At 35.8% G+C, this 72,089-nt stretch overlaps 1 protein-coding gene and 1 pseudogene across 1 annotated transcript; one reads left to right on the top strand and one right to left on the bottom strand.

The window, feature by feature from the left end:
- The first annotated feature begins 17,079 nt into the window (after positions 1–17,079).
- LOC136206973 (protein FORGETTER 1) lies at positions 17,080–42,504 on the top strand. Its single transcript, XM_065998202.1, has 32 exons — positions 17,080–17,716; positions 20,790–20,855; positions 20,991–21,164; positions 21,233–21,363; positions 21,547–21,623; positions 24,430–24,611; positions 25,397–25,474; positions 26,080–26,212; positions 27,001–27,061; positions 27,473–27,554; positions 28,393–28,521; positions 28,664–28,807; positions 29,336–29,435; positions 29,528–29,659; positions 30,847–30,914; positions 30,980–31,152; positions 31,254–31,347; positions 32,175–32,272; positions 32,351–32,486; positions 33,677–33,783; positions 34,952–35,047; positions 35,130–35,217; positions 35,304–35,424; positions 36,020–36,119; positions 36,200–36,323; positions 36,392–36,469; positions 36,576–36,694; positions 37,896–37,949; positions 38,026–38,128; positions 39,410–39,538; positions 41,066–41,177; positions 42,165–42,504. Exons 1-32 carry the CDS (start codon positions 17,252–17,254, stop codon positions 42,194–42,196), a joined length of 3,786 nt encoding a protein of 1,261 aa, XP_065854274.1. The 5' UTR covers positions 17,080–17,251; the 3' UTR covers positions 42,197–42,504.
- On the bottom strand, positions 21,882–23,739 carry LOC136205915 (calcium-dependent protein kinase 10-like; annotated as a pseudogene).
- Positions 42,505–72,089: the final 29,585 nt, after the last annotated feature.

Genomic DNA, 72,089 nt, shown 5'->3' with positions numbered 1-72,089 from the left:
TATGATTTGCAATTTCCGTTTCTATATACGTGTTGATGTTTATTGCTTGTTTTGATACTCATAATTGATTATTGTGTAGGGGAACGCGATTTTCGACGCCATTCGGGCTATCTTTAGGGATTCATATAGGTGTTGCCTTACCGGAAGTGACAAACCGGAAACCGTAGGAATTGACAAGCCACGGAACTTACGGGCCCTAGTTTCTGGTCCCCAGCATTAGACACGCCTTGACTAGGAACCACGTAGTCTAAGTACTTCACGGGTCGGTCGAACTACACGTAGTCATCTTTGCAAGAGTAAATTGTCAACCGAATATATTCGGAGTTATTGCATATTATATTTATAACTTATCGTCACCCATATCATTCCTTGGAGTTTTCCGTTACATAAATCTGTCTCACCAATAGGTTAGGAGTAGTTTGTAGTTGTGTCTCACTTTACCCCAAAGTAATCACCGCTTAAATAACATACGAAACCGAGTCGTCTAATACTTGTAATTATAAATCCCGTGGATTCCATACCCGGTCTTAACCGGATTATTACTTGATACGACGGGGTACACTTGCCCCTAAGTAGCCGTAGCGTCTAGTAGAGTTAAGAGCAATTTATAAAGACCACATCCATAGACATAGCACATTCATCGCAATACACATTTAGTCGTCGTAAGAGAAACTCTACCACTAGACTTTACGCCCATCAACCGCCTGAGAAAGTTGATTAATGGAGCAAATCAAATGAAAATTTATCAAATCAAATATGAAAATTTATCAATTCATTGCATACTTAGATAATATCTCAATGTTTACAAAGCCATATTTTTCAAAATTCAATTTAACATACATAAACTCTCGTTGCTTTTTTTTTTTTTGCTTAATACATCAAAAGCCCTGTAAACTTGTTCAAAAAATTTGATTGGTTTCCTAAACTTATATACTGTCTCGTTAACCTTCTCAGTTTGCTTAAAATAATCTATTGGTCACTTGAATTTGTTTAAAGTTATCTATTAGCCCCATAAACTTTCGTATAATGATCCATTTACCACATGACTTGTTTAAACTGATATTGCAATTTGTCTAAATCTTTACAAAAATTTAGAACTTAAAAAATAAAGGACTAATTCATAATTCTAAGTCTTTAAAATAAACTAACTTTCTATTTTGTACATATTTATGATATTTTTTATAGCTTTAGGGACTTAATCATAACATTTTAAGTAAATTTAAGGGGCTAATGATACAATATGTAAATTTAGAGTGACCAATCAAATTTTTTGGCCAAGTTCAGGGGCAACTGATATATTAAACCTATTTTTTCTTCTTACTCAATTTCTAACATGTTTGTTTCATGTTATATTCATGAAAAAAAATTAAATAGTATGTAGTATTATAATTTTAGAACACATTACAAGAATTGTTAATTTAATTCTTAAATGAATTATATTACCATTTTAGAAAGATAAATTAAAACATAATAATTAACTAATTGTAGGTACTTTGTAACTAATTGTAAGACAAATAAAATGTTGTGCTTTAATATTTACCTTCTATATAATTCTTCCATTTTTTTTTATAAGTCATTTTAGCAAGTTACTTTTTGGGGATAAAGTGCAAAAATACATCTAACGTTTACAGGTAGAATCAATTTTACCCTAACATCTAAAATGGTGCAATTTTACTCCCAACGTTGACAGCCAAAAGTAATTTTACCCCTAACCATTACATGAGAGATAAATTTTGTTAGTTAACCAATATGAATTTATTAATTTGACACTATATTAATTGAATTGTTTAATTTGTGTAAAATAACCTAAAATAGCTTATATAATAGAATGGATGGAGTATATACAATGAAATTTGGGTGTAAATGCATGGTTTGGTTTGGATGGAGTCAAATATATTAATTGCTTTATTTTTCATGTCTTGAAATCTCAAATATGCTAAGAGAAGATAATAAACGATAATTAATACTTCCTCCATTTCATAATATTTATCTTTCTAGAAAAAAAAAAATTGTTTCATAATATATGACGTTTTGATTCAATCCATGCACATTAATTGACTTTTACCAAATATGCCCCTATTTAAATTACATTTTTTATATTTTGGGAATAGATAAAAATTAATTAATGGATGCAATTAATACAATGGTAACAAAGTCTTTTTAGTTAAAATTAATTATATTTCTTAATTCTTGTGCTTTAACCTTAAAAGCCAAATATTATGGAATAGAGAGTATTAGACTATGTATTTAGTTATTATTTATCTGTAATTATTCTGTTACCTATCTCTAGCCTAGAATATAAGTTCAGTTATTGACTATAGTTGTTCACTACAGAGTGAACTGTATTCTGTATAAATACTTCAATTGATATCAATAGCAAACACAGAGAATTATACTCCTTCAAGTCCAAATATCACTGTGAATTAAATCGAAAGGCATACAAGCAAAATTGTTGGAGGACTGAAAAGGTAATTTTATATATTTTCCATTAATACATGAAGAACAAATAGAATGATCCTTAACTTTATTACAAGAAATCAACTTTTTATTGAGCATGGCGTTCAAAACAGGAAGCCCTGGATGTCCTAATCTATTATGCCAAACGACGGAAGACAAAGCAGTAAAGACAGAATGAGATGACGCGGAATTGTGGGAGCTAGAGGTGACTGGATATAGGGCCGGAACTCTTACATCTCATGATAATATTGCCCATCCGTAAATCCTTCACAGAAAAACCCAAAGGATCAAATTCCACAGAAACTTTGTTATCTTTAGTAAATTGACGGACAGGAATTAGATTTTTGATAAGATGAGGTGCATGCAAGACATTGGTTAACTTTAAACAATGACACTTAGACTCTAGATATGCATTACCAGATCCACAAACGGGCATACAATGACCATTACCAACAATCATATTTTCATTGAGGTTCGAATTGAAATAAGAAGTGAGTGTACCTTTGTCAGCTATCATGTGTGAAGTAGCTCCTGTGCCCATGTGCCATTGATCGGGAGGTGGAGCAAGTGTCATGGTGTACATAGCTTCTGCAATATCTGTAGGCACATATGATGGTGATTCCATATAAAGGTGTGCTTGCTGCATGTGAGGACGAGGTCCCAAAATACCAGATTGTGACGGTTGCCTGCCTGAAGTGGGATAAGGGCATGGAGGAGTCGCCCATTGTTGCGGTGGTGCCCATGGGTAGGTATATCCCCAAGGAGGAAGGACAGCAGGCCGATAGTGCAGTGGTTGAGACGACTGGTAGTGGTTTCGGCCGCCTCTGCCGCGATTGGAACGACCACCGTCTCTGCCACCGTGGTAGGAGGAGGAGCCCCGATAATTCGTAGGACGCGGTGAGTAGTGTGACGGTGCAGCCGTAGCTTTAGCAGATGACACAGTCAATATAACTGGTTCAGACGGAGTAGGGTTCTTGTGGGCACGGGCTGTTTCCTCCAGAATTAGCATGGATCTGGCTCTCTAAAAGGATGGAAGTGGATCCCCATGTCTAATTTGAGTACCAACAGTATCATAAGCCTCAATCATACCGGATATAAGCTGTAACACCATTTGATCATTGGTAACCGGACAATCCACATTTGACAATTGATCAGATAAGGATTTTAGATGCTGACAGTAGGTTGAAATGTCAGAATGGTCACTAAGTTTGGTTTTGGAGAACTCTTGCTGAAGAAAGAGAGCCCGGGAATTCTTGTTATCTGAAATTTTTTCCTGTAAACGATTCCAGGCCCTGGCGGCTGTGGAATCAGCTTTAATAATAGTATGGAGAAGGTCGAGGGAGATGGTGCTATAGATCCATTGAAGCACAACAGCATCGATACGAGCCCAGAAATTGGGGTTGGATTGTTGAAGAGTATTGGCGGAAGGGTCTGTGGGTGATGGAGGAAATATATGGTCCAAGACTTGAAATGTTGTGGCATGGAGCTTGAACAGAGCAGCCCAAGTAGGATAATGCCCTTTTTCGACATCTAGGGTTATTTTGATGAAGGTAGAATTATTAGAGACGGTGAGGGACGGATGGTGATTTGGGTTCGAGTCTGTGTTGTTCATGGTCAAATTGGTGTTGGGCGGGGTACCGATGGAGGATTTTTCTATGTTGGTGCTCATTACTGTCAACGGGAAGAATAAGGAAGGGGTTGCGATTTGGGTGATGTATCGGCAGGGGAAAGATGGCCGGAATGAAAGACGGCGGCGGCGGCCGTGCGGTTAGACACGGTGTCACGGCGGCGACGGCGGTAGGGAAGAAGGAAAGAGGAGGGTTAGGGTCTCTGATACCATGAAGGAGTGTAATTCTCTGTGTTTGTTATTGATATCAATTGAAGTATTTATACAGAATACAGTTCACTCTGTAGTGAACAACTATAGTCAATAATTGAACCTATATTCTAGGCTAGAGATAGGTAACAGAATAATTACAGATAAATAATAACTAAATACATAGTCTAATAGAGAGAGTATTAAAGATCATAATTTTACGTAGATTATTCATAAACCTAATGGTTTTTGGTAAACTTCAAAAGTTTTAGATAAAGTTCATATTTTTACGTTACGTTGCGCTACGTTACATTACGTGATGTGATGTTGCGTTACGTTATGATAAGTTACACTAAGCACAGTTATGATAAGTATGGCTGTAAATAAGTTGGGTCACTCATTAGCGGTTTGGTGGTCGGCTCAACTCGTTTCGATTTGTGAACGACCCACTCACGATTTACTAGCTCGGTTTGTAAATGAGCTAAACTTGAGCAGAACAAAGCTCAGCTCGAAAGGTCGCAAGCAGGCTTAATTAGAACATTTAATGAACAAATTTTAGTTTTGTAGAAAAATATATAGTTTTGTGTTAGTTCACAAATATCTAAACTTAATGTTATTTCATTTGCTATTAGATGAGTTCGTTCACAAATATAATAAATGAGTAATAAATGAACTATTTGTAAGAATCTTGTTTATTTATTCACCAACATTATGTTAGCTTAGGTTACGTTTCGTTAGAGATTGTAAGCTCAATGACTATTTATAAAAAAAAATAAAGTTTAAAGAAATAAAAAAAAACTAAGAATTTACAAATTGAGATTACAATCCAAAGAATTTATAAATTGAGCTTACAATCCTAAGGATTTATAAATGGGTAATTAATTTATTAGTCCCTATATTTTGACAAAACACACTGTTTAGTCCCTATATTTTCGAAAACACTCCTTACCGTTAGACTCTCATGAAGATTCTATTAGTCAATTTGGATTTGAGTCCAAATTTATTTAAAAAATGTAATGCCTTAACTACCCTTTACCATAAAATCAAATATATAAGACCATTATCTTCATTGTTTCTCATCTCTGTGTTCTTCTAGTTGATTTGAGTCGATTATGGGTTAGGGATTCAATCCTTTCTCCATTTTTTAGCGCGAGTTGTGAGAGAAAGACATAAAGGTGTGAATTACTTTTGACTGATAAATAGTAAAGGCTAATTTAGTCATTTCCGAATTCATAAACGGTAAAAAATCTAACAAACAGACGAAAGTACTAAACAGTTCACCAAGAAAAAAGTTAGGGACCTTACCGTGTGTTTTTTAAAATACAGGGACTAAATAGTGTGTTTTGTCAAAATATAGGGACTAATAAATTAATTACCCTTTATAAATTGAGCTTGTATTTATTACATTACATTACTTTATGATAAGTTACAGTAAGTTACGTTACATCGCGTTACATTATCTTACGATATGTTACACTACATTACATTATGTTACGTTACGTTATGCTACATTACGTTATGTTGCGTTAGATTATATACGTTATGTTAAGTTATGTTTTATTATGTTACGTAGTTTTACATTATGTTACGTTATGTTACAATAAGTTAACTTACGTTATGATAAGTTACATTACATTACGATAAGTGATGTTTTAGTTGAGTGATGTTTCAGTTCAGTGATATTTCAGTTCAGTAATGTTTCAGTTCAGTGATGTTTCAGTTCAGTAATGTTTCAATTCAGTAATGTTTCAGTTAAGTAAGGTTTCGGTTTAGTAATGTTTCGGTTCAATAATGTTTAGTTTAGTAATGTTTAAGTTTACTAATGTTTCAGTTCAGTAATATTTTAGTTTGGTATTGTTTAAGTTCAGTAATGTTTGAGCTCAGTGATGTTTGAGTTTAGTAATATTTCAGTTTAGTAATGTTTCAGTTTAGTATTGTTTCAGTTGAGTAATGTTTCAGTTGACTAATCTTTCTGTTTAGTAATATTTCAGTTCAGTGATGTTTCAGTTAAGTGATGTTTCAGTCTAGTGATGTTTTAATTCAGTGATGTTTCAGTTCAATGATGTTTTAGTTCAGTCATATTTCAGTTCATTAATGTTTCATTTTGGTTTCAATTCGGTAATGTTTCAGTTCAGTAATGTTTGGTTTGAGTAAGGTTTCAGTTTAGTAATATTTCAGTTCAGTGATGTTTCAGTTAAGTGGTGTTTTAGTTCAGTGATGTTTCGGTTTAGTGATGTTTCAGTTCAGTTATGTTTTGGTTCAGTGATGTTTTGTTCAGTGATATTCAGTTTCGTAATATTTCAATTCAATGATGTTTCAGTTCAGTAATGTTTCAGTTCAGTAATGTTTCAGTTGAGTGATGTTTCACTTTAGTAAGGTTTCAGTTTAGTAACGTTTCAGTTTAGTAATGTTTCAGTTGAGTGATGTTTTAGTTTAGTAATGTTGCAGGGGAATTAATAACCCTGGGACTCAACGGGCATTAAAGCTCATTTGTCAAGTAAATCATCCGGATTTGGTATGTATTTCTGAACCCATGGTTACTTTGGATAAAATTCCTACGTTTTTCTGGAATTCGATTGGCTTATAGTTTGTTGAAAGCAATCCTTGTAATTCTATTTGGCTTTTCTGCAAAATCGGTAATATCAATCTTTGCAACATCATTTTGAATTATGATCAGCACATTACGATTAGATATGGTACTGCAGTGGGTTTTTCCCAATTTACTTTTGTATATGGCAGTAATTATTTTGGTCGACGACGTCTGCTTTGGGATTCTGTCAGTGCTATTGATGATAGCAGAAAAAAAAATGGTTATTGGAGATTTCAATGCGATTATAGGGGCTCACGAAAAAACCGGACGCATTCCATCTGATATTAGCTGCAGGGAGTTCCGTGATTTTATTAACAACAATGAGCTTATCGAAGTGGCTAATACAGGCTTACAGTACACTTGGTCAAATGATCGGTTTGGCATTGAACATGTTGAAAGTAGACTTGATAGGGCTCTTGTGTCTGAGGATTTTGTTGATTCCTGGAGTACTATCAGCTGTACGGCTCTCTCCCGCTACCAATCAGATCATAGTCCTTTGTTATTAGTTTGCAAAAATGGTATAGTAAGGCATTCCCGGTTTCGGTTCTTTTCCATATGGACTACCCATATCTCGCTGCGGGATTTGGTTTTTGCGCACTGGCAAGGTACTCATGTCTCTTTACCACTAGCACAACTTTTCTGCTACAAACTGAAATCTTTAAGGGCTAAGCTCCGGGTCTGGAACAAAGAGATCTTTGGTAGAGTTGAGAATAATATAGCAGCTGCAAATTCGCGCCTCTCGAGTATACAACAAGTTATTTCTTCTTAGGGTCTGAATGAGGTAAACCGTGTGCAGGAAGTGGAAGCAAAACAAGATTTAGATCTTTAGTTATTCAGACAGGAGCTTCTCCTTCGGGATAAAAATAGAGAAAAATGGCTTGAGGCGGGGGATCGTAACTCGAGCTATTTCCATCGCGCAGCTAAGGGTAGGAAAACTCATTCCTTCTTGATACCCTTCTTATTGATGGTGTCCTGGTCAATGATGAGAATGTGATCACACAGCATGTCGTGGATTATTATTCAAGTCTATTCACAAGCAGTAGGCCTCTAGTCGACCATGCCCCAATCACTGAGGTAATTTCGGTTTGCGTCACATCGATGGATAATGAGCTTTTAACTCGGTAGCCTTTGGTTGATGAGATTAGGTCAGCGGTCTTTAATCTGAACCGAGATAGCTCTCCGGGACTTGACGGCTTCGGGGGAGTATTCTATCAACAGTATTGGGACATAATTAGCATGGATCTTTGTAAGATGGTTCAAAGTTTTTTTGCTTCGGGCTACATGTTGTCGGGGATGAATTCCAGTATTATGACTCTACTTCCCAAATCTGCTGATGCTATAGAAATTCAACAGTTTAGGCTAATTGTTATGGGTAATTTCAATTATAAAATTATCTCGAAAATTCTCGTAGACAGACTGGCCCCTATTTCTTCTCGTATTGTGTCTGACAATCAATTCGAATTATTTCTGGTCGAAGTATTCATCATTGTATTGCTGCGGCTTCTGAAGGTATTAACATGTTGAATAAAAACTGTTATGGTGGTAACATGGCCTTGAAGATTGATATTAGAAAGGCTTTTGATACACTTGATTGGAACTTCCTCTTGGCTGTTCTGGAAGCATTTGGTTTCACATTGCAATTTAGAGACTGGATTTTGGAAGTTCTTCGATCAGCTAGAATCTCTATTGCTCTAGGAGGCGGAATTAAGGGGTTTTTTGGCTGTTCTTGTGGTGTGCAACAGGGCGATCCTCTTTTCCCGATTCTTTTTGGCATTGCTGAAGACTTTTTTAGCCGGTGGCTGGCTAAGCTGGTCAGGAACAATCAGTTTCAGACTATGACATATAACAGGCAAACTTCTTTTCCTTCGCACCTTCTCTATGCAGATGATATGTTGTTGTTTGCCAGGGCTACCCTAAAGAACATGAAGTGCATCAAGGATCTTTTTTATTTCTCTGCAGCAATTTTGGGTCAGACGGTTAATTGGGAAAAATCTGAGGTGCTTTTTGGGAATCAGATCAACATTCAGCGCCAAAACAGACTTGTCGGCATATTGGGAATTCGGCGTGCGAGCTTACCTTTCAATTACCTTGGTGTTCCGCTTTTTCAGGGGCCCCGAAGGCAAGGTTTTTGCAACCTTTAATGGATCACTTTATTGCTAAATTCAATCTCTGGAAAGGGCAAGCGCTTTCTCTGGCGGGCAGACTCACTCTAATTAAATTTGCTTTAACGGGAGCTTTGATCCACTCATTCATAGTTTACAGATGGCCTGCCTTGCTTATCAAAAAAATTGATAAAGCCCTCCAGAATTTTCTTTGGACGGGAAATAGGGATCAACGGAAACTTTGCACTGTTGCCTGGCGTATCTGTTGTCAACCTTTAGAGTGTGGTGGACTGCGAATTAAAAACATAGGTATGTTTAATTCAACACTTCTTGGGAAGTTCAGTTGGGAACTTTTAAAGGGCGACGACTTCATCCCTAAGCTTCTGATTACTCGCTTTCACACGCATTCGGGCTTACCAAATCCATACATCTCAAACTCGTCGGTCTGGTCTTCCATGAGGAGGGTATATGAACAAGTTAGAGAGGACATTGTGTGGTGGTTCGGAGACAACTCCAGGCTAAATTTCTGGACCGAATCGTGGATATCCCCGTCTGTCGCTGATTAGCTCGGCATTCCACCTAAAAATCAGCGCACACTTTTTGAGCCGGTGCGAAATTACAGGTTGGATAACTCGTGGAATAACTTAGATCGGCTTCCCGAACAAGTCCAGACTCGTATTCTTTGGGGTCAAGGTAATCAGGATGGAACCGACACCTACATTTGGAAACATTCCATGTTGTGATAACTTACGACAAAATCCCTGTACAGCTCGCTCCGTTTTGTTTCGCCGGTGGTTCCTTGGAAATGCTTTATCTGGAATGCATTTGTCCCTCCTCGATGTTCGTTTGGCTGCTGGCTGGTAATTCATGGGAAAATTTCAGTTCAGTTTAATCTTCAGGTACGCGGCTTCTTGCTTTGAGATATGCCTTATGTAATTGCAATATCGAGACTTTGGATCATCTTTTTGTTACGTGTTGGATTACGAGATGTCTTTGGACGATGGTCTTTAATAACTTTGTGGTTACTCTCTGCTTTGTGACTACTTTTGAGGCTTTATTTAGTGTTATTAGAGCGGTTGGCTTCCGATCGAAGAAACACAGCTTGTGGAACTTGGCGACGGTTACTACGGTTTGGTATATTTGGCATATCAGGAACCTGGCTGTGTTTGAAAACGAACTCCCTTCAATCCAAGTTCTTCTGAACCGTCTCTTCTTCCTCTTCCATGAGCCTAAATGGACCTCCTCTTCAATGTCTCGGGTCAGGCCACCTCCGGAACTAGACTTCATTACGGTGCGCTGGTGTCTGCCCCCGACAGGCTAGATTAAGGTTAACACCGATGGGGCTGCTAAGGGTGCTCCTGGCATCGCTGACGCTGGGGGGATTTTCAGAAATGGAAGAGGTTTTGTAATGGGCTGTTTCGCCTTTCCCATTGCCGATTCTTATACTCATACGGCTGAACTGATGGCGATCGACTTTCTATTGATGCTGCCTGGGAAAGAGGTTGGCACAATTTATGGATTGAATCTGACTCGACATATGCGGTTAAGTTGCTAAGTGAAAAATCTACTGCGGTTCCATGGAGGATTAAGCAAGAATGGTTAAGCTGCTTATCACGTTGTTCGTCTATGAACTGTAAAATCACTCATATCTTCAGGGAAGGTAATCAAGCTGCGGATCGTCTTGCCTGTTTTGGCAAATCTGCATCAGTGCTCCACTGGTGGCACTCTGCGCCTTATTTTTGCCAATTTCATGTTTTCGATGACCTTTGTAATGTTGCTCATATTCGTTTCCTTTAATTTTCTCCCCCTTTTGTAATTTTCTTTTTTTATTAATAATATTCAGGGTTGGTTAAGTGCGTTAGGGGTGCCAACCTAGTTGGGATGTCTAACCTCTTAATCGCGTCCCAATCTTTCATTAAAAAAAATTAAATTCATATATTCTCTCCTATGATGACAACTAAACGATAATACCTCTAAAACACTCATTATGAATTCTCTCTGCTGACTATTATACTAAGCGATAATACCTCCAAAACAGTCCTTATGAATTCTCTCTGCTTTCGCTATTATATATACTATAGATTACTTACAAATATGATTCGTACCTCCTAAATTGTTATAAACACATTACATGACCCCTTAATATGGTATTAGTGGACTTTTCGTTGATTAGTGTTAACATACTAATATAAAATGACATAGAGTATTTGAAAAAAGTACCTTATCTTTTTATATTCGTAAAAGTTGTCACTAATATATATGCTTAACAAAATTATTGGTAACCCAAAAACACGACAAGAAGTCGAGGCTAACATGAACAGGTTAACACGATTATGACACGAAAGTTTTTAGGTTGGGTTTGGGTTTTTTTTAGTAAAAGCGAGAGGCTAGAGAGCAGTCAATCGAAGGAAACCCAAATAGTTGGGTAACCAACAACCGAAGCCGCAAACTAGTCCCAATTTATTAAAAAAGAGCAAAATGTAGAAAGGATAAAGTACATCCTAAGGGTTTAAATGAATCTATACTGTTCTAAGGTGCAAAAATCAGAAAAAACATGGTGGTTGCAGAAGTCTGGTGTGGAATTCCACCAAATAATATGTTCTGAAGTTACCCCGTATTTTGCAAGAGCATCGTCAGTCTTGTTTCCCTCACGAAAAATATGGGAAGCCATAACTTCCATTTAGGAGCATTGAGCTAGAAATCGGAGCTAATCTTGTCATATAGGCCAAAGAACCTCAGTGTTGCGGGTTTTAAGTAAGTTAACGACATAACTTGAGTCGCATTCCACCCAAAGCTTTAGCCAACCTTTTTCACGGGCTAAGTCAATTGCAAAAATCACTGATTTTAATTCAGCTAAATAAGCATAAGTTTTGAAAAAGCGAAGTAGCCCTTAGAGAAACCACGATAATTGCAGAAAATACCGCCAGCTCCAACAGGGCTGGGACAACCTATAACATATCCATCAATGTTTACCTTTGTCCAACCAGGCGGTGGTCGAACCCAGCAAACAGGCACAATGTTTGGTGCACGAGACATGCGAACTAATAAACCCAATTCCCTCAAAATCCTTAGTTCGCTCACCGAGTTACGTATAGATCCCCTACCACATTGATCCGAACCTCGCAAAGCGACCCACAGATGGCGGAGCACTAGGTGAATATCAAGAGGCACATTTACAAAAATTGCCTGGTTTCTTGCATTCCAAATTAACCAGACCGCAGTAACATTTGGCGAGCTCCATAAGACTTGGATTTGTGAACCAAAATGATGGTGAAGGCACTGGGTGAAAAGATTGCGGAAAGATCCAGTACAATCTAAAGGCTTCACAAAAAGAGATGAAATTGCCTTCTATACGGCTGAGGAGAAGATACAATTGACGAAAAAATGATCTAGGGTTTTGGTAGCCATGTTACAAAGATAACAGTGAGACGTCAAAGAGAGGCCGCATTGCATAAGTCGGTCGTGCGTTGGGACAGATCCAAGAAGGACCCGCCAACACGTGATAGAACACGCAGAAAGAATTGAAGGACACCAAATTGCTTTATACCAATCAACATCAACGATTGAAGGTCTTAAAAAATTGTAGAATTCTTTAATAGAGAATCTTCCAGAAGTTGAAGGTTGCCAAATACAGATATCTTTAGTGTCAAGCCCCCGATTAATCTGTCTGACGTTTTCCTGAACATTCGGAGGGAGAAAGTCCAAGTTTGTCCAGTATTCACCACCAAGCAGTTCATCAATGGGCTGGAATAAACTTCTCTAGGATGTGTCAAGCATAGAAAGTTGATTTGCAACCGTCGGTATAACCCACCGATCAGTTCAAAAATTGAGAGACGAAGGGGTACCAATCCACCACAAGGAATGATCACGAAGATGCACATAAACGTTTTTGATAGAGAGCCAAATGGATGAATTGCTAATACCGGATTTTGGTAGTCCTGAAATAGTGAGGAAGCGGGATTTTAGCAAATTAATAATAAAGCCTTTATCACTAAGAAGACTCCATGCTAATTTTCCCATCAATGATTTATTAAGGAGATGCAAATTTTTAATTCCAAGCCCTCCAGATTTTGGCAGGTTGGGTTTGGGTTTACTCTTTTCAACACGAATATAAATTGACACGAGATGAACACGACTCGAACACGAAATTGCCAGATCTACTCTTAGGTGTAAAGGAGTTGAATTTTTGTAGTTTGATTATGTATTTTAAATGTAATTTTTGTATTTTGATTATGTATTTTTAATTTTGTCATTTTCGGTTTTTAATTTTTAATGTAAGGTGAACAAACTAAAAAGTTTTATTTACATAAATTATAGGAAGCAGATACAACATGAGAGAGAAACATTTATTACCAATATTGGTAACGCACAAGCTATATTAACATTATCTTTAGGGTCTCTTTGTTTTAATGGTTAGATGAGGTTAATTAAATGGAGGTTATTTAACTAATCTTTATTTGGAAATGAGTTTAATAGGAGTTGATTTTTTAAACGTTAAATAGAGTTTAAATGAAAGTTAAAAAAGTTTGACTCCAACAAGCAAGGTTACTTTATTCTCTTGGCTTCCACGCCAATATTCAGAATAGTCAATAGTTAACAATAAATTTATGTTATGGTCAACGGTTAATAGTCAACATAATTAACTATTAATCGCCATTATAGCTATTTTTTAGTTACCTTGTACAACCTATAACTTCGTGTATAAATAGGTTATAAATCATATACTTTTATACAGAATATAGAAGAATATATAGTTTATTTCTCTATATTTATTAAAAAACAACCCTTTGCTCCGCCACCTCCTCCTCTTTTGACAATGCTGCAACATCCCGAAGAAGGCATCAAGGTTTTTCACTGCTTTTACTCTTCTACGTACTTTTTTCATTCTAATTTTGTTAATTGTTAGCTATATTGTAGGGACAAACAAACAGAAATGAATACCGTAAATTTTCTTTTTAAAACATAACATTCCCATAATAACATTAAAACAAAAACGCTATTAAAAGGAGCAACATAGATTGTTAGATATTTCTTCATTTTTGTATTATTTTGTTTTGCTTTACTTTTTCACTGAGGGAAATGAGAGTGGCTTTAGAATTTTTCTAAAAATAAGATTTGTTCTACTTCCGTGACATTATTATAATTTTGGAATAAATGCATATCTAGCCCATGAGGTATCTAAAATCTTATCATTTTACCTTGGTATATCATTTGGTAACATTTGGCCTCTGAGTTATTGTATAAGTCACATTCAACCCATTTTGGATGAAAAATTAACAGATTTGTTAATTTTTGCCACATACAATTTTTTGACACGTGACATATACACGTAGAAATTGTTTTAATTTTTCATATAGCCTTGATATGTGTATAAAAAAAAAAGAAGAAAATCAATTCATTATTTATCCACATATTAAGTCTATATGAAAAAAACAATTTCCACTCGTAAATGTCACATGTAAAGAATTGTATTTGGGAAAAATTAACAAATCCGTTAATTTTTTTCATCCAAAATGGATTAAATGTCACTTATACGAATACTTCAAACCAAATGATACCATAGGAGTAAATTGACAAATTTTTAGATACCACATGGGCCAAATAGAGGTTTAGTCCTATAACTATCAGTTGAAACCAATCTACGGTAGTATTTATGTGTTTCATGTCTGTGTCCATGTATATGTCCCTGTCTGTTTCATTTGGGTTTCTACATTCCTTTTCATAGAAGTTTATGTTTTAAAAATAACATTTCATTTTATCTGCGTTTTGGCATACAACATATGTTGAAACTTCTGGTCTTCATTCTTAATAGGAAGCCATAACCAAAATGAATGTACGATTGCTAGAGGAAAATAAGAAGCTGAAAGGTGAAAAGCAAAGGCTTGAAGAATATGTTGCAAAAAGCAAAGAGGAAACGACGAATCAGGAGAAGGAATTTAAACAGATGTTTGATTTGTACAATAAACTCCAACAGACGTCGAGATCTCAGGAGGTTGAAAATGCACAGATGTTTGAGGCATTGAAAGTCTGGGAGGAAAAAGGAAGAAAATGTTCAGAACTAACGGGAAAGCTAGTGGCACTTATTAACCATTTAAATAGATCGGGAAGTTGAATTATCGTTTGAAGAAAGTGTAGCTCGTAGCAGAGCGTAGATGAACGTAGCAATGTTAATTATCAAATTTATGTCATATTTATTTCTAGTGAATTTTGAATTAGTGTTAAACTAGTCAACTTTAATCCACATAAAAAAAAGTATAGGTTATAATTATGATAACCTAATCAGATTTGGTGCGTGTTTTTGGTTATTTAAATTTATTATATAGCTATTCTAAATGTAATATTTAAAAATATTGGAGGATATATCAATATTTATAAATATTTTATGTCCTTTTTGGATTAGATGGTTTATTTAATCATCCAAAAGTTTAGCTAATACCATGTTGCATCCGTTAATGTGTTTACATGAACTTACTAAGAAAGTTATATTTGCAGGTTGGTAATAATTATAATTTTCGAACATCTATATATTTATCTATATAAAAGTAGAACTCTCTAAACATTTCAATATGATGCCATGTTAGTAATTGCTGATGTGGCAAGCTACGAATTTTCACTATTTTCCTACCAGTCTCCCCCTTAAATTAGTCTATCTATCTATTTATTACATTTAATTTAATCTTTACATATTGTATGGTGGTTACTAGAGAACTAAATCTCATTAGTTTAATTAAATGGAGTTAATATTCATTGTTAATTTTATAAAACATTTTAGGTGGTTACACTGGTTTTAATTGTCATTAATGTAAATTAGTAAGATTAATTCCACATTAAGTGAAGATTATCCTCGTCGGCTGAACAGATCAGGCAGTTCGCTGTGGCGCTCAAATGTCGTCTTAAGCGAACCTTATTAGATAACAAATAGTCTCGTGTTAAGAGCCAAAGAAAGAAACAGATTCGCTCCGGAACATTTAATTTCCAAATTAACTTCGAACCGATGCGAATCATATATAATTCGCTTTATCGATTCTTTTTTGGTTGGCTAGAACCGATGCGACTATGTCTTTTAAAAAGCAAGTATTTCATAATGTTCATTTGTATCGAACTACGCAATACAGTTCCCACGCGTATAACATCGAACTATACGGTACATTTATTGAACTCTTCCAAAAAAAGTAAGCAATATATATTTATATAACACTCGCTTACCATGTTTTTGCCAAAATCTATGTTTTTGGTCGCTCACACGACCTATCGCCTTCATGTATTGGTTGCAATCAGTGCTACTCGGTCGCAACAGATCCACACTCCGGGACTTGTTTTCCCTTTTATCCGTTTTTCGTGTACATGTCGTGCCATGATGCAATTTTTACAATTTTAACGCAGTGCATTTATTAAACTCTTTCAAAAGAGTAAGCAATATATATTTATATAACGCTCGCTTACCATGTTTTTGATCGCTCACACGACCTATCACCTTCATGTATTGATCGCAATCAGTGCTACCCGTTCGCAACAGATCCACACTTCGGGACTTGTTTTTCGTTTTATTCGTTTTTCGTGTACATGTCGTGCCATGATGCAATTTTACAATTTTAATGTAGTGCATTTATTAAACTCTTCCAAAAGAGTAAGCAATATATATTTATATAACGTTCGCTTACCATGTTTTTGCCAAAATCTATGTTTTTGGTCGCTTTCATGTATTGGTCGCAATCAGCACTACCCGGTCGCAACAGATCCACACTCCGGGACTTGTTCTGTTTTTTCCGTTTTTCGTGTACATGTCATGCTATGATGCAGTTTTACAATTTTAACATAGTGTATTTATTTAACTCTTCCAAAAGAGTATGCAATATATATTTATATAGCTTTCGGTTACCATGTTTTTGCTAAAATCTATATTTTTGGTCGCTCACACGACCTATCACCTTCATATATTGGTCGCAATCAGTGCTATCCGGTTGTAAAAGTGCGGGACTTATTGTCCGATTTTTCGTTTTTCGTGTATATATTGTGCTGTGATGCAATTTTATAATTTTAAAAAACTTTATAGGAAAATAAAGAGTGAAGTTTTCTTTCCCAAGAAAATGCAAAGTTCCGAGAAAAAAAAAATTCTTGTTCTTCCCGCGCCCAATTTTCTATCCCTAGAGAAAACTAATTATTTACTTAAAACATTTTATTTAAAAATTTACACTTCCCTTTTACTCTATACAGCTTATTATACCATCATCGCACCAGCGATTTGATTTGAGAAATTAAACGAATAAAAAAGGTAATAACGTTTTCATGACTCAGCCATCGGTGCCACCGCCGCTGGTCTCCCAACCACCGCCACCGCCGCCTCCTCACTCACATGGCGCTGGTGTTCAAGTGCGCTGCGCCGGTTGCCGGATGATACTGACGGTGGTACCAGGACTATTGGATTTTGTTTGCCCGACTTGTCAGATGCATCAAATGCTACCGCCGGAACTCATGAGTAGGGTCCACAACAACCTTCAGTCGAAGAATACGCCACCGCCGCAAGTGCCTGCCCACGGCATCGATCCGACTAAGATCCAACTTCCTTGTGCTAATTGTAAGGCTATTCTTAATGTTCCCCATGGCTTGACTCGGTTTGCGTGTCCACAGTGTGGTGTTGATCTTGCTGTTGATGTTGCTAAAGTTAATCAACTCTATACTCCGCCTCCTCCTCCGCCCCCGCCTCCTCCTTCTCTTCCGAAAACGCTGCAACCTCCCGAGGAAGTCAACGAGGTCTTTCATCGGTTTTACTCTTCCACGTGTTTTTCATTCTAATTTCGTTAATTGTTCTGGATTGAATTACTTCTTAACTGGGGATAAGGAAGAGTTTTGCCATGTGACTATTGAATTACTGTGGAATTAACTGAATTTAGTATCTTTAGACTGAATTTAGAAATAATATTTGTTCTTCTACTAGTGAAATGAGTACATTATTTGACATTAGTCTTTTCTTGTTAGTTTCCATTATTATTTTGATTAAGTTATGCTCTTCAACTCAGCATTTAATTGTTTGATAGTTGATAAGTTATTCTCTTGTGAGTTTAATTAATTTTTAACTATGTTGGATTTCTTAATCTGCTATAAATAAGAATGATCAAGTGGCATAAAATAGCAAATGTTATATATGTATGATTAGCAGCAATGATGTGCATAGAGGAAATTATAAGATAGGATACAGATATCCTACATTGTTTATATGGAATCTTGATAGACATAAAGAGGACTTATGGTTTTCTTTCCTAAATCGTAAGCACATAGAGAAGAGTTGTCCTTTTGCTTGTATTAGGATTGTTACTTCGAAAGTTATTTTTATTCTTAATGGGAAGTGACTAAGTTTTTCCTTTTTTCTCTTTAAATTCTTTTTTTAATTATCTTGACTAACTAATGATAGTATAAACAAAGTTTATTTAAGCATGTAAGTGACCAAATTAGGGTGATTCGAAAGTAGTAGGCAGCACAAATAGGCCAATCTTCAACATCTACATTGTTACAAACTTTAAAATAGGAAATGTATTAAGCAAAGATGTTCAGGGTTAGATAGTTGTTCTTGGTTTTGATTTAGTATGAGCCAAGACATTAGTAGCCAACTCAGGTTTTTTAATGTAGGATTTAAAAAAGTCCTTTTTGGAAACAGATTGTTGTATCCGTGATTATCTTGTAAGTAATGATTTCATGTCTATATAAGTTCTCAAAGCTGAATTAAGAGGACCTAGACGGAGAGAGGGGAGATCACTTGACATTATGAGGATGCAAAACTTATTTACTCCCTCTGTTGCAATATATAATAAGGGTATCGCAGTCAGATTAGGAATTATCTGTATCGTTCGCAGGTGGATTAGGAACCGATTGGTATTTTCCTAATTCACCTTCTACATGTTATGCTCTAAGTAGAGTCTGTATAGGATTAGGTTTTCCTATTTAGAGTTGTATAGGGTTCGGTCTTCCTACTCGGATAAACCGGCTCTCTGTCTTCTGTTTAATGAGAAAAATAGTCAGATTAGGGTTTATCTGTATCGCTTTCGGTTTAGGAATTGTATCGCAGGTATTTTCCTAATCCGACTGCGATACAATTCCTAAACCGACTGCGACACAATCCCTAAACCGACTGCGATAAGATAATTCCTAATCTGACCTGCGATACCCTTATTAATATACATGTTGTTTTAGAGGGTGGCACAAGAATTAAGATTTGCTTTGAGGCTTGACTAAAATTACTTTATTACCCTTATGAATTGGCTTTTGATCTAGAGTATTTACCCAAGATTTTTTTTGGGCAGCAGATTGGTGTGGACCCTTTTTCATCCCTATCATGCATAATTATTCACAAAGAAGGAAAAATTACATGTATGGCAACTAATGCAATTATTTATGTTTATTAATTGTGAAAATGGGGTCTTGGGAATTGAAGCGTCTCCTAGGAAAACGTTGGAGGGTGAATTTAGTAGAAAATTGTGTAATTTAATTAATGAACCACTTATGTAGAAGTAAATTAAATAGGGGTATATTTGGTAAAATTAATTTATTTGTATAGATTAACTAAAAATGACATGTATTTTGGAACAAAAAAATTCTCTAGAAATACATCTATTGTGGAATGGAGGGAGTAGGAAGTTAGAGAATTTTGATATAGTATTGGCCAATCTGGTTTGGTTGGGTTGATAATTAGAGATGAAAAAGGAAACTTTGAATTGTTCAAGTGTTAAACTTTTTGTTACCCATACTTCTGAATAATAACTTGATTTCTTCTTATGTTAAATTATTACATAAGGGCGGCCCGGTGCACTACGCGTCCCCGCTGAGCGAGGGTCCGGGGAGGGGTCCCACCACAAGGGTGTACTGGGACAAGCCTTCCCCTACCAATTTATTTGGCAAGAGGCCGCTCCTAAGACTCGAACCCGTGACCTCTTGGTCACACAACAACAACGTTTACCGTTGCATCACTTGATTTCTTCTTCTTCTTCTTATTAATTATTTTGGAGGACACTGGAGTACTTTTATAAGTGAATGATTATGTAGAATCATGAACATTGTAACTTGCATCACTTTGATACTTTGGGTGTGTGAGAAGAATTCTTTTTGGGGCAACTTTCATCTGTTAGAGAGCTTAGGAAGGATTTTAAGAATTTTGAACCTCGTTCAGGCTTAAAATTAAATTTTAAGGACATAACCAAACCCTTGTCATCTATTTGAGGAGCTTCAGCCAAAATTTGAGAAATTGTTTCTGGATTAGGATCATGTCATGTTTTAAGTGAAAAAGACAGCTCATGTCTGTTGTACAATCTCAATGACTAAACATTCAACATAAATGGTTGACATTAAACTAAAAAACAATTTTGTATTTTGCTCAATCATTAGTATGTGAATGAAAGAGGATTGTTTGAATAGAACCTATTTTGCTCGGCCCAAATAAGTGAGCATTTAGTTTCATAATTCATTGACACCAAGATAAATTTGAACACATTCTCGTCAATATCCTCAATATGTGCTAAAGTAAATATAAATGCCGAATGACATGTATAGGAATTGGTTAATCAATAGTTTATTTTGTTATGGGGGTTTATAGATACTGCTTATACATATCTTATTTGTTATTTGCTAGAATAATAGGATGGAATTGGACAAGAGTATTATTTTATTCTATTCTATTCTATTACGGAACCTGCTTGGTATTTTTGTATTTGATTATTAGGTCCAAGTGTTGGATACACATCCCATGCTGTCATGTGATTTCCTGTGGTGAAAATATGCATTATAGTTAATTTTCTTCTTATTTTCTTTATTTCTTTCCATTAATTGAACTTCTTAGGTGGTTATTGAGGTGGAGCGGGAAGAAGATGAAGGTGGCACAGTGGGTGAAACATTTACAGATTATGTGAGTGCATTATATCCAATCGTTCGCATTACAATTGATGTTCTGTTCTTTGTTTCTCCATTATTGTTGAAACATTTTGACTTAACTGAGATTAAGTTCATGCTTATGTGGCTTTGTTTTGTTTTCTTCATGCAGCGACCTCCAAAACTTTCAATTGGACCGCCCCATCCCGATCCTATTGTGGAGACATCTTCCTTATCTGCAATCCAGCCACCTGAGCCTACTTATGATTTAAAAATCAAAGATGACTTAGAAAGAACAAAAGCTTTGTCATGCTTGCAGATTGAGACGTTGGTCTATGCTTGCCAGGTTGTTTTCCATTGTGGATCTTATTGTTTTATTCTGAATTCCCGGATTTATGAGGTATTCCTTGACAGAGGCACCTTCAAAACCTTCCAAATGGTGCTAGAGCTGGATTCTTTGTTGGAGACGGAGCTGGTGTGGGAAAGGGGCGAACAGTTGCAGGGTTGATATGGGAGAACTGGCAACATGGGAGGAGGAAAGCATTGTAAGTTTTGGGTTGTAATATCTGCATTTGAAGCATATCTTCTGTTTTTCTTCTTGTATTATTCTGGTTCGGTATTACTTTATTTTGGCTTCTTTTGTTTTTAGGCTCCGTTGCGTCCAGGACTGTGTTGTTTTTCAACTCCTGACCATTATTTTTTTGTCATTCTCTAATGATCTTATATAGGTGGATTTCTATCGGTTCAGACTTAAAATTTGATGCAAGAAGAGACTTGGATGACGTTGGTGCAACAAATGTTGAAGGTGAATTATGTATACTTGTCGTTTCAGTTTTCAGTTTTGAATTTATCAGAATAGCGGAAACTGGAATTAGTTATGCACATTTGGCTTGTCAATGGTTTTCTTTGAAATGGTGAGGTAGATTAATTTGGCTAATACTTAGGATCTTGACATAAGTGGTACTATACCGGGCACTTTGTTAACGCTTTTCAGAAACTATGAGTACACCAGTGTGTCATCATCATCTTCCCCTTTGTATCCAACAATCTTTGTTAAAGCTTTTCAGAAACTATGAGTACACCAGTGTGTCGTCATCACCTTCCCCTTTGTATCCATCAATGTAAACATATCTCTGATTACTTTAATCTCTTCAACTAACAAGTGTTCTGCAATTACCGGCAATGCTTTCTTCTTAAATCTATTCATCATAGAAAATTGTTTTTGCCTCATCCTCCCGATGTCTCCCAATGGGACATTTGGAGGTTGCTTTGCATTTTGTAACCACGGATGATCAAGCACATGCTGAACAGCTAAGTGCCTTTTGGGATCTGGGTCCAACATCTGCCCAACTAGACTTTTAGCACCCTCTGAAATCTGAGCACATGGTTCTCTCTTAAAATCAATACAACATCTCAAAATTACCAAAGCAACAACCTGCTCAGTCTGGCCCAAGACAGAGGAACCCCACACAATAAGATATAGAGGATACCCCACACAATAAGATATAGAGGATCACTCCAGCACTCCACACATCAACCTCTAGCCCATAATTTTGCCTCAGTTTCTTTGGGCCCATGTAATAAGGACTCCCAACAATCTCAAAATTTCTCCCTTGGTTTGAAAAAGATACAGAGGCCAAAATCAATAGCCTTTAGCACAAAATTCTCCTTATTAGCAAACGGGAAAGCCTCCAGTTCAAATCTCTATGCATAACTCCATTCTCATGACACATCTTGACAACTTCAGCTGTAGTCCTGGCAATATTAGCTGCGGCCCTCTCACTTCAATGTCCTCCAGCCACTATCCTATCAAAAAGCTCTCCTCCCTCACACAGCTCCATCACCAAATGGACATTTTCACAATCCTCATAAGTCGCTTTCAGTTTCACTATATTGTGGTGATTCGGTAAACTGGACATAATCACCACTTTTCTTCTCACGTCCTCGATATCTACTCCAGTCAGCAGTTTCCTCTTAGAAATCGACTTGCAAGCCAGAGCGTCCTTAGTCTCTCGGTTAGTACACAAATATGTGATAATACTGAATTCCCCGCGGCTGAGTCTCTGCCTAAGATATACTTATCCCCGATCCCAGGCCGTTGGGTGACCGAGATCACATCTTTCAAAACTCGGATCAGAGCTGATGATCGGATTGACTCGTCGGAGTAGGGATTAGGCGTCCGCTCTTTGGATTTCTTCCGTCTGGTTTGTGCGGTGCTTTTTGGGGTCCTTATTACATGGCCCCAGAGGTATTGAGGTGGAATTATAGGCCAGAGGCTGTTATGTGAAGCACTGGAGTGATCCTCTATATCTTTGAGTGTGGAGTTCCTTCTTTTGGGCTAAGATTGAGCAGGGTGTCGCTTTGGTAATTTTGAGATGTTGTATCGATTTTAAAAGGGAACCATGACCTCAGATTTCAGACAGTGCTAAGAGTCTAGTTCGTCAGATGCTGAAGCCAAATCCCAAAAAGTGCTTAACTGCCAGCAGGTTCATGACCATTTGTGGTTACAAAAGGCACAGAAAGCTCCAAATGTCCCATTTGGATACATCTTGAGGCCAGGCTAAAGCAGCTTTCTATGATGAATAGATTTTTAAGAAGAAAGCATTGCGGGTAATTCCAGAACACTTGTTAGTTGAAGTAATCACAGATTTGCTTACATTGATGGATACATAGAATGATGGTAAAGTAACATATGAGGAACTAAATTTTGTTCTTCGAAAGGTTGGTTCACAACTTGCTGAACCAGATATAAAGATGCTGATGTTGATGGAAATGGAACCCTGGACTATGGAGGGTTTGTAGCAGTAACAATTCATATTAACATCTGACAACAGTCAACAAGGATTCTTTTCTACCTTTTTATCTTCATCTTGTCCTAATTGTGGACAGCAAGTGTTCTTCGCCACCCATTTTCTTCTCATTCTTTTATATTTTGCAAACAGATTCTTGAATTTGATTTTTTCCCTGAACCTATCATTGTGATGTTTGATTTCTGTAATCAATTACAGGAAGTTATATTTCCATCCCTTCTTTGATTTCTGAGTTCGAAGGTGTGGATAAAACATTTTTTAGCTGATTGATAATTCAATATTAGGTTAACATTAATGTACCTTTTTGAAAGTGAAGTCCTCCTCACCTCATTCTATTTGTGCGATTCATCTGTAGCTTTTCTAATGTTGAATTTCTTAGAGTCCATTTTTCTAATATTAAACCTAACTGAGAAATTTTTAACACAAGATATCTTCATGCAGCTGTTACTGTTGATAAAGCCTTACGACTAACGTAAATAAAGGCTTAATTTGACTGAAAAATTTCCTAAAAAAATTTATTTAATTTTTTTGGGTATCTGTAATCTATAGATGATGAAATCCCAATATTGTGCAAGGTAAAGCCTTGTATTGCAATAAACCTCTTTTTTTTCGGGAAAAAAAGGAAGTTTAATTACCTTTTCACCTTTTAATTTTTGTCTACAATTGACTAGAAAAGACATACTTTTCAATCAATTATTGTCTGAGGAATGCAAGAGTAATATGTTGAATATCTAATCAAATACTTGTAAAAATATGTAATTGAGGCATTTGTTATTTTTAGATATTTATTTCTCTATGCAGTGCATGCTTTGAACAAGCTCCCGTATTCTAAACTTGATTCAAAATCTGTTGGAGTTAGAGAGGGAGTTGTATTTTCGACATACAACAGCCTAATTGCATCTTCTGAAAAGGGTAGATCTCGTCTACAGCAACTTGTTCAGTGGTGTGGATCAGAATTTGATGGTCTCCTCATATTCGATGAGGTATAAAGTAGAAGAGAATCATTTTTTTAATACCCACTCTTTATTAGTTAATAGCCCTGGTGATTGGATCTATATATAGGAAATAAAATTGTCATGGAACCGTTTTAGCTAAAAGCTCAAGATGATAGTTAAAGGTCCACTTCAAATTAATAGCTAACACACCCCCACACGCGAAAGCACACTTGGGCTTGAAGCGTGACAACACAGGCCCATATTACCATTTCCTGCAAATAACTCAACAAATGGGGCTGCCAGGAATCGAACCCAGGACCACTTGGTCACACTGGCTCTGCTACCATGTCATGGAACCGTTTTAGCTAAAAGCTCAAGCTGATAGTTAAAGGTCCACTTCAAATTAATAGCTGACAAAAATAAATAAATGGTTTTTCATTGAATGACTATTCATCTATTTATTGTGATGGAAATAGTAGCAAGAAAGTTCTATGGAAAAATGGTGGTTCAATTCGATCAGATTCAATGTGGAATTAGGATACAGGTGTAGGCTAAGTAAATCAATGGATAGTTTCAGTCCTTTTGAAAATACCAGTATAAATGAAGACCCAATTCTAAATGACACAGATAAACACACCTCTTGGAGTAATAATGACAACTCTAGTTCCAATTATCAACATAAAATGACACTCTTGGTATAGAATTTTGTGTCTAGCATGACTTGCTTCTAAGAAAGTTCAGTACTTCAATTTAAAGGTTTTGTTGTTTGATGAGTTCGATGGCTTCAGTACATTGTTCCACATTTATTTCTAAGGTTCAATTCTTCATTTCAGTGCCACAAGGCAAAAAATTTGGTACCTGAAGCTGGAAGTCAGCCAACACGAACAGGTGAAGCAGTTCTTGATATTCAGGTTTGTCCATGATTCATGAAATTAAATTTCAAAGAAATTTGTCTCAACTACTATGTCGAGTTGTTTTCTTAATTGATTATTGAGATTATGCTTTTTGTTTCTTGCGTAAAGTCTCTTGCTTTGGGGAATTCTTTTTGTGTAAATTCTCTTACTTTAAGGAATTTCTTTCCTTGAACTACCTGATAATAATTTAGTAGGTAAAAGCAAGATATAAAGCATGTTCTAGAAATTTACAGTTTTCATAAATTTTTATGTCTGTATTCCGAATTGCTGCTAGATTTCTGTGACATTAACAATGTGTATATTTTCATCACATTTTAAGAATCTTTTAAATCTTGTCTCTGATCATTGAATAGTTCTATATTGCAACTTGTCAATATTTGAACTCTACATGTTTTGCTATTCCATATAAAACATTAGTGGTTGTGCATGCATATATCCAGGGTTGCACATACTGTTCTGCTATAAAACTGCAATGATGAATCTAATGAATGCTTTTATCATCAGAAAAATAATGAGTTGGCCATTTTGTTTGTTATTTCGGAATGGCACAAGATAGTTTAGTTGTGTATTCTTGAATCTTAATAGTCAAATTCTAAAAACAGGCTCGACTTCCTGAAGCACGTGTAATTTATTGCTCAGCAACTGGTGCATCTGAGCCACGCAATTTGGGTTATATGGTTAGGCTTGGTCTCTGGGGCGATGGAACGTGTTTTCCTGATTTCCAGAAGTTTCTAGGTGTGGTAACTTCTCATGCTATTTATTTCTAGTTTGCTTCTTTGCATCTTTTGCATTATTTTTTCCTAGCATCATTCTATCTTATGCTATTTATGTTCAGTTGTTTATTGCATTTATATTTGTTTTGCCATTGTATTTTAGTTGAATGCATGAAAACAGTATAGTGAGATAAGAATATGAAAATGAAGCTTTACCTCCAAGATTGGTATTTTTCCCCTGATAGCTGATGAATAGATTGGTAGGGGAAGGCTTGCTCCCAGTACATCCTTGTGGTGGGACCCCTCCCCAGGCCCTCAGCGGGGACGCGTAGTGCACCGGGCCGCCCTTTTTATAGCTGATGAATAGATGATGATTATCTCAGCAGCATCCCACCTAGAGAACTGATACTGATGGTTTCACGATGGCAGTTGAAGGAAGTTCATTAATTTTAATACCCATGATTAATGAATTAACTTTCCAAATTCTTGAATAGTTGCTTTATTACTTAATAAATCTTTCACGATTCCTACTTTGTGCATATGTGAATTTATGAATGCTAAATGCTGCTATATTCCAATTAAGTTGTAAACCTATGATATCACAATCTTCAACTTTCACCTTTCTGGTCATTATTTGCTTGTGTATTTGTGTGTATATAAACATGTGTCATGTGTGTAAATCTTGAATTTCTTTGGGGGTTTCTCTATTTTTCTCCTTTGTTGTACCATTTCTTTTACTTTAAACGTTACCAGCGAATGCCGTTTTCAAGTGATATGCCGGACCTACTTATTATTAGAATGCTTTTGCAGGTGCTCTTGAAAAGGGGGGTGTGGGAGCATTGGAACTTGTTGCTATGGATATGAAAGCGAGGTTATAATTTTCAAAACACTTCTGTAAATAGTAGTACACTTAGGTGGTATTTGATAAAATTTAAAATTAAGTGCTGACAATTAAGTATTAAATTTTAAGTGCTGAATATTGTAAAATGCTGAAAGTATTAAATGGTGTAACTGTTTGATAAATACTAAAAATAAGTACCGCATATAAAAATATTAGTAGATAATATTCCACTTGAAGTTCTAAGTTAAATATTTTGACTTAACAAAATAAGTGATTTTTGACTTAACTGAAATTTTTAATTGGTTTTATTAAACAGTTTCAAAATCAGTAAGCACTTAATGTATTAATTTACATGCTGAAAGTTGTTATCAGACAAACGCTTAGTCACTTATGCATTTCATATATGTATATTCTGATTTGAGAATTTGTTCCAATCCTTAGGGGAATGTATGTATGTCGCACCCTTAGTTACAAGGGGGCTGAATTTGATGTTGTTGAAGCACCTTTAGAGGCTCAAATGATGGTAAGACATGTAAATCTGCTTATATTTTTGTCATATAGTCAATGTTTTTACTATATAATTATTGCATGATCAACTGTAATTGAAGGATATTGCTTATTTTATTTATTATTTTCTCTTAACATTTTTTTCCATGTTTTGACCCTTGGATGATTAGATCTCTCCCTGCCTCCGTACTGAACTCGGTTATTTGTGCTATTCAGGTTTTATACTATTGTTAAGGTTTGGCTAGTGATTAACATTAATTGTAATAGGAAAACTAAAGTTAATAGTATTATATATCGGTCTTCAAGGATGTTTACAATGTCTAAAATGCATTTAAATCGTAACCAAATAGTGGTTTGCAAGGTTTTTTTTAACTAACCAACTATAGAAGGTATGCCATTAAAACAATTGTATATTAACATTATAATGATTTTATTGGTTTTCATTTCAAAACATAACTTGATGTACTTTCTAAAAAAGAACATTAATATCATCTGTTGTTACTTAGACGTAACTGGAATTGGTAACCTAATTAAATTATTAATTAGGTTAATTCACAAAAAGTTCATTGCGCACCTACACTTAAATGCGATAAGTTTACTGGTTGTTTACATTATAGCTTATCTTAATGTTATCTCATATTTTATTAACCCATCAATTTTCTTGTTCTCTAGGCATGAACAAAAAAATTGTTGCTTAATCTTCAATGATACCTTCTGATTGACATTGCATTCAGAACTGTTTCTTGAGGATTATAGGTTTTGCAAGAAGTTTAGTTCATATCTATATATTGCATTGGCTAGACTTGCTTGTCCCTTTTTTATTATAAGTATTTGATTGCTTTATGAATCTTTAGGAAATGTACAAAAAAGCAGCAGAGTTTTGGGCAGAGTTGCGTGTGGAATTGCTATCTGCTAGTGCTTTTCTTGGTAATGACAAACCAAATTCTGGTCAGTTGTGGAGACTATACTGGTCAAGCCATCAGGTACAGAATTATCTTGGAACATGCTGCGTAATGTTTTGAATGTAATCTGATTGCATCAGATTTCTTTTTATTTTCACTCTTGTAATTTTTTTAAATTTAACATTTTTTGGTCATCATATATTTGTTGACCTTTTTTTGGCAGCGTTTCTTCAGACATCTTTGCATGTCAGCTAAGGTTCCTGTTACTGTCAGACTATCTAAGCAAGCATTGGTGGAAAATAAATGTGTGGTTATTGGTCTCCAGAGTACTGGAGAGGCACGGACTGAAGAAGCTGTGACAAAATATGTGCGTATTCTATGATGTGCTGTCTTCTCTCTTGTGTTCTTAAATAAATATTGGAACTTCTTTATAATGATGGATTATGAATATGTGGAGAAGGTATACTCATGACAACATAATCTAGAAAAGTGTACTGGTTGAAAAGAAAGGTTTATTCAATTATAGAAAACTCATCGAAGGATTTTTTTTTTTTTTTTTTCGAAATTGCATCTCAAAACTAGCTTGAAAAGCCAAGTCCACTTCTCCATCACGTGTTGCACATATGAGCAATGTTCTTTTAAAATGTCAATATTTTCCACTATCTTAATTTACTAGACTAACTGTTACATGTTAACCGTATCTCAAATTGGTGAATCAACAAAGAATGAAATGTAAGTGTATAACGTGTCCAAAAACAAATTACTTGCTCTAAATATGCCAAGCAAAAGAGAAGGAATACGTCCATGTTCATGTCCATGTCTCTCATATTAATATGTTTCTGTATTTAGTATTGAGTAGGAACAATGATTCCTATTTTACTTTTTTTCTAAGTAGGGTCTTGAACTTGATGATTTTATCTCTGGACCTCGAGAGCTTTTGCTGAAATTTGTGGAAGAAAATTATCCTCTACCAGAGAAACCTGAATCTCTCGCAGGTATGCTTGAGGTTTATGTTTCAGGTTGTTTGTATTTTCTGTATTACTGGTTTAGCTAGAGTTGGGTCATTCATTGAATTGATTCTTTTTAGGAGAGGAAGGTGTGAAAGAACTTCAGCGAAAGAGGCACTCAGCAACTCCTGGTGTTTCACTGAAAGGGAGAGTTAGGAAAGTTGCAAAATGGAAACCTGCAAGTGATGATGAAAGTGATGAAGACTCTGAAAGTGAGTATATATATCTCAGTTAATCTAAACATATTAAAGTGGTATACTCAAATCAATTTAGCAGCACTAAGTTTAACTGAGATGTGTATTTATGAATATTGCCCTGATACTGTTTGGTTTAGGACCAAAACTTCATTTGTGTAGTGGTGCAGAACTTTTCTTACCAGTTCGTTTCGTATGATACATGGTCTCGCTTGGTGCGCTCTGAAATACGGATGCCCTTAATTTTCACACTAGTAGGGCTACAAATAAGGGAAACATAGTTGACTTTTGTCTTGTTCATACTTTTGGCTCATTTGAGAATGGAGTACTCCTCCATGATTTGTAACTGAGCCAAGTCGCCTAGCTGTTCTCGGATTGCTCTTGTTGTTTGCTCCTCGACTTACCAGTTAATCAACTGATATACAAAAGACATGGCCTTACCATCTAATTTCTCTTTCTGAGCTTATTTCCAATGATTCATGTTCCATTTATATAAATTTGATTGTTCTCATATTCCAAAATTTTCAATTTGCATTCATCTCCTGATCCTAATTTCAGCTATTACTGTTTTGTGGATAATTTTCATAAAGCTTAACATGAATTCTTGAAGTAAATGACAATTTCAATTGAGTAGAACCTGTAATCAATATTTCCAGAGTTGCTATGATCTTGTAAGATCCACAACTCATTGCACTTCCCACAGATCATCGTGAGTTCATGCATCAAGTGAAAAATCTTCTTCTCTCTTTTCACTCCTTATCACTGAGATTGATAGAACTAGGTATCTAACATCTAAAGGAATTGCCTTTTAGGTATTTTGACTCCATTAATTGTAGTCCCACTTGTGAATCTTCCTCGTGTTACTATAATAAATACAATACCTCTATTGGAAACCCTGGACTTCCGATTATTTCTCTATTGTTATGGTTTTTCGCTTGTCAAGCTTGGCTTTTATCTATCAAAATTGTGTTTCCAATAAGTATTTAGTATAACTTGTTCTGGTGCATGCTTAGATATTTAATCCATGAACAAAAGTTCAGTTTTTCGTTATAAGATATAAATATTCCACCTTATGTGAGACAAGCCTCTGCGTTCAATTGGAATGCTAGGTTACAAATTCTGAAATGATTATATACTTCATTTCATCACATGCTTTATCTTTATTATTATTATTATTATTATTATTATTATTGTGGTACATGCAGCTGACTCTGGAAACGAATCCACTTCTGATGATGAGTTCCAGATCTGTGAGATATGCACTGGTGAAGAGGTAAAGGTTGCTTGTTTATTAATTCTGTTAAATGCAATATTAATTTCATTTAATTTCAATTGCAGGACAGGAAGAAATTGCTGCGGTGTTCTTGTTGTGGTCAACTGTTCCATCCTGCATGTTTGATCCCACCAGTTACAGATTTAGTAGCTGAAGACTGGTCATGTTATTCATGCAAGGAAAAAACAGAAGAATTCCTTCAAGCAAGGCAAGCTTATCTAGCTGAACTCTTGAAAAGGTAAATAAAATTCCATTATTCTTTTTCTGATTACTTTAAATTTTATCATTTTCTACTTTTCAGGTGTTGTTGGACACCAAACATCTCTGAATTTGTTACAGGTATGAAGCAGCTTTGGGGCGCAAGTCAAAAATTTTGGAGATAGTCCGTTCACTGGATCTCCCTAATAATCCTTTGGATGATATTATTGATCAGGTAGCCTAATAACTGGTCTCTCTCTTTCTTAAGATTTGTATATGCTGATGTACATGCTAGATAAGTTCAGATACGCTTCCATCATCTTCGTATAGTGTGCAAGTCCTTGCTCATACTTTATTACTAGACTAAACTGCAATTTAGGAGCAAGGCTTCCTTTATTATCATTGTGTAGCCAGAATAAATTCAAAGTTGTAGTATATCCCCCAATTGTATATGGAAGCCCAAGGTGCTGCTCATAGTCGAGGCTTTTGTGTTTGTTTTCCTCAACAAACACCCATTATTATATGTAGGTGAGAATATTTACCAAGGGACTACACAGTACACACATTGCTATACGTGGTTGAGAAGATTAGCAAGGGACTCTGTGTTAGTGTTTCGTATTTCTCAAAACATTGAACTATATTTTCTTAAACTAAATTGAGACAAATATTTTCGAAGTGCATTGTGTACAATATCGTTTTATTCTGTATCCCAAAAGAGAGGGAAAAAGAGAAGTACGTAGACTTTTGTATGTGTAAAAGATGATTGAATAATGCTGAATTGATAGCTCCTAAAAACTAATGCCAGAAGCCCCTGCATCAAGCTTAAGCCATGAATTACTGAATGATGGTAGGAGGTTCATACATGAAGCCTGAGAAAAATTTATCCAATTTGCAGGTCATTTGAAAGATAAGAGAACTGAAAAAATAAATCTCAATACTTTCATTTGTAAACATGCTGTTCAATTTGGGTGCTGGTGACAGTATATCTGTATTTTGAAACTGATGTTTGGTAATATTCTGTTGGTTGATGTGCTTTTGACCATGAATTTGGTGTTCATGCAGCTTGGCGGTCCTGATAAAGTTGCAGAGATGACTGGGCGCAGAGGTATGCTTGTAAGAGCCTCTAATGGCAAAGGTGTAACTTATCAAGCACGAAACACGTGAGTTTATGTGCCTTCTCTCTGTTGTGGTTCATTTGTCTCTTATTGATGTTTTTTCGTGTTGTTATATTACTTCAGAAAGGATGTTTCCATGGAAATGGTCAACATGCATGAGAAGCACCTATTTATGGAGGGCAAAAAACTAGTTGCAGTCATATCCGAGGCTGGATCAGCTGGAGTTTCTTTGCAGGCAGATAGAAGAGCAGTAAACCAGGTATGCCTATTCATTTAAAGATCCAAGGCTTAAAAAAAATAAAAAGGTAATACCTGTTTCTTTAGAACTTGGTATGAACTAATTAACTGAGATCAGTCCTATGAACTTGGCTGCAATTCCTATTTAATTGGTGGGTTCATGAAACATTTTCTCCTCCAGTTTGTGAAGGAGATAAATTTGTCTTGGTAAATAAGTTAATTACATTATTTTTTGTGTATAGAGGGGAATTCTTTTTTACCAAAAACTGCCATATATGTGTGTGTATTTCAATTTGGTTGCAGATTTGTGTATGGAATTCATTCTATACAGTTTCGGTTGAGTGGAAAGAAGCTTGGTCCTAATGTCGAACCCATATCCTATCACAAACCCAAAAGTATTTTTGTGAATATTTGTAACAATTTTTATGGATATTATAAGCATTAAATTAATTTAGTATTGGAAATTAGTATTACAATATTACAGTTGGTTATATTTGTATTTAAACTCTATTTATACACAATTAAATTACAAACTTCGTATGAGAAGGCCTTTGAATGTTTTAGTTGTATAAAATATTGAAGGGTCTGATTTGACTTAGTATTTTATTGATATTCAATAGAGGATATGAATAATGATTGTAGTTATTAATTTATGTATATGCTGGATAAAAGATTATATTAGCTGCTTATTATCAATGGATTAAGATTGACTTTTAAATCTAGGTGAAAATAATTTATGAATATAAATTCAATTGGAGTGGAGATATCTGTAAACCGATTATAGAATACAGTACTATGAATAATTATTACACCATTATCTGTAAAAGTCTTAGCTGTCAACTACTATCTCATATATATTTTATGGAAATTCAAGTTGATTCCACTCAAATCATTTTTTCATAAGACAAGCTTGAACTAACTGTAGATCTCATTTTTCTACAATTGGAACCTTGATGTCTGGGAAAACATAGCAACCTAATTGACCTCTGGACCCCACTTGATGTGTCACCACCTGACCTGTGCTACTTGACACCTATATTCGTAAAGGCTTGAGAATCATTTGCTCGAGTTTGTTAATGATCACCTTTCTGGCATTTTTTCTCATCTGCATGGTTGTGCTTTTTGACAGACTTGGAAAGGTCTTTCCTCTTTGCAATTTGTGCCTTTTACATCTATCTTTCTGCTATTTGACACTTGCATTTATGCCAACAGAGAAGAAGGGTTCATTTGACACTAGAACTTCCTTGGAGTGCCGACAGAGCAATTCAGCAGTTTGGAAGAACTCATAGGTCAAATCAAGCTTCTGCACCAGAATATAGGTGGGATATACTAGTCACATTTTTTCTATTTTGACTTGGCTGCATACATCAGGTTGACTCACTTTTAGTTCATCTAGCAAATTTGTAATCCTCTTTATTGAATATTAATTTAACAATTACTAAAAGAATGCATGTAGACACACTCAAATGCACTTACATTACATGCTAGTGATAGTGACTGAGGAGGCTTGAAGAGTAGCCAAATCACTTCTTCTGAGGCTTCTTGGAATATATATATTGAAAATACATGGTGTGGACAGTTAGGATTTGGTAAGGTGCAGTTTGTTAAGTTTGGTAAAATAGCATCGCTGATGCTAGTGTCCTGTGAGTTAAACGGACTTAACCAAATATTAGAACTTATACATACAACAACAATGACAACTAAGCCTTACTCCAACTAATTGAGATTGGTTATGTACCCCATCCTCTTTTCCAATCAGTTGTGTTAATATACTATCTTTTTGAAAGATTGAGCAATTGCAAGTCATTTTGATGACTGTCAATGAAGTTAGCCTCGGTCTTCCGCTTCCCTACTTTAGTTACTCTTATTCCCTTGCATTTTGGCACGGAATTGTTCATCGACCAGCATTTAACATGTCTGAATTACTTTAGACGTCTTTTTTGTTCTTTTGAAACGAAACAATTTACCTTGACAGATTATGGTCAAAATGGTACAGATCTAATCTGTAGATGCTGTTTTGTGATTAAGGCCCTTCGTTTTGCAGAAAATATTATTTCTGGAAATCATTCTCTATTGTTTATGTGCATATTGTGAATTATTGAAGTAATCGACCAAAGGGTTTGATTAATTTTAAAGCACTGTTTTTTGCCCCAGAACAAGAAGTTAATATTGTGAAAAAATAGAAATGCATGAAAGATATTTATCTCGCTAGATATCCATATGGGCACTTAATAAGAAGTTTAGTGACCATTGTGGATAGTCTCTGGCAAATCACTTTCACACTATTGTGTCCACCAGATTTTGTAACCGACACATTACCTTTTTCCCCATTTCCCTTTTGGAATACAAGAAAAACACATGCAGTTTTCATTATCCAAATTGTTCTGGTGGTCTCTTTGATTTATGTAGATTTATTAATCTTCTCCATTGAATTCATAGGATTTGAGAATGATCTTTTTGATCGAATACTATTTAATTGTTTTCCAGGCTACTATTCACTAACCTTGGTGGCGAACGCCGATTTGCATCTATAGTTGCCAAGAGATTGGAATCTCTTGGAGCATTGACACAGGGAGACCGCAGGTAAGCTGACAATGAGCTTTGAGAAATCAAATTGTAGAATTATAATCTAGTACGTATCCCATAGAGTTTTGAATGCTTGCAGGGCAGGACCATCATTGAGTGCTTATAACTATGATAGTGCTTATGGGAAAAAGGCTTTAATGGTGATGTATAGAGGAATAATGGAGCAGGTTTACTCATCTTCTTTAGTACCTCTTTTTACACTCACTTTACTTGGAAGTTCAAGTGTGCAAAATAACTAAAGTAGAGTTTTCAGGATAACCTGCCAGTTGTACCTCCGGGGTGTTCATCTGAAAAGCCGGAGACGGTTCAAGAATTTCTCTTGAAGGCAAAAGCTGCTCTTGTGGCCGTTGGAATAGTTAGAGACTCTGTCATCGGTAATTTATTTTTCTGGATGTTTGTTAAATTTAGTACTATCAAAATGCCAGACCAACCTATGCCAATTGGAGTCCGCAACTGCCAAATTGCAGACTTCCTTTCAAGCCAAGGCATCTTTGCCCGGATGATGATGAATTATTTACCAGTTACTAACAATTTTGAATATTGAAAAATAAGTTCATTTTTCTTTATGATATGTGTTACTCCCTTATTTTTTATATGTCAGTTTAAGGTTTTTCATCAAAACCAATGCAATATTAATGAGACCATTAAAATGACTAATTTACCCTTAATACTTCCCTCCCAAATCTCTACTTTCTATGCAAGACTTCTCTCTCTTCTTAATTTTTATGGTTTAATTAAGATTATTTGCATTAACAGTTGTTCTCTCTTACCATAAATAGGGGTAGATTAGAGAAAGTATTATCAGAAGTGCATTGGTAACACAAAACGACATATAAAAATGAACAAATTGAAAAGTCTAAAACTTCATATAATATAAAACGGAGGGAGTATTAAGCTTAGTGTTTACTTTGTTCTTTTTCCTGTCATGTTTCTGTTTAGTTTTTAAGTTTCAAGTTCCTGTAAATGCAGGCAATGGGAAGTTATCTGGACGTATAATTGATTCAGACATGCATGATGTTGGGCGTTTCCTCAATCGGCTCTTAGGATTGCCACCTGAAATTCAAAATAGGTTCTGGTTTATTGATTGAAAAACTGATACGCTCGAGTAGATTAGAGCCACAATCAGATGCTAATACCGTAAATATGCAGGTTGTTTGAGTTGTTCATTAGCATCTTAGATCTTCTTATTCAGAATGCACGCATTGAGGGAAATCTTGACTCTGGAATTGTTGACATGAAAGCTAATTTAATCGAATTACAAGAAAGTCCAAAGGTAACCCATCTAACTCCTCTTGGATTAAAACCATTGGTTATTGTTGACCTGACTTTATTTCCTTGCAGACTGTTCATGTTGATCAAATGTCAGGGGCATCAACAGTTCTTTTTACTTTCACTCTTGATCGTGGAATAACGTGGGAGGTATTTTGTTTTATTTCCTTTTCATTCTTGATTGTCTACTCTCTGTTTTAGTGCATGTGATTTCTGATAAATGATGATGTAATATGAAACCTTTCATCTATGCTAGTCTGCAAGTACCATGCTTGAGGAAAAGCAGAAGGACGGGCTTGGCTCTTCCAGTGATGGTTTCTATGAATCTAAGAGAGAATGGTTAGGAAGACGTCACTTCATTTTAGCATTTGAAAGGTATGAGATGACTTTTCATGTATTTGTAAATCAAACAATGGTGTTTCTGGCTAAATGCTCTATTTCCGAATCACAAAGATCTGTTACAAGTATTCAACCTGAAAATATTAGTTTGTTTATCTAAGCATGGAACATTGGAGGAGAATTACTTTTAGGTAAATTGAGAAATGGAATGCCTTGAACATGGGAGGGGAATTATTTTTCAGGTCGGGTTTTTTTATGTGTCCCACAGCAAAGCATGGCTTTTAATTCCTTTCTTCAACTAACTGCCTTCTCCCTCAAGCTGTGTTCCCGTACTCTTTGATACATTATTTCATCTAGTATAATTCTCCAAACCTGTGGTTCAGTATTAGATTGATCAACCTCTTTACTTTATACCTTAGCTCTTTGCCCTTACATATAAAAGGGCGGCCTGGTGCACTATGCATCCCCACTAAGTAAGGGTCTGGAGAGGGGTCCCACCACAAGGGTGTATTGGGGGCAAGCCTTCCCTTGCCAATTTTTTTGGCAAGAGGCCGCTCCTAAGACTCGTATCCGTGACTTGTTGTACACCAATTTTCATTGGAGCCAGAGTGACTTAGTGTTTTCAAATTTCTTTCTTATTAATGCAACTTACTTCAACTAATGTTGGATCCTGAACTTGCTGAGACCCCCTTCATGGTTATGATTATTTCATCCATCCCATTAGGAAAGTTTAGGCAATGTGCTTTCTCACGACATCGTGTCACCATAGTCTGTCCCTTCCTTTTCTTATTACTTTAATCGTAGTATGAAACCTTCTGTTGATATTTGCTCATCTACAATTCTTGTGTGTGAACCATTTCAAGGACCTTTCTCACAAATTCATCAATGTGTTTCTGTTCTGCTTTTCCATTAGATTTTACAAACTCAAGGGAAGAACTGTGTCAATAAAGATTTTTCGATACATTTTCATGATGCTATCTTGTATAGGAGCTACTAGGTGCTGGACGCATGATTTGATGGCTTTTTTTATATTTAGGCTGCTTGGCAGTTATTATTAGTTAACATTACTGAACTCAAATTCTGAAGAGGTCACTATTTATTCTTATATATGTGTGTGTGTGTGTGTGTTACTACAGTTCTTTTCAATTTCGTTCTTGTTCTTTTGCTCATTTTCCAAATAACTTTTGGTGCTTCAGATTAATAGATACTTATTTCAACATTACCTTTTTCTGTTCAGTGCTGCTTCTGGGATGTATAAGATCGTCAGGCCTGCTGTTGGGGAATCATTAAGGTATGAAATATTAACCAGGCTCAATCTGATTTGCATTTGATTGATTTTTGGTTACTGATATTTTTACTATGACTAGGGAAATGGCCCTGACAGAGTTGAAAACTAAATATAGAAAGTTATCATCTCTTGACAAGGCTCGTACTGGTTGGGAAGATGAATATGAAGTTTCATCCAAACAGGTATGGTGGATAGGATAGATCTTTAGATGTTGTTGTCTTTGCAATTCTGTATTTGGAAATGTTAGGTGTTATTCTAACTGGTAGGCTAAGTTTGCATAACTGGATGTGCGCATTTTTAGATTATCGAATGAACACAGGATATGCAAATACAGGAGTTAATTACATCCATTGTCCTCCAACTATAAAAGATAATGAAACAAAAAGGCTATAAATCTTGAATTCTTGTTAAAAAAAGTCATGGCCGTTTAGTTTTGAGTTTATCCATGGTCCTTTTGCTTGGAAACCAGCAAAGACATTCGCTGGAGATGCCACGCGGATGCTATATATCATAATTTTGCCATGTGGAAAATAAAAAAACAAAAAAAAAATATATATTTTTACATTTTATTTCCCACTTGGCAAATTTTTTGTGGAATATATATATATATATATAGTTTCCACGTGGTGATATTTTAATGACATCATCCATGTGACATTTTTGGCGAATATATTTGCTGATTTCCCTACAAAAGAACCATGGGTGAAAACAAAGTTAAACGGCGATAGCTTTCTCGTTAAGAATTTACGGCATGTCTGTTTCATTTCTGATAGTTGGAGGACCATGGGTGTAATTAACCCTAAATACAGCTTTTTATTCTTTCCTATGCAATGTGATGTATTCACCTTTCTGATCTTGATTTTTAACTTACTTGAACACCTATAGAAGGCTGCAATGCAAGTTTCTTTTATACTCCCAGCACGAACACCAGAGAGTGGGAACATGGGTTTTGTATATGTACCTTGAGTCTTTTTTCAACTTGTAGCGGAGTGATTCGGTTAATCAGACATGATCAATTTCAATTTAAAAAAGCAGAATCATATTGAACAAACTGTCATATGTTGTATTCTCACTTCAACTATCTCTCACCCTAAGTGGCTCAGTCGTGCCATCTAGCAGTGGCAATTTAGGGTTACCATGTCAAAATCTGTTATGTTATTTATACGTTTCTATATGATTATATATATGATATAAATGATATAAATGCAAGAAAAATGGTAATTGCGTCTTGTCAGCCTGGTTTCTCTATAAATAGTGTTATCATGTTAGAAATTGTCACCTCTATCATCTATTGATGTGATACACATTTGGACATGTTTTGTTGGTGAATTTGTAATATTTTTATTTTTGCAATTTTCTTCTTGAGCTTTCTATTACTGAAATTTATAGCAAGTCTGCTAGTGTTTCAATTGACTCTCCATTTGCTTATGGTTACGCAAGCTTATTGTTTATTCAACCTGCAGTGTATGCATGGACCCAAATGTAAGCTTGGCGATTTCTGCACAGTTGGTAGAAGACAACAAGAAGTGAATGTTTTGGGTGGTATTATTCTTCCTGTTTGGGGCACTATTGAAAAGGCCCTAGCTAAGCAGGTAAAATTTCCCATGAGAAGTAGATTACATTCCTATATTTTGTGGCTGACTGTTGATACACTAGTCAATTTTCTTTTTGAATATACAAAATTTTTCTTTCGTTATTTATTATGGATAAATAAAAAAATAAATCATGTGATTTCACGATTTGTATAGACTGTAAACACAGGTCTGAGTTTTCCTCCATTTGGAAAGATAGACTTTTTCAATAAAACCTTTAGTAAACAAGGAATTTAAGTCATTTTTATGTTGCTTGAAAATGCTCCTTTTTTCAATTTATAATTCATTCGCTTGAAAATGTTTTTATATGTTGGAAAGTGTATAATCGAATGGAACGACAGCTGAAATTTTTGTTTTGAATGTTTACCGTGTAAGCAATTTTAGATGATTTTTTAGTGAAAAAGTTTGTTTTTGTAAATGGAGGAAACCTGGACTCGTATTTGTGAACTTTCCAACTATAGGAATGTCTTTGTGAATTAGTAAAACTACAAGGTTTATTTTTTTACTTTGCTCCAAGTCAAATTAGCGGGGCATCAAGTACCACATCCGAAATATACAGTTTTGAGTCTTTGCTAGTTGATACTGAAGTTGTCTTCACTGGCTACTATTAGGTGTTATATTGATATCTTATATAAATTATTAAGATAAGGGTCAAATTTTCCATAAGAGAGTCTCCAATCGCTAAAATAATATAAACAATTGACTCTTACTCTTAGCCATTTAAGAGTTTAAATAACGTTATCTCCAACAATACTCCTTATTTATTTTTTATCATTAAAATTGTCATGTATTGTTATATTTACGAATAGTGAGAGTAGATGGACTCCTCAATAATAAATTTTTAATAAAAAAAATAAGTAGGGGAAGGGACTGGGAGTGGAGAGAGACTCCTCAATAATATAGAGGGAATGGTGACTCTTAGTGATTTGAGAAGTGGCTAAGAGTCTCTTAGAGTTGGTTTTTAACCCAAACTCCTCAAAATTAAGAGCCTAATAAAGGAGTCTATTGGAGATGTTCTAACGTTGTTGGTGAATTTTAATTTTACCCTCATAGTAAAAGACAGCCCCATTCTATCCTAATGATAGAAACTTTTGCTCCATTTTATCCTCATTATAGAAAACCTAGTTCAGTTTTACTCAAATCCAGTTTTTGATCACTTTTTTCGGGCTTTTAATAAATAAATACCAACGAAAATTAGTTTCCTTGGGAAAGGGTAAAATTGAGAGCTAGAATTTCTACCAGGTGGGTAAAAAATTGGACTACTTTGTACTCTGAGGGCAAAATTGAACTTCCCCAATAACCTTATGGAAAATTTGACTCATATCCTTAAATTATTTGTAGAGCAAAGCTTTAATATTTTATTTTCCCAAATATGTTACCTTCGAGTGCAGTTCATTATTTCCTTAAAATCGAAGCATGCTCAAGAAGGATGCCGCTGCAAAATTGGCATTCTCGTTCTGAAATCACTTTATGTTTATTCTTCGATGATGTCAAACACTGAAAAAACTTGCCTAACTTTTTTGACAGGCACGCATAAGCCATAAGCGGCTCCGTGTTGTGCGTTTAGAAACCACCACAGATAACCGGCGGATAGTCGGTTTGCTTGTCCCAAATGCTGCTGTTGACTCTGTGCTTCAAGGTCTGTCTTTCATTCTATCTCAACCTGGGTAAATTTCATTAATGGTCATTGAAGTTTAGTGTTTGTATCGCAAAGGTCCCTGAGCTTCATTTTCTTTCGGTAAATCCATAGAACTACACTTTGGATTTCAATAGTCATTTTGGTAAAAAGAAATTACAAAAACTCACCAGAGTGATATAGAAGAAAGTTAACTATACGCTAAGTAAGCGTAATGCCAGACATGTTTTGACTTTTATGGCTGATGTGGCAGCCACATGGAAAATTCGCCACAAAGAAATTTAAAGAATCAAATTGTTGTTTGTTTGAAATGGCGATTAGTCTACCCATAGTCAATTGTCTTTAGTTTCACATAAACATTTCACAAATGGATTAAACCCCTATTTGTCTTGTGTGGTATCCAAATTTTGTCATTTGGCCCTTGTGAGTATCATTTGGTAACATTTGCCTCTCACCTATTCTCATGTCACATTTAACCCATAAATGGAAATTAACTAATTTGTTAAATTCTAACACGTCACAATTTTTGACACCTGATATGCACGGGTGACAGTTTTTAATTTTTTTTCCCACAGATTTAATATGTGGCTAAATAAGGAATTAATTTTTTTATTATTTATCCACATATTAAGTCTAGATGGGAAAAAAATTAAAAAAATTGCTATATTTACATGTCACGTCAATATTCAACTAATAAATTAGTTTTCCATAAAAAATGGGTTAAATATCACCTATGAGAGTAATTCAGGGGCAAATAATACTATAGAGGGCAAATGACAAGATTTTGGATACCACATGAACTAAATAGGGATTTATTCCTTTCACAAATTGACCATAGCAACTCTATTGAAATCAAATCTGAAGTGCTAGATTTTATTTAAAGAAAGTGAAGTTCAGTTACCTTTGTAAAGTAGTCCTCTAACTTTAGTAAGTGTAATTTACCTGTACATTTTCTGTTCTGATTCTGTTTTTCCTTTTCTGGATTTGCAGATCTTGCATGGGTTAAAGATATCGATGATTGAAAGTAAAGTGTAAACAGCTGGAATTGTGCAGGTACAATCGTGAAACATCAGTGAGTGAAAAGAGAAGTTATCTTTTGCACCACTAGATGAAATTGTGCAGTAATTTTTTGCTTAATATTATTTTGAGCTTCATTCTTCCCTCCATTTTTGGCATATATAATTTTGTAGAAAAAAAAAAAAAAAAAACAAGTTACTAGGCTGTATTGTTCATAGCTCTTCTTCTACCTGTTTGTAAATTTAATCATATAAACTACAGAGTATAATTTAGTCCATGAAATAGATAAAACCGCTTCCCTTCTGTACTTTAATTTATTCTTCTTAACCATTGTGTGAGACGGGTTGTTTTTGTAAATCATATCGTCTTAGGAATGGATAGCCTTCACTTTCGAGTTGTGTTTAAGTCGGTTTCTTAGGTTGATTATGTGGTCCGCTGAAACCAGAAACGGTTATAGATGCTATTTCATGGTTTTAGGTAAATTCCACCGTTTCTCCGTTAAAAAAACTAATGGTATTTTGCTTTCTACAAAATGATTGTGTAGATATAAAGTTCTCTACACATTTTTGTAAAATTGATAGAATTTAAAATTACAATTAAATGTTAATTTCATTGAATAGTTGATTTATTTTTCATCATAAAATTGAACTAAATTTATTATTTGTCACTAATAATAATTTTAAAGTTCTAAATAAATTATAATTTTGAAGTTCAATTTTATCGGGTTTGTATAAAAAAAAGTTGTAAAGTTGGCTGTTAATTCTTGTAAAACCTGGATATTATGTTATTTTCTAATGTATTTGAATGTTCTTTTTGCTCGTTACAAAAAAATAACTATATAATACATCTTGATATAAATAATTAAAAAAATTCAATTTAAAAGTATATCAGAGAATGTTGAATTTTTACGTCATAGCACGTAAGTAAGCTAGAAAGAAATGCTGTCCAGCTAGCAATGAAACCTTTTTGAAATGCTGTCCAGCTAGCAATGAATTAGTCTACGGCGCAGACTGACTTAACTTCGACCTTTATTCGTTACTTCTCCACTCTTGACTAGCTTACTCCTTCGACCAGACTGTTTTCTTTACACCTCAACCCTCCTTTTTAGTAAGAGTTCTTTCTTCTTATGTAAGATAAGTTTAACTTGTTAAAGTTACTTTTGTTATGCTTAACACATGGAAGTCGACCCTAGAGTTTAGGAAGTAGAGTTACAATATTAGTAGATAGTGCTTGAAGCTGTTTTTGGTCAAAGCGAGAAATACTTATCCATGTGTTTTCATGAAGAAAAACAGTATAACTTCTATATAGGAAAACATCCTACAAATAAAGGAGAAAGAAGAAAAAAAGAACTACAAAGTGTTTGTTTTAACTTTTCGGATGAGCGTTTAGCGTTTCATTCTGAACTAAATGAAATGTAGCGTTAAGTTAGGTTTATATAACTGCGGAGTTTAACATTTTCTCTGGAAACTGCAGCGTTTTGCAAACAATGTATTTTTAGAACATGTTTATATTGGATATTTTAAATGCGAATAATAATATTTTAATATAATTTTACAAAAAACTAATAATTAAATAACTAATAATAAACAGGCAAATAGTAATACAACAAACAGGTCCTACATCTATTATAAAAGATTAAGTAAAACAATGCAAATGAGATGTTTATCTTCTAGCTGAAGGTGGAAAATTCCTAAAATCTGAATAAAGAAAACATTTTGTGGGGTCTTGGTTTAGAGCTCTAACCACCTAGTATATAATTATACAGCTGACCAAGTTTTAGTGAAGTTAAATATCACTCCACTTAAGAAAATATGAGGCATTTATTGAATTAAATATATATACTAGGTTCTGTTCTTTACTAGTGAAGTTAAATAAACTTTGATCACTAGGTTCTGTTGTTTTTTGGGATAATTACTAATTTGATTCAATCAAAGACCCCAATTTACATATCTAACCCACATTACCTCAAAGTTACCAAATTAGACACTTTCACTCATTTTGGACAAAACTAACCTTAGTTCCATTCGACGAATCGATCGATCGATCTTCTTCTTCTTCTTCCTCCTCCTCCTCGTCCGCTTCATTTGCTGCTTCTTCTTCTTTTTCTTCTTCTTCTTCTTCTTCTTCTTGTTCGTCTTCTTCTTCTCCGTTTCAACTTCTTCAATTTCTGATACCAATCGTTAGCGACTTTTGAGATTTTTGACATATTATGTTTAATTTCCCGTACAAATGGTATACTTTTTGCTTATACGCTTGCTTTTCTCGTTGGTTTTGCCTCTTTCATCATCTATAATGGTATCGTTTCAATTTCCTCTATTTTCCATAATTGTTTTCCATTTTCATCCATTGTTGTCGCATTTGTGACGAAATTGTCGTATTTCGTCAATGCGCCAAGAACTGTCGCATTTCGTCGCAAATACGACAAGAACTGTCGTATTTCGTCGCAAATGCGACAAGAGTTGTCGCATTGACAAATGCGACAGTTCTTGTCGCATTTGCGACGAAATGCGACAGTTCTTGTCGCATTTGTGACGAAATGCGACAGTACTTGTCGCATTTATGACGAAATGCGACAATTTCGTCACAAATGCGACAACAATGGATGAAAATGGAAAAAATTATGGAAAATAGAGGAAATTAAAACGGCACCATTAAAGATGAAGAAAGAGGCAAAACCAACGAGAAAAGCAAGCGTATAAGCAAAAAATATACCATTTGTACGGGAAATTGAACATAATATGTCAAAAATCTCAAAAATCGTTAACGATTGGTATCTTAAATTGAAGAAGATGAACCGAAGAAAAAGTTGAAACGGAGAAGAAGAAGAAGAACAACAACAACAACAACAAGAAGCGGATGAAGCGGAGGAGGAGGAGGAGGAAGAAGAAGAAGAAGAAGAAGAAGAAGATCGATCGATTCATGGAATAGAACTAAGGTTAGTTTTGTCCAAAAAGGGTGAAAGTGTCTAATTTGATAACTTTGAGGTAAGGTGGGTTAGATATGTAAATTGGGGTCCTTGATTGAGTCAGATTAGTAATTATACCTTGTTCTTTTTATTGAATTTAACTGAATTTTATTGAATATAAAATAATAAAATAATCTTTTAAAAATAGTAATAATTAAAATAATAATTTTACAAAAATAATAATGGTTCTAATAATAATAATAAATAATTATAATTGTAATAAGTAATAATAAATTATTGAAGTAAACTAAACTGATTGATACTGAAATTAAGTAATAAAAGATAAGAACTCAGTGATTATTATTACACATCTATTACCATTAAGTAACTTTTAAGTTGTGACTGTTAGTTACCAACAATATAAATTTATAAACTTAAAAAAACATTATAAATTTATATATTATATTAATACTTAAACATTAAAATTTATAAACTTAAAAGTCAGAATCTCATTAAAGCCATCTTGAGGCTTCGTTCTGCCTTCGATTCTCTTTCCTTCTCCCATATTTATAGGGAGCAAAACCGCGTGGCGGATCGCTTAGCAGCTGCTGGGCATGAGGGGATGTTAGGTGTTTCTACCCTTTCCGTTCCTCCTTCTTTTCTGTTACCTTCTCTTCTTGAGGATAGGATTGGGGTCAGTCTTCCTAGACTGATCCCGGGTTAGGTTTTTTTGTTTGTTTTTTTCTCTTCCCTTCTTACCAAAAAAAAAATACTTAAACATTAAAATTTTAAATATTATTTATTGTCTTTTTTATATTTGGATAAATATTTGTTTTGAAAAGTTAATTTATTTTTACAATATAATCGAAAAGTTTATTTATGCTTACTTTGTTTTTGACAAAGTGAGCCTTTGTTTTGAGGCGTTGAGTGTCCACCGTGTTTAAAAGTGTAAAGTTCAGTGGTCATACTGTTAATAATTGAAGTTCAATGACCATAATGTTAAATGAGTAAAGTTCGGTGGCCATGAGTGTAATTTACCCGTCCAAACTTCTCTTTCTCCCCCCTCTTCCCTGTCAGACAATAATAAGATGTTTCTCCCCTATTCCGGTTCCGTGCTTTTCTAAATGGTGAGTTCTATTTTCAATCTCAACATATTGTAAGAGTTTTTTCTACAGTGTCTGCAATCTTGATATAGATACTTCATACGCTTTTTCTAGAGTCCTTGCAACTTTTTCTTCACACTGAATCGAATTCTAACTTCTTCAACTCGAATAATTGTTTTTTAGTTTTGGTTTCAGGATCTTGATATGTTTTTCATTAGAAAACAAACATATGAAAAAATACACTAAAAATTAGGGCTGGGCACAGTTCGGTCCAAGTCGGGAATTCATGAATCTCCAGTATTGGATTGAAATTCGGAGATTAATAAAAGAAAATCTCCAGGATTGGATTGAAAGAATAAATCTCCAGAATTGAATTGCCCCAAAATTTCGGTCCAGTCCAGTTCGGGGATTCGGAGATTCGGTTCCGGTCCAATCCAATATAATTTTTCGGTGATTCGGATAAATATCTAATAGTTTAAGTCCTAAAAAATAAATTAAAAATTTAATTTACAAAATTTTATTATTTATCTTGAAATAAATGATATTTTTTTAGGAAGTAAACAATATTCATTAAAAGTTACAATAGACAATAAGGCTAAAAAAACCCACAAAATCAAAGTATTAAAAGTTACGGTAGACAAAAAGGCTAAAAAACCCCACAAAATCAAAGTTACAAAATAACAAATCCATAAAAACAAACAACCTTTAATTCAAAAAAAGACAACACTTCATTAGCAAAATCTCTCTAATCATCATCCCAATTTGTAATTGAATCTTCTTAACACAACAAATTCCTTGTTTTCCAAAGCAAATGCAGTAAAAGCCAAACATCAACCTAAACATATAAAATTTATCATATTAGTGGATCAACAAATGTTAAATTAATTAGCTTTCACTTCAATAAAATTAATCAACACACTAATAAAAAGTAAAAGGAAAAAAAATATGCTTACCAAAGTGCATTTGATTCGGTTAAAAAAACCTTAGATATCCAATTAAAATATGGATAAAAGAGATGATGCAATTTCAGGATCAGAACTAATTTCTACAAATTAAATAACATTTATATGTAGTTAGTATTTATAAACATTTAATTAAAATAAAACTATGAAATATAATTGGTAAGTAAATATTACCTTCTTCAATAGCATCAAGATCTTCAACTTCTTCTCCATGCTTGAAAGCTTGAGTTGAAGTTTTCAATCAATCTTGACAACAAATCAAAACCGCAGTTGTAGCAGGAGTTAAAGAACTCCTAAATTGATCCAAAGTTCTACCACTTGTGCTAAACATAGATTCAGAAGCCACAGTTGAGCATTAAATTGCAAAAACATCTTTTACAACTTTGGATAAAGTAGGATATCACATAGCATTAACATTCCATCACAATAGAAGGTCAAACTCAATTACATATTTTTCAGGTGCCTCATTGATATATCTTTCCCATTCTCCCTCAGTTGACATATCTTTATCAATATTAAAAAAATAATCATCAATGTCATCATCCGTTTCATCCAAACTAGAAGAATGTGCTCCAAGATTCACATTTTACATTATATACTCATCTAACAATGCAATAATAATCTTTATGACTTGTACCACCAACTCATTAGCATCCATTTTCTCCATTCCCATTATTTCAACATAATATAAACACATAAAAAATGGTATCTCTTATGAGGATTTTCATGATATTTATTGTAATCTCTATTCTTTTCTTCAGTAATATTTCACAATCACTTGAAGAACAAAATGTCATTGACAATTATGAATTCTTAACAAATGATCAACAATCTGCTTTTAATAGAAAAGTTGTCCACTTTCTAATTATTCACTGAAGATTTGGATGATCAAATTTCTTTGATTCTTGGTTATCTGACTAAGGGCGGATGGGGTAGGTAAAGATAGCTGCATTTCTATAGGTTCAATTCATCAATGTCGGTATCTCAGTCATAGATTGATGTTGTCCTCCCTTGGTAGATTAAGCAAAGCTTTTGTAGCTATAAGACCCTATAATACCCGATTGAACAAGAGGTGATAAGATGGGAAAGGTGGGAGTGGCTATCTAGAAAATTTTCCATGGGTGAAAAATCAGGTGAAGAAAATTTTCCTAATTGATTTTCCATGAGAGGAAGCTTCTGTGAATTAATTAAGAACTATATCTAATACCCTAACATATAAAACTTCAAATATAACACAGAACATATAAAACTTCAAATCTACACCATGTACACAACACAGAGTTTAGAAATTGAAATATAAAAGTTCAGAGTTTAGAAAACTTATCAGAGTTTAGATCGGTAAAAGGTGGAGGTGGCGGTGTGCAAGGTGGAGATGGCGGCGTGCGAGGTGGTGGTAGCAGCGGTGTGCGAGGTGGTAGCGGCGATGGAGTGCAGTGGAGGAGATAGAACCCTAGAAAAAAATCGAAACAGAGAGAATAGGTAAAAGAAGCACGAGATTCTATTTCATAAAATGTTTAAAAATTTTAATATTTAAAACTTCTAATATTTGTTACTTAATTAAATGGTTAACAAGAAGTAGAATTGGTTTAGATGGTTAAGGTGATTAACAATGTTCCATTTGGTTAGGTGTTTGATTCTTCATGTCTACATTTTAGGTAAATATTTTTTTTTATTTCATTTTATAAACGGGAATTAATCGGGATAATTTTTATGACTATATAATAATGTTATACCTTATTAATAAATTATAAATTTATATTATTGTAATTAGTTTACCAAACCTAACAAAATATATAACTATATATTATATAATATTTCTCTTTATATAAAGTTAATGTATGAAATATAAATTTATTATTGCTAAACTTTCGGTTATTTCAGTTCGGTCCAATCCAATCCAATTCAATCCGGTTATCGGTCCGGTCCTGGATAAATTTCGGTCCAGTTCAGTCCAGTTCTTTAACAAAAAGTCAACGGTTCAATCCAGTTCGGTTCTCCAAAAAAAGTCAACAGTCTGGTCCAATTCCGGAGTTTTTTCCTCGGATATTCGATCCGGTCCAGTATCTCCAGGATCCGCGCCCAACCCTACTAAAAATCACATATATATATAAAGAGTACATTCGAAGATATAAAGACTGATGATTATAGTGATGATTATGAGAAGAAACTATTTAAAAAAAAAGTACAAATTTATTTTATCTACAATATATGTTTAAACAAATATTTTTTAAATTTTCCGAAGCAATACGAGGATTTCGTTCTAGTTGTGATTATAATTGAATCGTTGTCCTAGTCAGAAATTTCTAATATTAAATCAAGGTCGGTTATTGATTAGGTGATTAGAGGAATGGAAATATGATTTGTTTAAAATAAAACAACTCTAGTCAACCCATTCTAAATGGGTATTGCTAAATACCGCCCCTAATTTCCGGTTCACCGCATTGTTTTGACCATTATACCCTTGCCACTTTTTTTCCCCTAAAACCTTCAAAACTCTCTCTAGTTTTCTCTCCCGAGCACAAATCCCGGATTTGAAAAAAATGGATCAAAACATTCCCGAAGACAATGAGTTCGAACACGATGTAATATTACGAGAATTAAAAACGTTATTTAGCATTTTTTTATTTTATTTTTATTCGATTTTTGCCTGGGCGGGTGGCGAATACCATCCGTTCCTTAGGCCGAACGGATGAACTACCCGTTCGGCCTAAGGAACGGGTGGTAATCGCCACCCGCTCCACCCATGGAACGGGTGGTACGCGCCACCCGCTCCACCCATGGAACGGGTGGTACGCGCCACCCGTTTCACCTATGGAACGGGCAGTACGCGCTGCCCGTTTTCACCTATGGTGGAACGGGTAGCCTGCCCGTTCAGGCAAAAATGGGCAGAAATTGCCCCGAATTAATTTCGAACGGAAGAAATAGCCCCGAAGTATTTTTTTTATAATTTTAATGTAAATTTTTCGTATATTCAGGTACCGATAGAAGATTGGAACCCCGATAACATTGATTATAGTTCGCGTTTTATAACGGATACCGTTTTCCCCTCCAGTCAGGATGCTATTGATTGGGCAAAAAAGATAGCTATTCAGAATGGGTTTGAGCTTGTAATATCTTCGCACAAAAATGGGGGAAAACAGAAGTTGTTGCGCTGTTCACGGGGTGAACGATATAGAGGTGTTGTGAAAAATGATGAAGATCCTGCAATTAGGAAAAGTAAAAGTAAAGCGTGCCGCTGTAAATTTCAGATTCAAAATTTGCCCCTTTTTGGCCTGGGCGGGTGGTTTACACCACCTGCCCTATGGTCCAAACGGGTGCGGCGCACCAGTCGGCCTTAGGACCGACCAGTGCGCCGCAAACGTTTGGCCCTTAGGCCAAACGGGTGGCGCATGCGCTCCACCATAAGGTGGAGCGCATGCGTTGTACGCGTTCCACCTTAAGTGGAACGCGTACGACGAGCGACCCACCCCATGGTGGAGCGCATGCGCCGCGTGTTCCACCTTACGATGGAGCGCGTGCGCCGTGCGATCCACCATAGGGTGGATCGCTCGACACGCTCCATCTCCACCTACGGTGGAACGCATAGTTCATGCGTTCCACCGTAGGTGGAGATGGAGCGTGTCGCCCGCCTAGGCCAAATTCTGGGATTTTAATCCCGAATTTCGGCCCGATTACTCACGATTTTGATAATTTTTTTTATGGAAATACTTACCGTAATACCCATGTATCCTTTGCCGATGCCTCCTCTTCGTGCCATCTCGTTTTTGGTCGGTTTTTTTTAGAATGGAAAATAAGTTGAGAGGATTTGGAATTTTCAAAACTTATATTTGAAATAATGAGAAGGGTAAAAAGGTCAATACAGGGCGGTGAACCGGAATTTTAGTGCGGTATATAGTCGCCCACTTCTAAATTCATAAAGTTATATATGTTTATTTGGACAAAAAAATCATTCTTGCTTTGTCAGCAGCATGTGTGGAGGTAATTTGTTTTGGGACTGAAAATAATATTCAGCTGTTTATATCCGTTTTATAATACATGTCTTTTAAGATTAATGTACAATAATTAGAAAAAGCAATTAATTTAAAGTACTTTGTTACCCTTTATTAATTGCATCCACTAATTATTTTTATCTATTTGCAAAGTAAAAAGACAGGTTAAATAGAGGTATATTTGATAAACAAGCAATCAATGTGCATGGATTGAATCAAAATGACATATATTATAGAACAAAAAAAAAAGTCTCAAAAAAGACATATATTAACAGAAAGAGTAGTTTTTATTGCTTGATTTTTGTAACATTTACTATGTAATTTATCTAAAATATCTTTGTACTGTGATATATTATTTAGTAATATTTACTTTTTGACTTATAAAAAATGGTGAAATCTCAACTAATGTGAATGATATGTTAAAAGTTATAATAAAACTTCAATCTATCTTAAGTAAACACGATCAATTAAATATAACAGAACTATTAATAGTTTAACGTAACTGTTAATTTGTCATTTACATTGGTTCACATTTTACAAAATTAATAGGTGTGAGATAAATGTTATTGAATAATAGATTCAAAGACAAATACCAACATTTCAGATATGTCAGGAGGTAAATGTTGCTAAATGTTTTAGACCTATTTTATTCTTCTTAACCATTGTGTGAGGCAGGTTGTTTTTGTAAATCATATCGTATTATAAATGGATACCCTTCACTTTTGAGTTGTGTTTAAGTCGGTTTCTTAGGTTGATTATGTGGTCCACCAAAACCAGAAGCGGTTATAGATGCTATTTCATGGTTTTAGGTAAATTCCACCGTTTCTCTGTTAAAAAAACTAATGGTATTTTGCTTTTTACAAAATGAATGTCTAGATATAAAGTTCTCTACACATTTTTGTAAAATTGATAGAATTCAAAATTACAATTAAATGTTAATTTCATTTAATAGTTGATTTATTTTTCATCAATTGAACTGAATTTATTATGTCATTAATCATAATTTTGAAGTTCAATTTTATCAGGTTTGTATAAATTTTTTTCCGAAAATAAATTTCTATAAAAATAACTTTACAAGAATTAACCGCCACGTAAAACCTGAAGTTTATGTTATTTTGTATAATGTATTTGAATGTCGAATCTTTTGTCATATATTATGATGGAGCTATAGTTGATAATGCTTGAAGCTGTTTTTGCTCCAAACGAGAAGTACTTATCCAAAGTCAACTTTATAATCGTTTTTTCCAGCAATGATTTCATGATAGATAAAATGTTTTTGTGTTTTCATGAAAAAAACACAACAGGAAGACATACCACAAATAAAGGTAGAAAAAATGAAAAAAAAAAAACTTAAGTAAAACAATGTAAAAGAGGTGTCAAAAGGGTCATAACTCAATCCATTTAGCCCATAAAATAGATGGGTTGAGTTAACCCAGTATTTTCTGAAATTTTAGAATTCTAAAATTCCAAAATTTTAGGATTCTAAAATTCCAGATTTTTAGAATTTCAATATTTTATGAAATTCTAAAAAATACTGGAATTTCAAAATTTTCAAGAGTTTTAGAATCTAGAATTTTAAAGTTTTTTTTTTTGAATCAATATTCAGACTTTAAATTAACGAGGCATTAATATTCTCAAGAATAACAACTGATAACCAATTCGCCAAATTAAAGAATGAAAAAATACTAGCATGGGAATACATAATGAGTTGCTCTATTCGCTCGCCTAGGTACAAATAATACCGAAAGTGCATTGTTTTGCATAATTACTTTGCAATCCCCTATCAAGTCTTCAAATAATGAAATGTCTAGTACCTCCATATTCACCTTATCTACTATCTCCTTCGCATCTGTCTCTAATGTGCTGCCTCAATATTCTGTTCCTCAGCCTATTTCAGGTTTTCCCTCAGTGAATATACTTCCACCATTCGTGCATCGTGTGCTCCGTCTATCTTGTGCATTGCTCCTGCCATAAATTGCTCATTCTCATCCTTGACCATCGCTCCTCATCCACTGTATTTTCTACCTGAAACACTGCGCCATCCATGTTAATTTCTACTAGAATTACAAAGTTTTTTCTGTTTTTATTCTTTTACGTATTTTTTTTCAATTTTTAATTGAAATAAATAAGTCAATCCATGTAACTCATATATAAATAGATTGTCTCAATGGATGTACTAAATGGGTTAGATTAATCCATTTTGTGGTGTCAACTCAACCAACTGTATAATTATATAGTGAATGACCAAGTTTTAGTGTAGTTAAATATCACTCCACTTAAGAAAATATGAGGCATTTACTGAAATCTAGTATGAAAGCATTTTCCATTATTCTTTTCATATATGAATCTCTCCACTTTGCTTAGTTAAAAGTATTAATTTTATTTTTTTTATGAAGTTAATATATTTTTCATGGATTTTAAATATTCATGACCATCTGGCAAGTTCATTAATGGTGGGCGAGGTAAGATACGCCGACGTTGAAAAAGATGATTAAAAAAGGACCGAGTTGTAAAAAGAAGAAAAGTTTAATTATGAATTATAATTATTATTGTGAAAAACGGACCGGCCAGTTCGGTTGCAAATCGATCAGGTTTTTTATTCGGTTGATGTTTGGTTTTTAAATGTCTAGCAAATTGGATTGAACTATTTGAACCGATCGAATTAATTGCAAACCAGTTCAATATTTCACTCATATTTAGGATTCGATTGGTTACTTACTGTTTACTGTTCCTGTTTGCTGTTTACCGTTCCTGTTTGCTATTTGCTTTTCGAAAAGGATACTTTTACAAAAAGCAGAGATTCTCTGCTTTTGTAAAAAGCCACTTTTCAGCTCTAAAATGCAAATATGAGATGTCTAACCAAACACCTAAAACTCTACATTTTAAAATGAAAAGACAAACACGAGATGAAAAGTAAGTAACCAAACACACTCTTAGTTAAAAAAAAGAGAGTATATATATATATGATTAAACTTAGGCCATTAAATGATTATTACACATATTATATTAATACTTATACATTAAATTTTAAAATATTATTTAGTGTTTTTTTATATTTGGATAAATATTTGTTTTGAAAGATAATTTTGATAAATATTATTTAAAAGTTAATTTATTTTTATAATATAATCAAAAATTTTACTTAGTATTATATATATAACAACATCCGGTTTAACTAATCTCAGTCAACCGATTAAACTCATTAACTTTTGATTAGGGGTGTGCATCGGTTCAGAACTGAACCGAACTTAAAAAATTGACTGTTGTAATTACCAAAATAATTCACACTGACACCGAACCGAATAACATATAAAACCAAAATATTTCAGTTTGGTTCGGTTTTAAACTAAACAAACCAGATTTAATTAAAAAATAAAAAAATAAATAAAAATCACTATATTTCATCACTAAATTTACCTTAACAATAAATTTTTTGAAATACTTTCAAAATATATTTATATTAGCTTATTATCTCAACAACCATAAACAAAATTATACTTGTAAATTTAAATATATGTGTATATATATAAAATAATATACAATAAGTGTAATTCGGTGCGGTTCGATTTTTTTACATTTTTTATCAAAACTGAATCAAACCGAACTGAATACCAAAATGTACCAAAAAAATAATCCCGACAGGGAACTGAAATCTAAAAAAAATGAACTGAAAAACCGAATTCAATCGGTTTGGTTCAAACTGCAGTTTCGATTTTCGGTCCCGCTATAATTGAATCGTTGTCCTAGTCAGAAATTTCCAATATTAAATCAAGGGTCGGTGATTGATTAGGTGATTAGAGGAAAATTTGACTTTGTTTAAAATAAAACTCTAGTCAACACATTCTAAATTCAAAAGGTTATATATGTTTATTTGGACAAAAAAAACATTCTTGCTTCGTCGGCAGTATGTGTGAGGTAATTTGTTTTGGGACTGAAAATAATATTCACCTCTTGATTTTTTTTTTTAAATATTAGTTTTTTAAAATCTGGTTGGGCGAAGTGGAAGAGTGCTACGGTTTTCTTTGTGACCCCAGTATGCCTAATAGATTGGAAGGAAAATTCTACCGTACGACAATCAGACCAGCATTGTTATATGGTACGGAGTGTTGGGCAGTGAAACACTATCACATTCATAAGATGTCGGTGGCGGAGATGCGTATGTTGAGATGGATGTGTGGTCATACGAGAAAGGATCGGGTGAGTAATGAAATAATTAGGACAAAAATAGGGGTTACATCTATTGAGAATAAAATGAGGAAAAACCGATTAAAGTGGTTTGGCCATGTAAGACAAATAGCGCTTGATGCGTCGGTTAGGAAGACTGAAGAGTGGCAAACGGTTGTAGTGATGAGGGGTAGGGGAAGACCTAAGCAAACTTGATCGAGAGTGATATGAGTTTATTAGGGATTGAGAAGAATATGGTAGTGGATAGGACAGAGTGGAGGGAGAGAATTTATGTCACTTACACGACTTGATTGTATGGGTTTATATGATGGTTCATGTTAACCGATCCCAAATCATTTCGGGACTCAGACTTTATTATTGTTGTTATATTAGTTTTTATTGCTTGATTTATTATTTTGTAACATTTATCTAAAATATCATTGTCTGTTGTCAATTATATATTAATATTTACTTTCTAACTTATCAAAAGTGGTGAAATCTGAACTAATATGAATAATAAGTTAAAAGTTCAAATAAAATTTTAATCTACCTTAAACAAACACAATCCCTTAAATATAGTGGAACTATTAATAGTTTAATGTAACGGTTAATTTATCATTCACATTAGTTGATATTTCACAAATTTTAATAGCTGAGGGATAAATATTACTAAATAATATATTCAAAGTGTTGGGCCCACGAGTTCACCAATAGCTCCACCATTAGTATGATATTATCCGCTTTGGGCCAAGCCCGCACGGATTTGTTTTTGGGCTCCTTCCCAAAAGGCCTCATACTAATGTAGTTGGTGAACTTCTTTATAAACTATGCAATTCTCTTGTATCTTTCCAATGTGGGACTTGGGATGTATACCCAACAATCCTCCCCTCAGACCAAGGACCACAAAGCCTCCCCTTTAGCGATAATCTGTCTAATCATCTTGTACCGCCGCCAACCCGCGAAACACGCCGTCTGACCACCACAATATCAGGAAGACTTTCGACACAAGGCACCAAGCACAGATTTCCCATCGCGGGATCACACTGAGAGCCTCCCACATCTCCTTAGATCTCATGCATGTTCTCCCAAGCCGAACCATCGGCTCCGATACCAATTGTTAGGCCCACGAGTTCACCAACAACTCCACCATTAGTATGATATTGTCCGCTTTGGGCCCAGCCCGCACGGATTTGTTTTTGGGCTCCTTCCCAAAAGGCCTCATACTAATGTAGTTGGTGAACTTCTTTATAAACTATGCAACTCCCTTATATCTTTCCAATGTGGGACTTGGGATGTATACCCAACACAAAGATAAATACCAACATTTCATATATATCAAGAGGCAAATGTTACTAAATGTTTCGGACCCATTTTCCCTTTACGCCCATTTCGCTTTAGAAAAGCAAACCAAGAAAGCGGGTGCACGACCTAAACCGCTAAGGTCACTTCATCGCCAAACCCAAGAGAAGAACAACATTTTCACAAACAGTCACAACTATAAAGCTATAAAAAGAGGTAACTCTCTCTTTTCATTATGAGCTTATCATAGACGTTCGATTGATATCCTCAAAATATTAACTTTGACATCAGAGTTTACACCGCGACCCATCCCAACGCATGTCAAATTTTCTAGAAGAAGTCAAACATCGTGAAGTTGGATCACACGCCCCATGGAATGTACTCTCTTACTAATATAGATCAAATCATCGACCAAATGACATGACATGAGGTCCTATCCGCCATCAGATGCATATCGTGATACCACCAAATCCCCATGCACCAAGAAGATGATGAGAAAACACCATTCATTACACACAATGGAACATTCTACTAAAAGGTAAAGCCCATCAAGCTTAAAAACGCTTGGAAAACATAACAACCTTAGTCAATAAGATGTTTGCAGAACATATAAGTAAAATAATATCAATGACATAGTAGTCATGAGCGCATGTGCTGAGAACCACCCTGCAGATATCCAAAAAGCTTCAACATTATTAGGGAGTAATATTGCAAACCGAGCAAACAAATATTCGGTATCGCAGGGTTTGCGATTGCGATGACCAAAGGTTCTAGATCATATTATTTTTTGAAATTGTATACTAATTTGCACTCAGTGGGAAAACTATCTTAGGCGGGAGGATCGAGGACGACAGTGCATTCTGGAGGGTTTTGGAAGAGAATAAGGAAGTGAGCACAGGGGTGGAGGAGAAGCGTAAATGAGGGAAGGGATAACATGATAGAAGCAACACAATTCGACATTGTGTATACCAAAGTGATGTCGTTCGTGTTGAAACACCTTTCCACATAATTTTGATTTGACAAAATTGTTTAAGTATAATTAAAAACATATTCTAAACACACTAAGTTTAAATGCTTTGATTTATTCTACTAATGTGTTTGTTCAATGTTGAGTTAAAAATTGCTTATAAGACATAAGGATTAAAAGGCCCAAGCTCAATACAAGAGTCAAAGCCCAAGTCAAACTGTTCAAGACAACTCGGCCCGTGAATGTCAAAACGTTGTCGTTGTGGACAAAACGCAACTCAGCGGAAGAAGGATCTAGAAGACCTTCAGGGAACAACTTCAGAACAAAGCTGCTGAGTTGATTCGACAAAGCGTACAAGACAGCAGCTGGCTGAGGAAAACTTCCAGACAAAGTGTTTCTACTTTGGGTAAAGTTCAGATGACACAGTATGCTGTCTAGTTGACATTACCATAAATGGAGAGACACTCTGCCGAGCTGACAAAAAGCTGACCGAGGACAAAAGATACTCAAATCTGATTGGCCGAGAGCTCTGAGCAAGTCAGGATGACAACGACAGGAAGCCGTTTCCCTCCAACAGTTATTTCGAAATTCGAAATGACCGATGCCTCAAGACGTCTCTATAAATAGTGCCATCAGAAACTTCATTCAACACAGAACTTGATCAAGCCATTACGCTGATCAAATTTCTACCCAAGTTCTGCAAGCAAAAAGCAAAGCAATCTTACACTATATTTCATATCTTTTGTGTAAAAGTCTAGAGTGATTATTCAATCATCTAAGGTGTCTTAGCAATCATTGTTTAGGACAAACACTTATCATTTTTAGAGATTAGAAAGGAGAGGCTGAGTACTCGGTTATAGTACTCAGCGAGAGATTAGGATTGAGTAGAGGTATAGAGGAAGGTACTCTTGTTATACTCAGTTACTAAGATTGTAAAAGGTTTGAGGCTCTACCTTTAAAGAGCTCAGTAGAGGATTCGAAAGCTCGGAACGTGTTCCGGGGATAGGACGTAGGCTTAGAAGCCGAACCTGGATAAATCTGCTGAGTAACGTATTTCTTACCTTAAACTCCTTATATATATTGCTTGCTTAAATAACCAAAAACTGACCAAGTAAAGAGGTCATGCTGAGTTGTGCGCATCAAACATCTGAGCTCAGGAATAGACTCTAAGTGCTATCTCCTGACTCAAGTCAAGAAACTGACCTAGTCACCAGTTGACTAAGCCAGTATCTTGCTGTTTACTCAGCGCCGCTGTTAAAACCTTTTCTCTTAAGAAAAGAAGTATGCCCTAAGTTTTAAAAAGTTTAAATAGTTCCTAACCCCCCTCTTGGAACTATACTTGTAACGTTATAAGGGACCAACAAGTGGTATCAGAGCCTAAAAGCTCACTGTAAAAGGTTTAACAACCTTGAGCTGATCCCCACTATGGGCGAAAACAGTACTCGGTTTCTCCCAGGAAACCAAACAACTCAAATATTGCCTGAGGGGTTGTCCATCACTCAGCCTCCCCTATTCTTCGGGTCTAACTATACCTTCTGGAAGAATAGGATGAAAAATTTCATTCAGGCTACAAATATGAGTGCCTGGCTATCTATAGTGCAAGGCCCATTTGTACCTGTCGAAGTTGTGGCTGGCCAAACAGTTGTAAAAGCTGAGGCCAAATGGACAGAGGATGATCTCAAGAAGCTTCAAAATCACGCTTCGGCTATTAATATGCTTCACTGTGCGCTCGATGCTGCAGAATATAATAAAATTTCAGGTTGTGAGTCGGCGCAAGAGATCTGGAAGAAGCTGGAGGTCACCTACGAAGGAACCAACAAAGTAAAGGAGTCCAAGGTGAACCAGCAGATGAGATTGTACGAGCTATTCGAGATGAACAATGATGAGGGCATATCTGATATGAATGCAAGATTTACCAACATTATAAATGAGTTCAAGAGACTTGGGAAGATCTTCACCGAGGAAGAACAAGTCAAAAAGATACTCAGGAGTCTTCCTAAAGACTGGCAAGCAAAGAAGACCGCTGTTGAGGAAGCTCAGGACTTAACCACCTACAAATATGACAAACTCATCGGCTCGTTGCTGACCCATGAGATATTAATGAAAAACTTCGAGGTGAAGGAAAAGTCTGAAGATAAGAAGCAGAAATCTCTTGTCATGAAAGCTGACTCCACTGATGGGAGCTCAACAGATGATGAAGAGATGGCTATGTTCACAAGGAAAATGAAAAGGCTGTTTAGGAAAAATGACAAATATTCTAAGAAGCCTTACAGAAAGTTTGATAAGTATAAAGTTGAGTCCAGCGACAGCAAATACAAGAAAGACAACTCAAAGCCCATTACATGCTTTGAATGTCATCAAACTGGCCATATAAAGTCAAGCTGCCCCACGCTGAGGAAAGATAAGAAGAACGGCAAAAAGGCAATGGTGGCTACATGGAGCAACAGTGATGAGTCTTCATCAACAGAAGCTGAGGCCACCGAGTCAGCGAAGATATGCTTCATGGCTGACGAACTTGCTGAGCCATGCGTCTCTGAGCATACTGACCCCTCCATTGCATCTGATGATGAGGAGCAATCAAATGAGGTAATATCACTTTCCCTGCTCAGAAACGAAATGGGTAATGCCCTAAGTGATCTCTATACACTTGTCAAAAAGTGTAATAAGAAAATTAGAGCACTCAGCAGGCGCTGTGACGAGGTTGAAGAGGTCAAGCTAAGTGACCTCAGATTCCTTCTTCAGGACAACTCAACTTTGCATGATAACATGAAGATCATACATGAGTCTGTCTCTGAAGTCCAATCAGTTTCAAAGAAACTGAGAAAGGACGTCACAACTATCCAGAACCAATTAAAGGTTCCAAATAAAAGAAACATTCCTCTGAGAACTCAGTGTTGAAACACCTTTCCACAAGATTTTGATTTGACAAAATCATCCATGATTAAGAGGCAATTAAATTTAAAAGTTTTGATTTAATTGTACTAATGTGTTTGTTCAATGTTGAGTGCAAAAAATATATATATAAACAAATAAGACAGGTTAAAAGTCAGCATAAGCCAAAGCTGAGTGAAACAGAACTCAGCATAAACGGACAAACGCTGAAGTAAAGCAAAAGTCAGCATAAGGAGTTCCCTTCAGATCTATCAGAACGAAGCTGACTAAATCAGAAGACATCCTCATCATCCAAACAGAACCTCAGCATAGAAGTTGAACATCTGACAGAAAATGAATGAAGCTGAGTGGAGTAGAACTTAGCGTCAGAAGCTTCTTCAAAGTTACCAGAACGAAACTGACTAAACTAGAAGACTCCTTCAGAATTATACAAACAAGAACGGAGCTGACTAAGAAGAAACTCAGCATGAAGAATAAGCATTCGAAGAAAACGAATGAAGCTGAGTATCAATCAGAATAGCCTGAACATTCCGTTTACTAGAAGACAAAGTTTGCCGATGATCTACACCAATGATTGAAGCCTCGATAATACAAAGGAGACTAATTCCAAGAATCATGGGTCTATGGATTATTGGAAAAAGACAACTGTCACTAGAAGACGAAGACCAAAGGAAGAAGACAAATCTGACGCATGAAGAAATCAGAGAAAAGGGATGGAGGTACAGTCTGGAGCCAACCTGCAGATGTTCCCCAAAAGAGCCATTTTGGATTCAACGGCTACATCATATTCAAAGGATCCAAATACCAGATCCTTCATCTATAAAAGGACAATGATAGTTCTTGGATCATGGCTCAAGAATTAAGAAGAAAAATACAAGAGAGAAAAATCCCAAAAAGCACTCAACAACAAAAGAAATCTTACACCAAACTTTCCATTCTCGTGTAAATGCTAGAGTGATTCTTTGTGATCTTCTAAAGTGTTCTTTACCTGATAGAGAACAGTTCTTTCATCAATTGTAATATTGAAGAGTGTATGCTGAGTGCTTGGTTGTAAGCATTCAGTGGTAGGAAAATCTAAGTGCTGGTTTGTAGCACTTAGTAGGAGCTGAGTAGACGAATAGAGGACGTACTCTTGCATACTCACTGCCTTGTAAAGGGTTTGTGCTCTACCTTGAAAGAGCTCAGTATTGGATTGAAAATCCCAGGAGGAACTGGGGACTGGACGTAGGCAAAGAGGCCGAACCAGGATAAGTCATGCTGAGTAACTTCTAAACTCCTTCTCTCTCTCAATATATACATATATGTATGTGTGTTGCTTGTTGTGATTACTCAGCTTATAAATTGTTAAAACTGAAACTGAGTAACTCGGAGTGCTAAGTTGGAAGCTGACCTTTCAAGTGTCAATTCCCAACTCTCAAGTCAAGCAGTCTTAGTCAGCATAGTACTAAAACTGTCTGACTAAACAAACGCCCGTACTGATCAACACGTTGAGTTATCAAACTCTTAAAATAACTTTAAGTCAGCATAATTTAAAGCGAAAAAGTTACATTAGTTCCTAACCCCCCCCCCCCCTTGGAACTAATTACTAGGGACCAACACTCAGTACCAAGGTACTCAGCAGAGATGGAATCCCCAGCGGAATGTCCAATGTGACTTCTGTGGGAAGAAAGGTCACACCACAAAGGTGTGATGGCATGCTCAGCACTGGGGTGCTGACCAGTCAGTGAGACAACCTAAACAGAAGGTCAGATGTGACTTCTGTGGAAAGAATGGCCATACTGTCCATGTATGCCGCCATAAAATAAAATATGATGCTTTACCTGTTGAACCTAACAAGCAAGGACCCAAAAATAATTGGGTACCTAAAAGTAACTAGTTACAATGCAGGTAAGCCTGAGGTGTGCTGAGAAGTCAAAGATGTGGTATATTGACAGCGCATGCTCGAGGCACATGACTAGTGATGAAACTCAGTTCATCACATTTGAGCGTAAACGAGGAGGAAGCATAAGTTTTGGAGACAACAAAAAGGGTAAGATAGTAGGGTCAGGAACCATCAGAGGTAATCCTACTATTGAGTCAGTCTCCCTAGTCAGCGGACTCAAATATAACTTACTCAGCGTAGCTCAGCTATGTGATAATGGGAGAAAAGTTATATTTGATGCTACTGGATGTAAAATATATGAGGGTAAAACAAATGAGTTAATTTTAACTGCCCCTCGCATAGATAATGTCTTTATGCTAAACTTAGAGAAAAAGTTTTCAAAAACTGTATGGTTAGTATCAAAGGAAGAAAATTCCTGGCTATGGCACAGGAGACTTGGTCATGTAAGCATGGACCTCCTGGCCAAATTACCAAGAAAGCAATTGGTTGAGGGACTGCCTGAACTTAAATTTGAAAAAGATCAATTATGTCACGCTTGCCAAGCTGGAAAACAAACCAAACAATCTTTTCATAGCAAAAGCATTGTCTCACCTAAGCGTCCGTTAGAATTACTACACTTGGATCTCTTCGGTCCAGTCCAGCCGCTGAGTCTGGGTGGAAGAAGATTTTCCTTGGTCATTGTAGATGACTTCTCTCGGTACACTTGGGTCATCTTGCTGAGTAGCAAGGATGAGACATTTTCAAATTTGGTTAGAAAAATTGAAAATGATAAAGACCTAAAATTGACTCACATCCGAAGAGATAATGGTGGAGAATTCAAAAACCAAAAGTTTGTTGAATTCTGTGAAGCCAGCGGAATTGACCACAATTTTTCTGCTCCTAGAACACCTCAACAAAATGGGGTTGTTGAAAGGAAGAACAGAAGTCTGGTTGAAATAGCCAGTACAATGCTGGATGAGCATAGGCTTCCAAAGTATTTTTGGGGAGAGGCTGTTAACACAGTGTGCTATATTCTTAATAGGGCTCTAGTTAGACCTATATTAAAGAAAACCCCCTATGAACTTTGGAAAGGACGAAAGCCCAACATTGGACACTTTCGTGCCTTTGGCTGTAAATGTTTTATTTTGAATACCAAAGATAGCTTAGGAAAGTTTGACTCAAAAGCTGATGAAGCTATCTTTCTAGGCTACTCAACAAACAGCAAAGCATACAGAGTTTTCAATAAACGAACTCAAACTTTAGAAGAGTCAGTACATGTTGAGTTCGACGAGACTAACCCTGCAGGTAGATACCAGCCACTGACCGAGGATGATCCACACTCAGTAACCGCTGACCAAGAACCAGCTGCTGAGTCATTCACTAAAAGGCTGACCAAGAGTAAGAGTGAACCTAAAATTACTTTCACTGACCAGTCTACTTCTGCAGAGATTGTTGAAACACAGACAGCATAAGACATCAATCTACCTAAAGAGATAAGGATTCCAAGAGGACACTCAAAGGGTGCAATCCTTGATTCTGCTGGGAATACTCAGATGACGAGGAATCAACTCAGGAGGTACCTCAGCAATGTAGCCTTCGTCTCAGTTCAGGAACCTAAGAACTTCACTGATGCTGAGGAAGATGAATTCTGGATGAGCGCAATGCAAGAGGAACTTGACCAATTCAGATGAAACGATGTATGGGAGCTAGTGCCACATCCAAAGAGTCAGAAGACCATTGGAACAAGATGGGTCTTCCGAAACAAGCTGGATGATCAAGGAAATATAGTCAGGAACAAAGCAAGGCTTGTAGCTCAGGGCTACAGTCAGCAAGAAGGTATTGACTACGGTGAGACCTTTTCCTCAGTGGCAACGCTAGAAGCTATTAGGATCTTATGTGCATATGCATCTTACATGAATTTTAAATTATTCCAAATGGATGTTAAGAGTGCATTTCTTAATGGAGTTATAAATGAGGAAGTTTATGTTAATCAACCTCCAGGGTTTGAGGATCCTAAATTCCCAAACCACGTTTACAAGCTCAAAAAGGCTCTGTACGGTCTCAAGCAAGCACCACGTGCTTGGTATGAGAGGCTGACCAGTTTTCTGCTGACTAAAAACTATGTCAGGGGCAAAGCTGATACAACCTTATTCATTAAGAGAAAGGGTAAAGATACCCTGCTGGCTCAAATTTATGTTGATGATATAATATTTGGTGCAACTAACGAATCAATATATAAGGAATTTAGCAAACAAATGCAGGCTGAGTTTGAAATGTCGATGATGGGAGAACTCAACTTCTTCCTCGGACTTCAAATAAAATAAGGAAAGAATGGCATCTTCATCAGTCAAGCCAAATATGCCAAGGAGATATTAAAGAAATATGACTTGGAAAATTGCAAGCCAATATCCACTCCTATGGGCACTGAAACTGTCCTCTGCGATGACGAGAATGGTAAGTCAGTAGACAGCAAATTGTATCGAGGTATGATAGGCTCTCTACTTTACTTAACAGCCAGTAGACCGGACATTCAGTTCTCAGTATGCTACTGTGCTAGATATCAATCTAACCCTAAGGAATCTCATTACATAGCTGTAAAAAGAATACTTAGATACTTGCAAAGCTCAGTGAACGCAGGTTTATGGTATCCCAACACTCATGGCTTTACACTCGTTGGATACACTGATGCTGACTATGGTCGAGACAAGCTAGAACGAAAAAGCACCTCTAAAGGATGTCATTTCTTAGGAATCTGTCTTGTATCTTGGTTCAGCAAGAAGCAGGCGTCAGTAGCCTTGTCTACCACTGAAGCTGAGTACATTGCTGCTGGTCACTGTGTTGCTCAAGTCCTATGGATTAAGCAACAGCTTGAAGACTATGGTGTTCAAACAAAGACAATTGAGGTCAAATGTGACAACAAAAGTGCAATTGATTTATCAAAGAACCCAATTCGACACAGCAGAATGAAGCATGTCAGCATAAGGCATCACTTCATTAGAGACCATGTACTCAAAGGTGAGATAAAGCTGACCTACGTCCCAACGGATGAGCAGCTTGCGGATATCTTCACAAAGCCACTGTCTCGTGAACAGTTCAGCATACTGAGAGAATCCATTGGTATGTTTAATCCTCTTCAGTAAATTCCTGTTCTAAAATGTAAATTTATGCTGAGTGAATTACTATGCTGAATGATTTATGCAAATGCATGCTGAGTGATTGTTATGCTGAGTACTTAACACAAAATACACATAAATACTAAGTCAATATGCACACCGAGTAGTTATCTCAAACTGAGAAATCATCCTTTCATATACTACTGACCACTCAGAATCCAAAATGCTTAGTATTCTAAACGCTGAGTGTTAGATCCGTTGCATTAAATGCAAAAGCACGCGTATAGCCACCTAGGATGACGTATGCGCCGAATGTGTCATAAAAGCCAAGATTTTTGTCGATTGACAATCCCAAGGCAAAACTGACACATGGATTCGATGAGATCCATTCTTCACCGCTATAAATAATGGGTAAATCCCCATTCTTTATTTTCTTTACACCTACCAAATTCTAAGGCAAAGCTTTCTCTCTAAAAACTCTCAAAGCTTCCCAAACTTGTTCTGAAACTATGACTAAAGTTTCCATCAACATCTCCGGTGCCGGTCACCCTAAGACCAGCTCCGATGAACCCTCCAAGCAAACTTCTGTGCCTGAAACTACCAAGGTCACTACGCCGAGTAAAGGAAAAACTGGGCAAGCTACCTCCTCCAAAGGAAAACCGACCAAAACCAGAACCTATACCAAGGTTTTCGGTAATATTAGCGAATGGAAAGTGGACTTCTCTCGATGGGTCTCTGAGTCCTTCGTGACTTCCGAGCAACCCTTCTGCGAATGGATATCGCAAAATGGATGGACCGAGCTGTTCTCTATTAGGGAACACACCTATCCTGACCTAGTAAGGGAATTCTACAAGAACCTCCAAGTCGTTGATGATAACCAGGACTATCTGGCAACAACAGTAAAGGGGAAAACGATTTTCATCAATCCCTCATATTTGGCGAATTTGCTGAAGTTGAAAAATGAAGGAGCCAAGCTGAGAAGATATGGAGATCATGACGGTACTGGGTACGATGTCACCTTTTGTAAACCTGAAGGCCACTCAGGAGAAGTCTCCAGTTCCTCTATGGGTCAGCATCAAAAAATGGCTCACTATCTGCTGTCCTACTTCATTTATCCGAAGATCAACTGCACAACCTCAGCAACGAACTTTGAGCAATGCTTCTTATGGCATATGCTGACATATAAGCCGATCAACATGCCAGTATTCCTAATTGCTGGGTTCCTGAGGAGCACTGGAACTCTAAGGCTGGGCTCGCTCATCACCAGGATCCTCATTGATCATCAAATAGACCTAACTGATGAAGTTAAAGCTAGAGGATCTGAAATCACAGCAGCTTCGCTGAGGGCTTTGAAGCTCAATCAGCCTCTGAAGAAAGAAAAAACTGATGCTGCTGGTGAACAACAAACTGAGGAAACAGCTGTCCCGAAGAAAGGGAGAAGAACTAAGGCTCCAGCTGCCCGCAAGAGGAAAGCTGTTGAGACCCCTTCAAAGAAGGCTGAGCCTAAGGCAAAGAAGCCTAAGTCAAGTGCTGAACCTAAGTCAGCTGAGAAAAGAAGCAGGCAAGATGAGCCTGAAATTGAGGACAGACAAGATGCTGATGTGCAGCCTCAAAAGAAGTAGAAGTCTTCTTCACTGACTCCCATTGATGCAATCCCTACTGACATCATTGTTCCTGGTGACTCTCACTATACACAGTGTCTAGGAACTGTAGCTGAGCATCAAGAAGATGAGGTGCATTTGGACGATCAGTTCATTGCACAAGTTGAGGAAAAGCTAGATGGTGACAGTTCAGAAGATGAAGAATAAGAAGAGGCCAGCGGTTAGGATGACGCTGAGGATAATGAGGAAACAACCAGTGAGGTTAAAGCTGAGCATGCCAATACTGAGTTGGCTGTCGGAGAAGAACAAAAACATGACCAACACAATGTTGATCAGGTACAAGAACAAGCTGACCAGCTTAATGCGGATCAAGAAGCTGATCAAGAAGAAACTTCTCCATCTGACTCAGGAGAGTCTATTCAAGCTGACCCTCCTCCTCGCAGAAGAAGATTGGTTAAGGCAAGTCAGACGACAGTCAGTGACATTCCTGTTCAACCACCAACCCTTCCTGACTTTGTTATTCAGAAGCCAACCCAAGACCCTTCTAAACTCAAGCTGAAATTTTTTAAAAGACAACCAACTTCTACTACATCGGCTTCCATTGAAAAGCAAGCCTCTGTTTCTTCACCAAAGGAACACGCCGAATTGAATGCTTCCGCAAACTCAACAAGTCAAGTTGAGCCGATCCCTGTCAATGCTGTTACCACAAGCATTACACTGACTCAGGACATTCCTGCTCCAGTCAGCACTGGCAGCATAAGAATTACCTCTTCTCCACTCAACATATCTGCCGATCAAACAGTTCTAGCAGAACCTCAAGTGCAGATTGGAACCACACTTCCAGTCACTGATCACATCATTCCCTTGACTCCTCTTCCAACAGGTCATACTGATGTCACTAGACAACTTAATGAAGGCTCTTGAACCTACTTAAATGCCACTGAGTCTGGCAAAAGAATAATCGACTCAGTGCAAGCATTGATCAACGACCTTCAACAAACTACTCCTGCTGCTGCTGGGTCTTCCACTATTGAGACAACTCAGCTTTCCCAAGTCACTCAGCTTCTCAAAAAAGTTAAGGGATTCAAGGATTTGCTGAATGTCATCATTACCTTTCAAGCACAGCAAGCTAAGCAGGATTCCATTGCAAAGCTGGCTGAGATCCAGCTGACAACAGTTCAACATCTCAATGCTCTTCATGAACAAGTTCAGACTTTGTCAGCTGCGAACACACGCTATGCTACTTCTGATGAAGTTAAAATGCTCTTTGCTCAGCTTCACACCGAGCAAATCAAAACCAACGAGCAAATGGTCTCCTATTCTCAGTGCTCAGTGGAGCAAATTGGTGAGGCCGTTCGATTGCTGAATCTGAACAAGCAAGAGATGGATACTGACGCTATGAAGCAGAATGAAATGTTGTCTATCACCAGACAAACCTTCAATCACATACGTCACACAAATATTCAGCGTCAATACTATGACACCTACTTACTCAAAACATTCCATCAAGTCATTGCTGGTCTGACCGATGCACTTACATGGATAGGCATATCTTCAGCCTTTACAGTCAGCATGATCAGCGCTGCTGAGCTTAAAATACCCACCGAAGTCTCAGATAATGGAGTGGCTATTTTTGATGGTGTCAATGAAAGCGCCGATAGACTTAAAGCGCTGTCCACAGAACTGACCAGAGTCGTCCTTACCGACGCCTTTAGGATACCTCCTCCCGATGCTGACAAAACGGGGGAGAAAGAACAAGCGAGAACACAGTATGAGTCTAGTCAGTCCAAACAGAAGAGAAAGAAATAGATATAGGCTAGATCAGTATAGGCTAAGGATGTAGTCTCTGTGCCTGTCTTGAAATTTTGTTTGTAAACGCTGACTACCTATATTAATTATCAATACTTGCATCTTCTGTTCAAACCATGAGTTATGAATTGTTTTTATACGATGCTGTGTATTATGTCATTATGTATCTTCAATTGAATCAGCTATGATTAATGCTTATAAAATTCAATGATTGAACCCAATGCTGATAACATGTTTGACATTGACTTATATGCTTATATAATATTGTCTTATAAAACTCATTGAACAACAAATTACTCAGCGCCCTCTAAATAATAAAACCTTCCGCTTAAACACTGAGTAAAATAGAATATGTTCCATGAGCTGACCTATATCTGAAAACTGACCTTAGACTTACTCGATTAAACCTTCAATTGTTTAGAGTAAAACTAAGTCAGTAGCTCAACCCTTACGGGGGAGTTTGCTAAGTTATATTAGGTCAACTATCATGGGGGAGCTCAATACTGAGTTCTTCGCTGAATAGTTTTGCCAATATCAAAATATGGGAGTTTGTTGAAACACCTTTCCACATAATTTTGAGTTGACAAAATTGTTTAAGTATAATTAAAAACATATTCTAAACACACTAAGTTTAAATGCTTTGATTTATTCTACTAATATGTTTGTTCAATGTTGAGTTAAAAATTGCTTATAAGACATAAGGATTAAAAGGCCCAAGCTCAATACAAGAGTCAAACCCAAGTCAAACTGTTCAAGACAACTCGGCCCGTGAATGTCAAAACGTTGTCGTTGTGGACAAAACGCAACTCAGCGGAAGAAGGATCTAGAAGACCTTCAGGGAACAACTTCGGAACAAAGCTGCTGAGTTGATTCGACAAAGCATACAAGACAGCAACTGGCTAAGGAAAACTTCCAGACAAAGTGTTTCTACTTTGGGTAAAGTTCAGACGACACATTATGCTGTCTAGTTGACATTACCATAAATGGAGAGACACTCTGCCGAGCTGACCAAAAGCTGACCGAGGACAGAAGATACTCAAATCTGATTGGCCGAGAGCTCTGAGCAAGTCAGGATGACAACGACAGGAAGCCGTTTCCCTCCAACGGTTATTTTGAAATTCGAAATGACTGATGCCTCAAGACGTCTCTATAAATAGTGCCATCAGAAACTTCATTCAACATAGAACTTGATCAAGCCATTACGCTGACCAAATTTCTACGCAAGTTCTTCAAGCAAAAAGCAAAGCAATCTTACACTATATTTCATATCTTTTGTGTAAAAGTCTAGAGTGATTATTCAATCATCTAAGGTGTCTTAGCAATCATTCTTTAGGACAAACACTTATCATTTCTAGAGATTAGAAAGGAGAGGCTGAGTACTCGGTTATAGTACTCAGCGAGAGATTAGGATTGAGTAGAGGTATAGAGGAAGGTACTCTTGTTATACTCATTTGCTAAGATTGTAAAAGGTTTGAGGCTCTACCTTTAAAGAGCTCAGTAGAGGATTCGAAAGCTCGGAACGTGTTCCGGGGACAGGACGTAGGCTTAGAAGCCGAACCTGGATAAATCTGCTGAGTAACGTATTTCTTACCTTAAACTCCTTATATATATTGTTTGCTTAAATAACCAAAAACTGACCAAGTAAAGAGGTCAAGCTGAGTTGTGCGCATCAAACATCTGAGCTCAGGAATAGACTCTAAGTGCTATCTCCTGACTCAAGTCAAGAAACTGACCTAGTCACCAGTTGACTAAGCCAGTATCTTGCTGTTTACTCAGCGCCGCTGTGAAAACCTTTTCTCTTAAGAAAAGAAGTCTGCCCTAAGTTTTAAAAAGTTTAAATAGTTCCTAACCCCCCCCTTGGAACTATACTTGTAACGTTATAAGGGACCAACAGTTCGTGTATCCACCGTAATCATAATCGCGAGGTGTTTCTAGAATTATGTTGACATGAGTATTTGGGTCTATGGGTCTGCGAATATATAAGGAATGGCAGACGAGCAGTAAAAAATCAAGGGCATATGACCGGATGAGGAAAGTGGGGAAGATGATCGAAAATTAAAAGGACATAGATGGATCTAGCCGTTAAACTAATATATTTTAAAAAACTATATATAATATAAAATAGTCACGATGAAGCTGAAGTATCAACTACTTGATTTTTGTTGATTAAAAATATTATTCTTTATTTATCTTTTTTTTCCAACTTCAATAAACTACTTTTCTTAATAATGTCTAATTTCACCGTATTATGTTTTCAACTATAATAATTTTGATTTCTAGAAAATTATTATATTTTTTAATTAAGTAGCATATTGACAGTAATATATATTGGGTAAGTCACGAACGCATTCAATTTCTTTCAATTTCTTTTTCTCTTCACAACTTCTTCTCCAACTAGGACTCTAACTCCTCATTTTTTTTATTCGTTTCTTTTGTAATTTTCACAAAACAACTGGTAGTATGTGGCTCAACATCTCTTTTAGATAAACTATCTGGCTCATTTTGTGTTGTTAATTCTATTAGTTTTGTTTTCTTTCAGAGAAACCTTCAGGGTTTCTCTGTTGTTAATTCTGTTATTTTTGTTTTCTTTCATATAAACTTCAGGGTTTCTCTCAGTCTCTCTCCCATTCTAGTAATGATAGAATAATTGAAAACTAAATCTATTAATGCATTATAAGTTAATAAATAAATTTAAGAAACGTGATATAATAATTAAAAACGATACAATAAGTTGTAATAGAAACAAAAATATAAACCGTGAATGCAAAGTAGATTATTAAATATAGTTAAAAATTAATAACATTTTTTATAAGGGTTGGTCGGGTTGGGTTGAGCTAAGCTTAGAATTTAAGTTAAAAGATCAAATTTAACTCATTTTATGTTCGTACTTTTGTGGATTTGGGTTAGACCATTTCAAATAGGACTGAGTGTGGATTTTTGAGATTTTTTAACTGAACTGAATACTCGAATAAAAAAATTCAAAATTGAATTGGACCGTTGACTTGTTCTTTAGGATCTAACTGAACTGTACCTTTGACTTAATTATGTACAATTCTGGAGTTTTTTAAATTCCTAATATTATTGAATAAATATGTTGGAGGTTCTAAAACCAGACTTAATATCCGGAAAAACTATCTAGAACTAGATTGAAAATCCGTTAACTTTTTTTAGAACCGAACTGAATTGTATTTTTGACTTTATTAGATACAATTATGAAAATTTTCAAATCCCCA

Source organism: Euphorbia lathyris, chromosome 9, assembly GCF_963576675.1.
Source record: "Euphorbia lathyris chromosome 9, ddEupLath1.1, whole genome shotgun sequence".
NCBI lineage: Eukaryota > Viridiplantae > Streptophyta > Magnoliopsida > Malpighiales > Euphorbiaceae > Euphorbia > Euphorbia lathyris.
The sequence above is the reverse complement of the archived record's forward strand: the minus strand, read 5'-3'. Positions and strand labels throughout refer to the sequence as shown.

Bases quoted from the DNA above. Each gene is read 5' to 3' on its own strand.
- LOC136206973 (XM_065998202.1), top strand. From the start codon at position 17,252: ATGACTCAGCCATCGGTGCCACCGCCGCTGGTCTCCCAACCACCGCCA. The intron at 36,695-37,895 runs GTATGAGATGAC...TTTTCTGTTCAG, and splicing joins TTCATTTTAGCATTTGAAAG to TGCTGCTTCTGGGATGTATA. The intron at 38,129-39,409 runs GTATGGTGGATA...TTCAACCTGCAG, and splicing joins ATGAAGTTTCATCCAAACAG to TGTATGCATGGACCCAAATG.